Source organism: Ricinus communis, chromosome 7 (assembly GCF_019578655.1).
Source record: "Ricinus communis isolate WT05 ecotype wild-type chromosome 7, ASM1957865v1, whole genome shotgun sequence".
Classification (NCBI taxonomy): domain Eukaryota; kingdom Viridiplantae; phylum Streptophyta; class Magnoliopsida; order Malpighiales; family Euphorbiaceae; genus Ricinus; species Ricinus communis.
In genome coordinates, this window is record NC_063262.1 from 18,934,728 (window position 1) to 19,006,816 (window position 72,089).

The 72,089-nt window shown below is 33.5% G+C and overlaps 3 protein-coding genes across 5 annotated transcripts; all 3 read left to right on the forward strand.

The window, feature by feature from the left end:
* The first annotated feature begins 31,391 nt into the window (after window positions 1-31,391).
* On the forward strand, window positions 31,392-45,377 carry LOC8277361 (histone-lysine N-methyltransferase ATXR3). 3 transcript variants are annotated; one of them, XM_015717209.3, is made up of 20 exons: window positions 31,395-31,945; window positions 32,108-34,705; window positions 34,837-34,893; window positions 35,613-36,797; window positions 38,010-38,383; window positions 38,466-39,023; window positions 39,111-39,211; window positions 39,457-40,498; window positions 40,587-40,658; window positions 41,339-41,449; window positions 41,563-41,663; window positions 42,304-42,403; window positions 42,501-42,596; window positions 42,712-42,879; window positions 42,991-43,116; window positions 43,205-43,258; window positions 43,528-43,775; window positions 43,862-43,970; window positions 44,096-44,398; window positions 44,868-45,377. In XM_015717209.3, exons 2-20 carry the CDS (start codon window positions 32,236-32,238, stop codon window positions 45,042-45,044), a joined length of 7,452 nt encoding a protein of 2,483 aa, XP_015572695.2. In that variant the 5' UTR covers window positions 31,395-31,945; window positions 32,108-32,235; the 3' UTR covers window positions 45,045-45,377. The 3 variants fall into 3 exon arrangements, with proteins under 3 accessions (XP_048232946.1, XP_048232945.1, XP_015572695.2); XM_048376989.1 differs by having other exon boundaries at window positions 31,392-31,945; window positions 32,104-34,705; window positions 42,712-43,116; XM_048376988.1 differs by having other exon boundaries at window positions 31,392-31,945; window positions 42,712-43,116.
* A 141-nt stretch (window positions 45,378-45,518) lies between these two features.
* Window positions 45,519-49,370, forward strand: LOC8277683 (transcription factor bHLH117). The gene is made up of 2 exons (XM_048376991.1): window positions 45,519-46,720; window positions 49,117-49,370. The coding sequence occupies exon 1, from the start codon at window positions 45,977-45,979 to the stop codon at window positions 46,709-46,711; it is 735 nt and encodes a 244-aa protein (XP_048232948.1). The 5' UTR covers window positions 45,519-45,976; the 3' UTR covers window positions 46,712-46,720; window positions 49,117-49,370.
* A 12,815-nt stretch (window positions 49,371-62,185) lies between these two features.
* Window positions 62,186-63,738, forward strand: LOC125370542 (protein DESIGUAL 3-like). Its single transcript, XM_048376422.1, has 3 exons — window positions 62,186-62,532; window positions 62,690-62,895; window positions 63,465-63,738. Exons 1-3 carry the CDS (start codon window positions 62,434-62,436, stop codon window positions 63,664-63,666), a joined length of 507 nt encoding a protein of 168 aa, XP_048232379.1. The 5' UTR covers window positions 62,186-62,433; the 3' UTR covers window positions 63,667-63,738.
* Window positions 63,739-72,089: the final 8,351 nt, after the last annotated feature.

Here is a 72,089-nt window from a genome sequence, read left to right on the forward strand (position 1 = left end):
CGTGAGTGGTTCAACGAACTGCCGAGCTCTATCCAAGCTCGTATAGGTGACATCGAGTTTTGCCAGTTTGTTACCACGTTGCCTTTTATGACAAGGAGGACCAACCCTAACTTAGTTTATGCACTACTCGAAAGGTGGACGGACACCACCCACACCTTCCATATTCCAATCGTAGAGCTGACACTATCACCATTCTCTTTTGCTACCATTACGGGGATTGAATTCAGAAGTACTGTTGTACCTTCTGATGATGCAATATATAACTAGAGGTCCGACATTCGAGACCAGTTTATTTTTTACCTTTCGGGGTTCTTGCCCACACGCAAGAACATGTGATGCCTGGCCTATCTGAGTATCCCCTTCCACTCTAAGAGATTCACCCCTCGGTCTGCATAGGAGGTGGACTAGATGGCTCGTTCTTTTCTGGTCTACCTGTTTGGGACCATCTTGTTTAGTGACTTGGGAAATTAACTGAACCTGCACTACTTGGCCCCTCTGAGAGATCTAGACCAAGTCTTCCCTTACAATTGAGGGTCCGCTGTTTTTGCATATATGTACTAGCAGATGGACATCACAATCCGCGGGAGCAAGAGGCTTTGCCATATTTGGCATGCCATACATGTAAGTTTTTCTTTCTATTGTACATTTTTACTCTTCTATTTGTGAATTATTCACTGATTACTTAAATGCAGGTCTGTGCCCTAGAGATTGGTCTTCTGGTAGGCTCCCAGCCTATTAGCACTTCTCGTGCTTTGCCTCGCCTGAGTTGTTGGGGCTCGAGTAGGAGCGTTCCACTAGAGTGGGTGCAGGTCAACACACATCATTTGTGGATCAACTCCATATCCTAGGATCAGGCAAAAAGAAAGATACATCAGTCAAACTTATAAATTTGAAAGTTTAATTATTTACCTTTCCATTTTCATATTCGCAGCGACTAGCTCGGGGATCATATTTCAGATTTGAAAGTTTATTTACCTTATATGTTGTCTACCAAGATTGAGCATAGGAGGATACCCCTAACTGGCCCTACTTGTCGGGCACGGTACTTAGGTGAGCGGATTTATGGTTGAGAGAGGGCTCAGCCTACTGCGAGTGCCTCTATCCCCTCCTCTATCGATGTTCTAGACAGCTGACATTGCCGACGAGGAGCTACCAGTCAGTGTTGAGGGGTATGACGACCTTGAGGATCTCACCATCCGATCACGGAGGACAAATTACATATCCTTCATGATGCAATTGTCAGGGTTTATGCCTTTAAACTGTGAAACCATTGCTCATGTATTTTCTCACTCTAGTTGTTTTACTGAATTATTGTTGCATAATTTTTTAATTATCATTCTTTCACTACAGTTCTCACACCCCAAACCTTGAGTTTCTGACTCGAAGGAAGGGCATCCAACTAATTGTCTTAGGCCTACTCGCATCTCGGGCTCATCCACCTTTGTTGCTTTAGAGGCACCTCCCATGGTGGTGTCAAATGTCATTTCGGGGAGCATCCCATTTCTCCAAGATCCTATAGTGTCTTACTCGAGTCCTTCTGGCACTATGGATCACTACTAGCCTTATAGTCGAGCGTCCTTCTAGAGTTTACTCCAAACAATTGCAGGCACGTGAGTTGTCTCTTTCTTTATTATTTTACACTTCTCTACGTTCCTAAAATGTTAGTAATACATACACATATGCAATTATACAGATTTAAAGAGATCAGTTCGAGGCTCGCTGCGGTTGCAAGGAGATAGTTCTTTGTTATCAATAAGAAATTATACATGTATATTATGAAAAATAGTAGTTAATCCTTTGGGTATATCTCTATTATAGAGGGACCACGAGGGCTTCCAAGGGTAGGCAAATGCTTGCAAGCGCTAGATTGAGAATCATCAATATCGACTGAGACCCTGACGCTTCAGTTGTCTGCTCTTTGAACTCAGGGCATGGAGACCGACTCCAATGAGGGGATAGATGATTTAGGATAGAACCCCATGACTTTTAGTTAGATTAGCTACCTTTCTGTACCTCTTTCTTTTTGCTGTATTATATGACATAGACTTTTACTTTGTTATAAAATTTCGAATTTATGATCATTGAAGCATCTCAATACTTATTTAGATTGTTGAATATCATACCTATAACTTATGTGAATGACGACAAAAACTCGAAGATGCACCAAAACCCTAAAAATTCCATGACTTCTAACTGATGACATCATACAGTCGATCGGTTGTGGAGCTAAGCTGATCGGCTGTGGAGCTAAGCTGATCGGCTTTCCACACAGCCCATCTCTATGGTTGTAAAGTCCGATTCCAACACTGATTTTAGGCCTATATATAGATGATACCCTCTTAAACTCTTCCATACACGATTTAGCTTTCTCATAATCTAAAAATATGACACAAAGAAGTGCAGAAGCCCTCAAAACTCTTTTCAATACCCTTACTAGTGATGAGTGGATCAAACTTAGAAAACTTCACATTTCTTCCTTTAAAGTGTTGCAACATACTAAGCCTGACTACAACTTTCCTCAGTTAGCTGTTAACTTCTAGTGCCTAAAAGATCATGTCTTTCACTTCAATGGACAAGAGCTATGCCATATGATCAAAGAATTTTCTACTGTTCTTGGAGGCCCTAATAATTCTACACTTCCAATTACTTTGCCAAAGCTAGATGACCTTTTCCCTAGCAAATTGGTAGAGTTATTCAATATGCCCCCAATTGAGGTACTTTCTCATTCCATCACTGAATACATCATTATCACCTCATTAATCCCCTATTGTGAGAAGAAAGAGAGGGCCACACCTATTTGGGTAAGGATGTTAAGCTTTTGCCCTTATGCCTAATTCTTGTTGATTTCTCCTCGAGGAGAGGGAGACATCAGAATTGCAAGTATCATTGATCAAGTGGAGTGCAAAGTTGATCCAGTTTCAGTTGTCTTGGCTGAAACCATCATTAGGTTGGACATATGTACAAAATCCATCAATAGATTGGTGGCAACCTTCAATAGGTATACAACCAAATCTATTTTATTTGTATTCTTTTTGCCTTAACTTTTGCCTAAGCCGCCCTCTCGTGTTTTCAACTTAGCAGACTATTATCTTAACTTTTGCCTAAGCCAACCTTTCAAGTTTTCAACTTAGCAAACTCTATTTTTGCTTAAGCCGCCCTCTCAGGTTCTTAGCTTAACTTTTATTTTTGTTCTTTTATTCTTTACTCTCTTATTTCTTCTTTTCTTTTTTACAGATTTGATTACATGAAAAGCTTCAAATAATGATTATCCCAAAGGACATTGATAAGTATAAGCTGAAACAAGTGGAAGTTCGCTCTATCGCTGCACCTTGAGGTCATGAGAACTGAATTTCTTGGATGAAGGGCATTTTGGACACACTCGTCCATTAGACATGTCCTTGGTGGAGAATTAAGCATGTCACACTCTTAATATATGGTAGCTGCATACCTTTAGCCGGTTTATTAGCATCCACTTTCTACGCACCATCTAAGCTCTATCACTAATATGGGTAAAAGCAACTGATCTTGGAATTCTCCCTCGAATTTAAAGGTTTCCAACCGAGGCAGGACTTCTTAGATAAGATCGAGAGGTTGTGGCCCTGCTGTACCATAGAGCGCAAAAGTGATGCTGAAGGCGACCTAACCATAAATGATAACTCCAAGGCTTGGGTTCAGCTTCATACTAGCACTGCACCTAGATTTGCAGGGTTTAAGAGGATTTGAGAGCTAACTACTGAATCTAGATGCAAATACAAAGAGAAGAAAATGAATATGCTTCTATTTTTTAGATCTCAATGATTTTGCTTAGGATTTAGTTGTCTTTTCTTTTAGTAGTGCATAAAGTAACAAACAAGCATACATGTTTGATAAAAATTCTAAACAATTTTATTCATTTAGTAAAGGCCCAAATGGGTTCATTTTGATATCTCATGATACAACTCCTGTTATCAACCAGTCCTTTCGGATTTTAAAGTTAAACATTTTCTATCTTTTGCCCTAATTTCTTCTTGACCAGCCTTTTTGGATTTTCTCACTAGCAAGCTATTTTTTCTATTATTTTCTATTTCTAGTCTTACATATATTATTTCTTGAGACGGTCTAGGTTAATACGTTTAGAGAATTCATTATCTTCTATGTTTCAAAGCTTAGCAGCACCCTTGGGCAGGATTTTCTACGAGCCCTCCCAATTAGGCATGAACTTTCCTCTTGGATTAAATACAATAGGTCTTGTGTGCTTCAATACCAAGTCACCAGCTCTGATCTTTCCCTGTTTTACTTCTTATCTGCTTATGATACAATTGTATGTGATACATGGCTTTCATCCTCTTTACATTAATCAAAGTGAACTATTAATATTTTTGCTCAACCCATTGATACTCTAGTATTTCAGCCTCTAGCATAACTCTCAGAGACTTCAACTCTAGTCCTATAAACCATGGAGTACAGAGTTTGCCCTGTCGATGTTAGTTCAATCGTTTGGTATCACCAAAGTGCGAAGGGTAATCAAAATGACCAATCCTTGTGATTTCATACCATCTTAAAGAGTATCTTCTTCAAGTCCTTGTTGGCCGCTTTTACTGCACTATTCGCCTAATGTCTATACGGGGAAGACCTGTAATGCTCAATCTTATACTCCTCTAGTAAATTTGTTGTCTCACCCATAAATTGCATGTCATTGTCTGTCACAACATGATGCGAGGACCCCATACCTACAAATCAGGTTCCTCTATAAACCTGACCATTTGCTTTGCCCTCACAATAGTGAATGACTCAACCTCACTTAAAGAAGTAGTTGCCATGACTATGAACATGTGTCCATTTGAAGGAGGCTTTTATCTATCCAATGATATTGATTCCCCAAGCTGGAAAAGGCCAATAAGACATTAGATACTAAAGTCCAATCGGAGGCAAATGACTCAAGTCATTGTACAATTGACATTCATAGCATTTTCTAACTAAGTCTATGCAATCTTTCTCTATTTTTAACCAATAATAACCTTGACGCATGATCTTTTTGGTCAACACTATGCCATTCATATGAGGCTTACACACCCCTTTATGCATTTTTCCATCACCACTTGTGCTTCTACCTTAGTTAGATATCTGAGCTGGACACTCGAAGCCATTCTTCTATACAATACCCATCATGGTTGATATAGTTCCTGACCTAAATCTGTAATACATGTCTATCCCTTGTAGATGCCTTTTCTAGATACTCCTTGCTTTCCACAAACTTCTACAAATCATAATACTAAGGTTTCTCCTTCGGTCCTATCTAGATTTTCATTATTTTCTCTCTATAGTAGCAAGGCACTCTAGACTTTACAGTCACCAATGACTTCATCAGGAGTAGTGGTGGTGTTATCCCACATAGAGAAAAGAGTAGCCAACACATCCACCACTTGGTTCTCATCTTGGGGTAAGTGTATAAATGAACACTTAGAGAAATTACAAATCAAAGCCCTGAGATAGATGACATATGGTTTCAACCACTCTTCCTTCACTTTCCATTCTTCGATGGCTTGTTGAATTATTAGAATGGAGTCTCGTAGACCATCAGTTGCTTTGTCCTTGCTATCATGGCTGCTTCTAATTCATATAAACATGCTTTGTACTCTGCTATGCTATTTGTTACCTTAAAGTCTAATCGCTTGACCATTGGCAGCATTTTCTCCCTTAAGTGTAATTAGAACTACTCATAATCCTGCACCTCTCGCATTTACCGCTTCATCGAAGTACATTCTCCATTCTTGGATCTTGATGGCTCTCAATTTTTCATCAAGAAACTTCAAAGCCTAAGGGTCATCTCCCTTAATTGCATTTTGAGCCAAGAACTCTATTATAACTCTTCCCTTGACTACCTTTTTAGTAACAAACTCGATGTCAAATTTTGTTAGGAGCACTAACTACATAGCTAACTTTCTTATGAAAGATGGAATTTCAAACAGATATTTCAGCAAATCTATTTTCGAAGTTGCCTGAACCTTATAAGACTAAAAATAGTGTCTCAATTTCATTGTAGCCCATATCATAGCCAAGCAAGTCTTCTTTATGAGATTATACTTTGACTCATAGGGCAGCAACTTCTTGCAGAGGTAATAGACTGCATGCTCCACGTCATTGGACTCATATTGTACCACCATTGCTCCTATCACTTCCTCTTCCAAGGCTAAGTAGAGAATGAATGATTAACAATCCTTTAGTAGTTTCAATACCGACACAATATTCGCCAACAATTTGGGATAGTCGGCTACATCGAGGAAATTGGCTTTTACTTACTTAGAGACCTCCTCTAGGATCTTCTTTACCCATTCCGGCCTCAGCCTTCTCATTTTATGCTTGATAGGGTTGGTGTGTGGGTAAGTCATAATATGGTGCTCTGTTATCTTCCTATTTAATCATAGCATGTCATTGTATGACCAAGCAAATACCGACCTTCTGTTTTCTATTATTTTTTTGAATTCTCATCTCCTCAGAAGTTATATCATGAACAACTGAAAAGTGCCTTGGATTTTCATTTGTACCTAAATTAAATGAATCAATTTGAATGGAGTTAATGTCAAATATGCACATATCATGATCATTAAATTGCACACTACCATCAGAAAAGATATCACACAAGTAAGCAAAACTAGAGTTCATATTATTGCTCTTAAGAGCAAAGAAGACATCGTCCTCATAAAGATTGGACGTTATTACATCAGGTTCTTCATAAAATACATTAATGACATTTTCTTCCACTAGAGTAGCTAAACCCTATGAACTCAGATTCTCCAACAGGCAGATGAATTCCTCCAGCTTTAGCTCTTTGACCTTGGTTATGACTTTCTTTCGGACATCCCTGATGCTCACCTCAACGTCTTGTTGACGATCAAACTCTTAAAGATTTCGAGCTCTCGACAAGACCAAATTCTTTATATAGAATGGCCCGGCCTGTAGTAGGGCTTGTACTTCTTTTAGAAAAATATCTTTTAGAGTCTTACCCTTTGGCTTGCCTTTATCTTCATCCTCATGGTATCCTAGGCCATGTCGAGTCTTTTATCCTTTAAAGTCTGGTATCTCTGTGATTCCCTACTGATTCTTCCCCAACCCTAGTTCAGGCATGAAGTCCGTCTTTTTAAACATGTTCTCTACCTTTGGATCCACATAATCCTCATAGAGAATAACAACCTGAAACCCATTCGGGGCATCAAGCTCCTTAGCATACCATAGCCTTCCAAATAACATAGCAAAAGTTATCGAGATGTCCATGATAGTGAATTCTACCTATGACTCTATAGGACTTGGCTTTATTAGTGATAAGAATGTCCCTTCTACGTCTCTTTTAGTCTCATCATAGGCTCTTATAACCATGTTAGATGGCTTCAGATCTTTCACAGTCATTCCTAATTTAGGAAGTATATAAGAAGGACAAATATTAATGGTCGACCCATCATCTACCATCACACAAGGAGTCCTATTCCCTTTCACTTTGCCATAATGTAGCGAGCCTTATTATGGTCCTTTCCCTCTAGTGGCAAATCTTCATCTCAAAAAGTGATCATCCTAATGATTTTGTTAGTTACCATTTTAAATCATTTCCTTAGGGCTAACTGTCGTGCTTATTGTTCATTGGGGTTTTTATTGGTTGGAATTTCCAGTTATCTTGGCAGAAATTTGATATCTTTATTTCAGTGATTTTGGACCAAGCATGAATTGGAGCCTTTCGATGGTCTTGTGAGTGCATCAGCAGCTCCCAAATTTCAGTCGTCTTCTTGTTCTTTTTCAACTCTTTTAACAACCCCTTATCCTCTTCTTTTGGCCCCTTCTCGGCTAGCTTCAACTCTTATGCCCCCTTATCATTACCTTTAGCCTCTGACTCAGCTTCTTTATCAAAATCATTGTCTACCCAAATATCCTTGGCACTGCTGTCTTGCACTTGACACTCATCCCCGAAACTATATTAGATATCAATGGCCATGACCAACTTCTTTTCACCCTCCTTCTATACTTTTAAGAGGCAATAGTCACCAATTACCTGCTCTTCGCTATCCGATCCTCAACCACTCTGCACAATATCCTCAATCCAAATGTCAGCCAAAAGAGGCCTCGAACAATGGACCTTGAAGCTAAATCTGCCCAAAGGCTGCCCTAACAGATCCTTACATTCATTTTGATGAAGTTGTTCCACTTGTAAATCCCCACAGTCTATTAGATCTTATTTCTCATGCTTAAGATGATTACACTGATTCGTCATATGTCCGAAAGTCTGGTAATATTCACAATTTGCCCTATTAGAGGGTTTGGACCACTTCTTGGTTCTAGGGGCTTGGGTTTCCTGCTCCTTACTAGATGATGGAACACCACAAATAATGGTGCTCCAAACGTTGTGAAGAATTTTTTATGGGCTTTTTAGCTCTGGCTCTAGCTCAGGTTCAAGTAAGGGTATGTCTCAAAAGAAATTCATGACCTCCTCTTTACTGAAGGCGTGGGTGATCATAGATACCTAGTTCGAAGGTGGTGTGTTATTGTAGTTAGGCAGGGGGTTTCTTTTGGTGCTAGGCTGGTCAGGGTTGATTAATTTTCTAGCATCGATGAGGTCTTGTATTTTGTTTTTTAGGTGGATATAGTTGTCGATATAGTGTCCAGGTGCTTGGTGGAAATTATAGTATGTGTTTGGCTTGTATCCAAGTGTGTTAGGATTTGGTGGATTTTTTAAGGTAGTGGGTTGGAGCATATGCCATCTTCCATTAACCTTTTTGAAATTTTTGAAAGAGGCTGCTTGAAATTTGAGAACCTCCTTGGTTGCAGGACAACATTCACATCAAGAGTTCTGCTCCCTCCAGCCTAATAATTTATCCTTCCGCTAATTCGAGCAATTTTTCACTTGTCGTTCTTGATTTCTTCAACTTGAAGCCCATTATCATATAGGTGAATGAAAGTTTTCAAGTTCATTATTTGAATCCTCTCAACCTAAGCCGAAAGAACATTTCGAACCACCATACGAACTTGGTCCTCCTTAGAGGGTTTATTTTTCATCAACCTAGCCTTATTCCTCCACCTGGTTAATAAATCAGAGAAGGATTCATTCAGCTTTTGCTTAGTGGACTCAAGATCTCTTATTGAAACTTCGAGATGAGTGTTGTATTCATCTTGCTTAACAAAATAGTTACACAAATCTCACAATTCAGCTTTGGCGGACCTTTATAAGCTATAATACTAGTTCACAACAGGTCACAATACAAATAGCTTGACAACTTGGGTGTTACTCAGCTGAGTAGTTCCCATGATAGCAACATATTATTTCAAATGAACCTTTGGATCACTAGCCCCATTAAACTTGTTCATCTCAAGCATTTCAAACTTAGTAGGCAACTTATCTTCACCCGTCATGACTAACTCATCAAAATCATAGGCCGAGTCCAAACCCTTGATTTCCAGTATCCTTGTATCGTGTCAAACCTTGCACCTAAGCCACTATAACCTTACTAGTCGCAAGGGTAGTCTCACTCTTAGCTTGGTCTAGCATAAACTCATTAAAATTCTAAAAGTTCCAAGGCGCTCCCCTCCTAGTAGGATCTTTGGCATTAGCAGCGACAGTAATAATGGCAGTTGCAGTAGCAACGACAGTTTCAACAGTGATAGTAACCAGGTCAAAAACAATAGGAGGATTAGCTATCACAGGGGGGGCAGGTGCAAGCAGAGCAGCCGGTGGGTCTTGATTTGCAGCCATTCAAGTGAAAACTTGTAGGAGCTCTTCCTGAATCACACCCTTCAAGTCATCGATAACTGCAGTCTTGAGGATATCGACATCCTGCTAATTAGATCTCTCATTGGCCATTTCAAGTATAGCTTCAGTCTCGTTCACAGAAGATTGATGCCTTGGTCTTCAAGGTATTCTAACACGAACTGGATCTTCAGTGAAATCGGTATCATTTCCAGCCTACCTCTATATTGTCTTTTCCAACCCAAAGGAAAATCTACATGGATTCAAAATAAAAAGTTTGAATGATGTATGAGAAGCATACTATGTATGATGCATGTGCAATGCACAAGAATAAGGGTTAGCAATCAAAAATAAATTTACTAAGCACTATACAATCATCCTTCTAACCATATTACTCTCGTACATGGTTTGAGGTGAGTTTTTCTTTCCTAGGATTTTAGGCTTAGGCTTACTATCAACAGGGAATAGTAGTCCCGATGCGCATGCTAAAAGCTCTCAAAGTATATTAAAATAAACAAGGTAATATTTTCCAATATATGTGTAAATCCTACATATTTTTGGGCCTAATAACATGTTTTAGGCCAAGGCCCTCTAAGATCTAGTCTTAAACACCTATAAGGGAAAATATTTCATATAGGAAGCAATTAGGTTCTTGTGGTCGGTGGCTTTGGGCGCACTCCCAAGTGTCTTTAGAGACTATGACTTTGCAACCTAAAAGGAATATACTAATTAATCATAGAGACTAGCGTGAAGATTTTGGAGTCACCACCTAGATTATTCATTAGGATACTTTTACTAATTGGAGTGGCTTTTCTCGATTCCATAAGGAAGCTTCGCAACAACCAGAGATGGACTTGGAAACCAACTTCCTCATTTGTATATCTTTGTCTTTAATTTTATTATTTATTGGGCTATTTCCTATAAACACCATAATTATATTCTCTACAAACAAATCATTATAGCATGTGAGGTCCATCTAAGTTTAGTCTATTTTATTAAGCCTAGTTACCATTTTGATGCTTAAAGCTAACTAGCTATCCAATTATGTATAAAGCCCCATCTAGTTTAACTTAATTCCAAGTTATACACTTAAATACGAGCCTTTGAACTTAAATGGACTACTTTTTATATTCAGGCCCAATTGGATGATCTTATGCTAATGTGATCCATTAGTTAATTAAAAGCATAGAAAAACCCGATGAAGTCTATATAGATTTTAGTTTAGACCCATTTTACCATCCTTTAACCTAATGGACTACAACTTTTCATGTCAGGACTAATTTCAAAGTCTGATGTCTACATGTGCAGTTTTAATTAAATAATAAAATAGCAAATATTTGGCATACATATGAAATAAAAATAAAACTAAAGTGTAAACTATTAAATCTAGCTATTACAAACCTTCTACAACTAAAAATCAATAGAAAATGCATAAAATCAAGTTACAGTGTACAAAAATGCCAAAGAATTGCACAAAATCTGAAAATAAAGCAAAATTGATGAAGAGTCAATCAGCCTGGGTCATATAAGGCTTCGTCATGGCTGGTTCTGCACTTTTATTTGATCTCCTCGCCTAGAAGTCGATTTATTGTGCACATAAGACAAAAATATGATTAAAAAACTCGAAGCACATAAAAATGAATTAAACTATACCAGAAAACATAAAAATAATACATACATAAAAAAGGGGACAAACTAATAGAAGACAAAAAAACTTTACATAGCAGATTCTAGATTTGAATATGTAACCATAAAAAAATAATGTGATCACATAATTATGAGAAAAACTTAAATCTAAATGTTACCTTAATCATTATAATCATTAGATTCAAAATCCAATATAAAGCTTATTATCATATTAAAAAACCATCATATCCATGTTATCATTATTCAAAATCCAGCATAACATAGGCAAGTTGATTCATAAAGAAACCTAAATCTAATCATGTAAATCATATAAAATAATTGAAAATTATCATAATCATGTTTCTAAAATTACAAAATTAAAGAACTAGTAAAGAATAGGGAGATGCTGATGATGCTGGATTTGAGGAACCCTCAGATTATCACTGTAGAGTGCTGATCTTCGAGCCTCTAGAGATGATGAGGTGGTGGAATCGAATATTGGTTGAGAATCCAGTGCTGCTTAGGCTTGATTGTTTATTTATAGTGAAGAGAAATCTTCCGTTCTTAAAAAGCCTTTCCTAGTTTCTAGTTCTTTCTTAGTGATCTGCCTCTTAGTTACCTAAATATCTCTATTTAATGAATGAACACCGACTTTTAAGTGTAGTTAGTAACTCATGCTAGACCTAAGACATCCTATTCTATTTATAACAGTAGTGTTTTAAGAAACCTTAAAGGAGCAGATAAACTTTGACTTTTGAGTTTAAATATAAATGACTATTTTCCTTTATTATATAATTTAATCCTTTATATTTAGGTTAATATCCAATAAATGATTAATATCAAGTATTTTAAAATAAAATCTTTAAAATCCTAATAATTATCACTAAATATCTTATTACTTATGAGTGATGGTTAGCCAGTATCATAATTCCAAATTATGAGTGGAACCAAAGAACTACTAACTGACGCCACCAGGATTATAGGGACCAAGGTGCACAATGTGTGAAAATAGTGTACTGATGCAAGAATAACTCATTAAATAACAAAACTAAAGATAAGGACACACTAGAACCAACTTCTTTTATCCCCAGCAGAGTCGCCACTATGGGTGGCGATTTCGAGTGCACACCCAAGTGCCTTTAGCGACTACAGCACTACAAGGCTTTTCAGCATAATCAGGAAGACACTAACTAGTCATAGAGACTAGCATGGAGAGACAGAATCGTCACACGAGTAATTTCTAGGATCCTTTTACTAATTGAGTGGCGTTTCTAGATTACATAAGGAAGTTTCGCTATATACAGAAATGGATACTAAAACCAACTTCCTTATTTGTGTATCCTTATCTTTAATTTTATTATTTAACAGGCTATTCTCTATAAACACAATAATTATAGTTCAATAGTTAATCATTGTAGCATGTGAGGACCACTTAAGTCTAACCCATTTTAGTTAAACCTAACCCCCATTTATTTTGTTAGCCTAGTTTTATAATTATTAAGCCCACCTAGTCTAGCCTAATTACAAGTTATGTTTAATGATCAAGTTTCTAACCTAAGTGGACTACCATTTGAATGCCAAGGCCCAATTAGGTCTTCCTATTCTAAGTGAGTCCATTAATTAATCTTAAAAATGACAATAGCCTACCAAGTCTATATGGGTTTTAATTTAGGCCCAAATTACCAATATATATCCTAATGGATTATAATTTACATACAAAGCCCAATTTTAGCTTATATATGGATGATCAGTTTTAATTTGCAATCAAGCATCAGATATGTCATACATTCACTAAAGTAAGACAAAAAATAAAGCAAAAATAAGGAAGGCGGTTACATTTAATGAGCTTAAAAAATGTGTAATCTAAGTTCAAAAAAAGGCAAAGAATGACATTAGAGCTCAAAAATCTCAAAACAGGCAAATTTAGGTGAATAGCCGGTTGGATGACCTTACAGACCCGGTCGACTCAACTCACAGCCGATTAGCTGTGCATTGAGCCGATCAGCTCCACAGTTCTATAATGGCCAATTTGCTTTGATTTTAATACTCACCATCCGAAACTTGATTCATATGCATAATAACACATCAAATGTTATCAATATATTAAGGCATGAAAATAAAATGTAAATTAACCAAATTTCTAGATAGGAATGCATCAAAATAAATAAAGGTAGTTTACAGTAGTCAAATACTTAAACATGGCAGCTTTATTGAATTTTAACTAATCATGATGGGGTTATGGATCTGGTTAGGTGTAGACGTGATGTGAATAGGTGGGTACCTTCAAAAATGATGAAGTTTTTATTGTTTGATGTGGATAGAGTGTGAAGAGGTGGTGTTTATTTATGGTTGGATCATTTTTAGTAAAAGAGTGGATCTTGATAAAATTTATGGTCCTTTAATTGGTAAATTAGGTGATAAGAAGGTGAAATGGGCAACTGGGAATAAGACTGATTCTAGTGGAATTAAGAATAAATAGGTTTATTTGACTGCTCTTCTATAAAAACCTGTATCAAGATGCGAATTCAGTTGTTTAACTTAAGGTAACTTGACTTTTACTTATATGTATGTGGGCTTAGTCTTTATATCGCAATTTAATGACCTAAATGCTAGGCTAATTTATTTATTATCTGAGCTGGAATTATTCTGATGATATTAAGGTTATTGGCATATGGTGTGGCGTTTAAACATCAAAACTCTTGAAGTGGAAGTGGATTCTAGTTTGGTTGTTTGTGCCTTTAATAATAGTTTCAACCTGTTTGGGAACTAATGTGCGTAAAATACACACATCTAAATGGGGTTTTTAAGATCGATTTTATGGATATTTGGATGTGAATTGGTACCAACACTCACCCTATGTGTATGTTTGTGTGCATTAGGTCCAAAAAAAGTCAAAGAATGAAAAAGGAAAGAATTGGAGCATAATTGGACGTCAAAGCTGCCGAAACGAGCTAAGTACGAGCATAAGGAAGCTGAACATGGCCGTGTTGGTCTCAACACTGGCCGTGTTCTAAACACAGTCACAAACACAGGCCGTGTTACCAACACGGCCGTGTTGGACATCAAAGAAGAAGTAGATCTTATGGGGCACGGCCACAAAGAGTAACACGGCCAGGAACACCAGCCCGTGTCCTTAACACGGCCAGGGACACGGCCGTGTTGGAGGCGACAGGGGGTATTAATTAAAAGAATGAAGAGAGAACAAAAAGGAGGGAGGCTAGGATTAGAACGTCCCAAACCCTAATTTTTCTCTCCCTAAGGGTTTTCTGAGCTGAAACCAAGGGAAAAGGAGACTTGGATCAAGGTTTCAATCAGATTTCCTTGAAGGATCGAAGATTGGGCGAAGTTCGTTGATTGATTTTTAAATCGAGCAAGAGGAACAAGAATCGATTCAATTGGAGCAAAAGGATTTAGGGCTGTTTACTCTCATCCAAGGGTGTAATCGGGTTTTCTCTACCTTTGCTTATTGTTGTAATTGAATTCTTGTATATTTTGAGAATGAACATGATTAACTAGATTGATTAAATCCATTGGGATTTCTTTACTATGTTGGCTTGATATTATATTATTGGATTGTTTGAGTTGGTTTTGTATTCTTTCTGTTTTCAGTATTAATAAGATTATGCATTATTCATGAGACGTTGTAAATTGTGATGTTTATATTGCTTTATAAGATTGAGAAATCCGTTTGGCAATTGGAATTTTGAATAGCAAGAACTGGTTAATAATCGCTTAGAGATAATGATAATTAACTAGCCAGATTAAGAATTAACAAAGCTTAATAGAGGCGGATTAAAGCTTAATGCTAATTTAAGAATCAATCGTTAGGAAAAGATTCCAACTTTAGGTTATTAGGTTTAGGAATTCGGTTATCGAGAGAGAGAAACCGAATTCGGTTAAGAATTCGTCCACGGGTAGCATAATTAGACTCACTGATCCTTTATCTTTTGTTTGATTGCCAACTAGTTTAGATTCCCTTTGGGTTTGTCTTCTTGTCTTGATTATTTCGTTTATTAATCACTCTTGCATCTCTCTTAGGACTTAGTTTGTAGCTATTAGTTAGTTTAGAAATTATTTATTGCTAATTTTAGGTTAATATAACAAAGAACAAAGGAGTAACTCTGGGCTTTCACTTTCCCGAGAAATACGACCTTGATACTCGCCATTAGTGCTAGACTGCATCGATAGGTACACTGCCTTAGATTGTAGCTAACACGAGTAGCACCCATCAAGTTTTTGGCGCCGTTGCCGGGGAATGTTTGAAAACTAGAGTGAAATTTGCTATTTGTTAATTTAGCCATTTTTTTTCTCTTTCTTATTATTTTATGATTTTTTTTGTTTATTTATTTTATTTTATTTGTACATATTTATTTAGTTTAAGTTTATGATTCAGATAGTGAATGATAAGGAGGTTCAATGCTAAACTCAAACTCTTTGTATGACGCATTGGAAAATGGGATTAGGAACCTAGAGAGTGCTAAAAATTGGGATACCCGTGCATCTTTAGAAGCTCGAGTGGAATCGTTTTACAGGGCTACCGATCAACTTTCCACTCTTATCCTTTCATTTCAAGTTTTTTTGTGAATTTTGTTGTGGTTTACATTTGAGTAATGATTGTCCATTGTGCAGTGATTTTACTCCTTATTCTTATAACTGTGAACAGGTGAATTATATGGGCAATTGGCCAAATGACTCATATAGAAGCACCTATAATCAAGAGTGGAGGACTCATTCACCCTATGGACGGAGCTTAGATGGCCTAGAACCACCAGAATCTCAGCAACCACATCAGCAGCCTAATCTTGCACCTTCAACTTAAGATGAAGAGTTAGTGTCGGAGAAGCTGATGATGAGGTTCATTACAAGTCTTGATGATAGATTCCAACAAACAGAGAGGATACTTGAAGATCAACAAGCCTCGATTAACAACATAGAGCATCAAGTAGGCTTAATCTTCAAGTTACTAGCTGAAGAGCAATTGGGAATTCCATCAAACGCTACTGAATCCGAGGAGCATTTGAGCGCCATCACTTTGCGTTCAGGTGGGAATTTCTCTAGTTTATCTACTATGTTTGACGATGATGCTTCTGTGCAGGACGATTTCTTAAACATGGAGATGGAACCAGAAAAGGAAGAGGCAAACATAATTCCTCTGAAAGACTATCAACAGGAATGTACAGTTAATGATGCTGAGTTGCAGTTAGAGGAATTGTTGGTAGATTTTCCACAAGTCCCTTTGATGATGGAAGATGAGCACGAGTTATTCAATGAAGAAGTCTTGGAGGAGCTCGAGTTTCTTCTAGCAAGTGAACCAAGCCAGGGACTGAAGAAAACCATCGACACTCTTGAAGAGATTGCCCAACCATCGATCCTTCCAATTGGTGAAACTCCAGCTTTCAAATTAGAAGAGCCCCTAGAGCATCATGACTACGTGCAATTATACGAGGAGCGAGTCTTGCCCATCATACTAGCAGCTTGCTTGATAGTCGGGAAGAGGAAGTCGACGATTATCCCTTTAAGTGGATACTTGAAGCCATTTGCTTGGAAGAAGGATGGATGGTCGTCAATCCCCACCGTTTACTTTTCACCATGAGTCCAGCTAAGAAGACTTATCATATCAAAAAGAAGTGCTTTTGGGAGGCACCCCAAATTCTATTTTTCAATTTGAATACTTTACCCTTGCATTGTGAACTTAGTTGAATAGGTTTTATAGTTGGTTTTTGTTAAGTTTTATTTATGTTGAGTGTATGAGTTGAGGACTTATTGGTTTTGCAGGTGAGAAAGAATGAGAAAGTGCTGAGAATCGCAACTTTTGCATTATCTAGAGATCAACACGGGCGTGTTCAAGACCGTGTTCATTAACACGGCCCGTGTTCTAATTGAAGAAAATCAAACTAAGATGAACACGTTCACAAAAGCTAACACGGGAATTTATGCCCTGCCGTGTCCACAACACGTTCCCGTGTCCAAGACCGTGTCCGTAACACGGGCGTGTTCTCAGAAGTGGTAAGTCAGCACGTTTTAATTCGCTTAACACGGCCCGATATCATGACCGTGTTCAGGATCACGTCCCCTGTTGTCGAACACGGGCGTGTTCCGCACACTGCCTATATATACCACTTCATTCAAAATCTTAAAAAAAATTTGCTCTCCCCTTATTTTGGCAATTATCTCCTCTCTTTCTCTCTCACTTCTTATTTCTCATCTCGAAGGCTTTGGATATTGCGTTTGTCAAGTGAGTACCCTCCAACTTTGTTTTCTATTATTTTATTTTGATATTAGTTCAAATTTATGTTTTCTTTGTGTTCGAATTTTGTGTTTCAATTTTTTTTTATTTTTTTTATTTTTTTGTTTGTTTCCTTATTTTATTATTTGGTGCATGCATTTACATTCATATTTGTGCTTGATTTTCTTTTATTTTCTTTAATGTAGTTTATATACTTAACTTGCTCATATTTTCCATTTTTCTTTTCTACCATTATTTACGATTGTGATTAATTCCTTATTTTTCTCTCTATTATTATTGTCGGCCGCTAAACAATATGCTCTATTATAGATAGTCGACTGTGTTTGTGTCTGTTTTATATTAGCATATTGGTTTGCCTTGTTATGGATTATGGCGAAGTAAACTCCATATGGATGAATTGCAAATTTAATTGGTTAGCATTGCTTGGCAGTGTTGTGGATTAAATTTTCTTTGCAGGACATTGAGCAGTTTAATTTTATCGAGTTAAATCGTTTGGTTTGTTCATTTTATGCCGTTATGCTGCTAGAATTTTGTTGATCCTTAGTACTAAAAGTTTTCTTTTCAGGTACCATGTCCACCAGACGAGGATCAGAAGTTTACAAGAGGAGGCGGACCGATGGTTCCTCTTCTTCTCGATCGTCAGCGCCGATTCGGGCCAAATTAGACCACCGCAGCGCCATCGATTCCTACTTTTCCAAGGGCGGCCCACCTTTGAGCGGAGATATCAATCGATGAGGCACAAAGATTTAGGAAAGGGGTGTAGGATAGACTGGCCGACTTGCATTTGTAGTCCGCCGATATCTTGAGATGCCCCCATTTCAACATTTCTTTGACATTGTTGAACCAACATATAAGGAGTTGATCGTGGACTTTGCGGCACTTTCTTTCGCAAAGCCGATTGCCGGGACTTCCAACAACCGGATGCGATCAGTTTCGGACTAGCAAGGCAGACTTTCACGATGAGTGTCACAGTTTGGGGTACACTTAGGCTTGTGGGTAGGAGGATCTGTTGGAGAGGTTCGGTCGGCGTATACACCGCTGGTGTGTCATATCCATGAGATATGGGCCAAGATTTCCCGATGACGAGGCCCAAGGCATCTAACTTGCTTGAGGTGCGGTACTTGCATGCATTCTTGGCTAGGACCATCACCGGCAGGGGGAGATAGCGGTGGTGTAGTTACCCAGTGGGACTGTTTATACTTTACGGCATGCACTAGCACCGGTCTGTCGACATGGGGTACTTATCGGCCGGTCGGTGCCTTCCTGCAACAACTCAAAGAAGGTATTTTTCTGTTTTGGGACTTACATTACTCGACTGTCTAGGAGCTTAGGAGTTTTGGAGGAAGCGATACCACATTTGACAGAGCTGGGGGTGATGGAGATGTTGGGACTTCCTCAGATGGTTAGTATAGGGATGGTGACTCGTAGGCAGGGTCCGCTAGGACCAGAGTATAGACTGATGAATGCTCTCTTGGCAGCACTCAGAGAGGAGCGACCTGCCCCACGAGCCCATGGTACACAAGATGTCCCGTCTTCTTCTGATATTCCGGAGTCTTCCTCCATACCGTCTACTTCAGCTCCTTCTGGTTCTTCTTCAGCTGTTTTAGGAGTCTCCCCAATTGAGTTTAGAGTGCTGCAGCTTAGAGTGCAGAGGTTGGCAGAGGAGCAGCAGCAGCATTTCATTCGACAAGAGGTTTTTCAATAGGACCTTTTACAGCGTCAGGCTGAGTTTTAGAGCCAGATGATGGCTCAGTTTGAGAGGCAGAGGGCTATGCTTCAAGCCCTAATTGAGCAGGGAGGTAGGTTAGAGGCCTCTATGGCCAATGACATGTTTGATGATATTTTTGCTACAGACTTTGCACCTGCCTGTCCATAGAACCGGGTTCCAGAGCAGAGCCATTTTGACATCCCTCTAGCGGATGATCCACCGGTGGCCTCCCTCCGACCGAGCACCCTTCAACACGTGACGAGCCTCCTATTGGCCTCGACACTACTTCCGATCCTCGGAGAGCGGCCCACTCCTCCACCACGGGCCCGGCCGGTATACCGATGCACCTCTTTTCACCCTGAAGCCATAATCAGGGTAGTATTAGTTTCTTTTTCCTTTTTCATTTCATATATTTTGTACACTGAGGACAGTGTGTCCTTCAAGTGTGGGGTGGTGATATCAATATATACTTACTTTCATGTTCTATTATTTTGTATATGAAATTCAGATCCTTTTTCTAGTGTATATATCGCATTTCATTTATTCCATCTCAATTATTTATTTATTCTTTGTGCAATTTTTTATAAAATTTAGAAAATTTTTCACTTTGTTTCGATGCTCTTACTGTTGACTTGCTTTTGAAATCCTGTTTATGTCCATGTGATCGGGTAAAACCGATAGTGTTGAGTCTTGCGGAAGAATGTAAGATAATTAGTTTGAGTTTTACACTAAGTTGCTTTGGTTTATTTAATTCTGTTTTGATGATTTTTGTTTAGAACCTACTCAAAAAGCACACTTGTGAGAAATTGAGACTAAATTGTAAGCATACACTTTATATGCTTGTATTTATTTCTTGTTGAGAGTACCAATTACTGTCTTTACTTTTAGAACTTGCTCGGTAATGCTTATGAGGGCTACAAGGAGAGTTTAACACTTTGGTATGATAGAGGCACTTAGGTTTTTCATTCTAGCCAAATAGCCTTCATTCGTTTATTGATTCTGTAGATAATCCTTTCTTTCACCATTTTTATCATATTCTATTACCACTTAGTTTTATTCTGCTTTGGGTTATGATTTTGCACATGAGTTGTTTTTATTGGGAACTTTTATCTTGGGAATAGCTTTGGAATCTTGTAGCAGCTTACTTCAATCCAAAAAGAAATTCACTCTATTATGTGAATGTTCTTCCCTTATGATTATTCAAAAAAAAAGAAAAAAAAGAAAAAAAAAGAAGAAAAATATATAAAAAGAAAAGAATAAGAAGGAAAGGTGATGAAAAGAAAGAAAGTGAGCTAAACATTTTGACTTGATTCCTATTTCCCACCTTGGACTACTATCCATCGTTTACCCCTTGTGATTATTGTGACTTGTGTGCATGTCATATATTTCATTGCAGAACACCATAGGTTCAACTCTTACCAAATTTACCTACCCTTATCTAATCCTCATTACAACCCTTATAAAGACCTCTTGACATGGTTGTTGACTCTCCATAAGTGGTAGGAGTAGGATTTAAGAGCAAGCATATAGTAAGTAAGGCAGTAGTTGATGCATTGAGCGATTAAACACTACCCCTTTAAACACTTTGAGTGATTTAGAGTGAATCTGGTGAGGAGTTGGTTCTAAATAATTTTGTTGAGATAGTATTTTGTGAATCAATAGCATCTTGGTTGTGATACTTGAATTGATTGTTTCGTTTCTTTCTGTTTGACTTACACTTGTTAAGGATATGTGCAGAAGCTCTCTAGTTTGTCTGTCAGTTTAAGTGTTGTCTCTTAGTAGTTTATTTTCCTTATTTTACTTTTGATTGCTTGAGGACAAGCAATGAGCTAAGTGTGGGGTTATTTGATGTGCGTAAAATACACACATCTAAATGGGGTTTTTAAGATCGATTTTATGGATATTTGGATGTGAATTGGTACCAACACTCACCCTATGTGTATGTTTGTATGCATTAGGTCCAAAAGAAGTCAAAGAATGAAAAAGGAAAGAATTGGAGTATAATTGGACGTCAAAGCTGCCGAAACGAGCTAAGTACGAGCATGAGGAAGCTGAACATGGCCGTGTTCTAAACACGGTCACAAACACAGGCCGTGTTACCAACACGGCCGTGTTGGACATCAAAGAAGAAGTAGATCTTATGGGGCACAGCCACAGAGAGTAACACGGCCATGAACACCAGCCAGTGTCCTTAACACGGCCAGGGACACGGCCGTGTTGGAGGCGACAGGGGGTATTAATTAAAAAAACGAAGAGAGAACAAAAAGGAAGGAGGCTAGGGTTAGAACGTCCCAAACCCTAATTTTTCTCTCCCTAAGGGTTTTCTGAGCTGAAACCAAAGGAAAAGGAGACTTGGATCAAGGTTTCAATCAGATTTCCTTGAAGGATCGAAGATTGGGCAAGGTTCGTTGATTGATTTTCAAATCGAGCAAGAGGAACAAGAATCGATTCAATTGGAGCAAAAGGATTTGAGGCTGTTTACTCTCATCTAAGGGTGTAATCGAGTTTTCTCTACCTTTGCTTATTGTTGTAATTGACTTTTTTGTATATTTTGAGAATGAACATGATTAGCTAGATTGATTAAATCCATTGGGATTTCTTTACTATGTTGGTTTGATATTATATTATTGGATTGTTTGAGTTGGTTTTGTATTCTTCTTATTTTCAGTATTAATAAGATTATGCATTATTCATGAGACGTTGTGAATTGTGATGTTTAGATTGCTTTATGAGATTGAGAAATCCGTTTGGCAATTGGAATTTTGAATAGCAAGAACTGGTTAATAATCGCTTAGAGATAAGGATAATTAACTAGCCGGATTAAGAATTAACAAAGCTTAATAGAGGCGGATTAAAGCTTAATGCTAATTTAAGAATCAATCGTTAGGAAGAGATTCCAACTTTAGGTTATTAGGTTTAGGAATTCGGTTATCTCGAGAGAGAAACCGAATTCGGTTAAGAATTCGTCCACGGGTAGCATAATTAGACTCACTGATCCTTTATCTTTTGTTTGATTGCCAACTAGTTTAGATTCCCTTTGGGTTTGTCTTCTTGTCTTGATTATTTCGTTTATCAATCACTCTTGCATCTCTCTTAGGACTTAGTTTGTAGCTATTAGTTAGTTTAGAAATTATTTATTGCTAATTTTAGATTAATATAACAAAGAACAAAGGAGTAACTCTAGGCTTTCACTTTCCCGAGGAATACGACCTTGATACTCGCCATTAGTGCTAGACTGCATCGATAGGTACACTGCCTTAGATTGTAGCTAACACGAGTAGCACCCATCAGGAATTATGGCTCGTTGGTGTCCAAGATTCAAGTTTTTCTTTATCTTGATTAGAGTGTTTCTCACATGTATATTTTTAGAGAAGCAAAACTCTGTTGATGGCCTTGCCAAGCTTGCCTCTAATTTGGACATTGGTTTTCATGCATTTCATTATCCTCTTGATGAGCTACTAAGTAGCTTTCTTTATTGTTGAGGTGTTTCTAGATTCAAGCTTGTTCTTGATCAGTTGTTTTGTTTGCTTAAGGTGTTTTATCCCTCTTTATTGATAAAAAAAGTGTTGTTTATGATTCCAGTTTCTATATGTGAATTTGTTTATGATTCACCTAATGTGTTTTGCTATTCCATCAATGAGTTTCGAATGTGTCTAAGGAATATCTTAAACTTATACATCCTTAAGTAAAGGAAATTTGATTGTTAGTCAGTATTAAATAGTTGCTCGAAGTCATCTTAATATTGACAAAGTAGTAGCTTCAAAAGATATATAGAGAAGAAGTTCATTCATTGTCATGTATTATTGATTGGTTATGAACAGAAATAACAACAAATAAGGACATTGCATTTATATTCCTATGTACCTATAAATCTACAAAATGCTTACTTTACCATAAAAAAAATCTAAAAAAATGGCACAAACAGAAAAAGGGTTATGTAACTTATTATTAGGAATAACAGTCAAGCTTACCAAAAAAACAAAGAACTCCGATATGTTTTGATGAATCAAGGATAAAATAATTAAATGAACTAATAGACTTTAAAATGTTTTCCTCTTCTTAGCATAAGAGGTAGATTCGACACCTTTGCCAGTTGTGCTTATGCATTCTAAAATGCGTTTAAAAATCTTAATATCACTTTATTCTCTTTCTTTTTAATACTTAGAACATCCCTTTTATCAAATTAACTTTTCATTTTAAACAATGTCTCATTCTCGATGCTATGAGCCTCAGGCTTTTAAAGCCATAAGAGTACCTTTACTCTCTAATGTGCGTAGAATACACACATCTAAATAGGGTTTTTAAGGCTGATTTTATGTACATTTGGATGTGAATTGGTCCCAACACTCACCCTATGCGTCTGTTTGTGTGCATTAGGTCCAAAAGAAGCCAAAGAGTGATAAAGGGAAGAATTAGAGCAGAATTGGACGTCAAAGTTACCGAAACAAGTTAAGTTTGCGCATGAGGAAGCTGAACACGGCCATATTGGTTTTAACACTGGCCGTGTTCCCAACACGGGCACCAAAATGGTCGTGTTCCCAACACAGGCACCAAAATGGGCGTGTTGGGTGCATTTGACAATAGGAAAAAGATGCGTTAAGGAGCACGACCATAGAGAGTAACACGGGCATCAACACCAGGCCGTGTTCCCAATGCGGGCATCAACATGGCCATGTTCGCGGCAGCTGGATGAATTAATTAAAAGAAAGAAAAGAGGGAAACACGAAAAAGCTAGGGTTAGAACGTCCCAAACTCATCTTTTTCTCTCTAAGGGTTTTCTAAGTTGGAACTAAGGAAAAATGAGACTTGGACCAAGGTTTCACTCGAATTCTCTTCGAAGATCAAAGATTGGCGAGGATCATCGATTGGTTTCAATCCGAGTAAGAGGAACAAGAATCGATCCAAGATTGGGCTAGAGGAATTGGAGCTGTTTACTCTTATCCAAGGGTGTATTCGGGTGTTTCTACCTTTACTCATTTTTGCAATTGAATTCTTATGGGTTGTGATGATGAACATGATTAGCTAAACTTGTTAACCCATTGGGGTTCTTTATCTAGGGATTTTTGTACTTAAATTTTAAATTGAATGTATTGATTGTCAATATTGGTTTGCAATGGAAGTATTTATTGATTTGTTCTTCATATCTTGTTGAATGATTTTTGAAATTTGAATGATCTTAAGAAAGACATTTAGGTTTGGATTGTCTTTTGCAACCTAGAATTGAATCTACCTAGAGATAGGGTGTTCGTTCTACCGGATTGAGAATTAACAATTCTCAATAGTGTTAAATGGTATATAATGCTAATTTGGATAATTAGAGTTAGGAAGAGATTTCAACCTAATTAATCTAAGTTAAGATGTTAGTGTCCTTGAGAAAGGCATTAATTGCATAGAGATTTATCCACGGAAATTGAATTCAATCAATCAATTCTACCCTTAGTTTCCATTCCCTAGAGACAAGAATTCCCAAGGGGTTATTCCTTTACTTGAATTAATCATTCCCTAGTAGACGTAGTTAGACAACAATTAGAGTATCTATTAGTTAATTTAGGAATTATTCATAAACGCCATTCTTTTATAGATTAGATAACAGAGAAGATTGAGTAGGCTTAGGTTCACACGTTCTTTAGGGAATACGACACTTGGTACTCGCTGTTAGCTATACTCCACTGATAGGTACACTACCTTAGGTCATAGTCTTGCTTGACTTAGCAACCATCAAATTTTTGGCGCTGTTGCCGGGGAATGTTTGAAAACTAGAGTGAAATTTGCTATTTGTTAATTTAGCCATTTTTTTATTATTTTATGGTTTTTAATTTTAATTTTTTTATTTATTTACTTATTTTATTTTGTTTGTACATATTTATTTAGTTAAGTTTATGATTCAGGTAGTGGATGATAAAGAGGTTTAATACTAAACTCTTTATATGACACATTGGAAAATGGGATCAGGAACCAAGAGAGTGCTAAAAATTAGGATACCCGTGCATTTTTAGAAGCTCAAATGGAATCATTTTGCAGGGCTACCGATCAACTCTCCACTCATATCCTTTCATCTCAAGTTTTTTATGAATTTTCTTGTGGTTTACATTTGAGTATGATTGTCCATTATGCAGTGATTTTACTCATTGTTCCTATAACTGTGAACAGGTTAATTATACGGAATGTTGGCCAAATGACTCGTATGGAAGCACCTACAATCAAGAGTGGAGCACTCATTCACCCTTTTGATGGAGCTTAGATGGCCAAGAACCACCAGGATCTCAGCAACCACATCAGCAGCCTAATCTTGCACCTTCAACTCAAGATGAAGAGTTAGTGTTAGAGGAGCTGATAGTGAGGTTCTTTACAAGTCTTGAGGATAGATTCCAACAAACAGAGAGTGTACTTGAAGGTCAACAAGCCTCAATTGAGAACATAGAGCATCAAGTAGGCTTGATCTTCAAGTTACTAGTGGTAGAACAATTGGGAACTCCATCAAACGCTACTGAATCCGAGGAACATTTGAGCGCCGTTACTTTGCGTTTAGGTGAGAATTTTTCTGGTTTATCTACTATGTTTGACGATGATGCTTATATGCAGGACGACTCCTTAAACATGGAGATAGAACTAGAAAAGGAAGAGGCAAACATGATTCCTCTAAAAGACTACTAACAGGAACGTACAATTGATGATGTTGAGTTGTAGTTAGAGGAATATTTGGTGGATTTTCCACAAGTCCCTTCGATGATGGAAGATGAGCACAAGTTATCCAATGAAGAAGTCTTGGAGGAGCTCGAGCTTCTTCTAGCAAGTGAACCAAGCCAAGGACTGGAGAAAACCATCGACATTCCTGAAGAAATTGCCCAACCGTCGATCTTTCCAATTGGTGAAACTCCAACTTTCAAATTTGAAGAGCCCCTAGAGCATCATGATTACGTGCAAATATATGAGGAGCGAATTTTGTCCATCATACTGGCAGCTTGCTTGACCGTCGGGAAGAGGAATTTGACGATTAGTCCTCTAAGTGGATACTTGAAGCCATTTGCTTGGAAGAAGGATGGATGGTCATTAATCCCCACCGTTTGCTTTTCACCATGAGTCCAGCTAAGAAGACTCATCACATATAAAAAGAAGCGCTTTTGAGAGGCACCCCAAATTCTATTTTTCATTTTTAATATTTTACCCTTTCATTTTGAAACATTTTATTGGTTTTAAGTTTTCTTATTTTATTTAATCATTATTGTCAGTTCGATTATTTCTTTATTTTATTGTTTTCAGATTCTACCGAGGAGGCACTGAATTTCCACTATATCAACCTCGATGGATGATCAAGACAGTCCCCTAGATCTTTTTATTTTTCTGTAATTATTTACCTTATTTTTCATACATGTGATGTACTTGGATTGTATTGCCTTTGTTCCCTTAGTTGAGCATTCCATGCGGGGTATCCATAACATTTTACACTAAGGACAGTGTGTTCTTCAAGTGTGGGATGGTTGTGGGTAAACCTTATAATCCTACTCTCTCATATGGTTTTTAGATATATTTGAAATTGCTATCGCTAGGTGTTGTGTATTTTTAGGGGATATTAGGACACTTGTCTTTATGCACTTGAGTATGCTATTTTTGAGCTGATTGATGACTTATTTTATAGAATTGTAGTTACTTTTGTTTGTTGTTCATTGTCCTTGGAAAACAATTGATGGTGTTTTACACAATAGCCCTGCTGGGTTAAACCGGTGTTATTTAATTGTTTTCCGAATTTTCGAATTTTAACTTAAAACGTTGATAATGTCATATGCATGTGTTTCTTAGGTAATGATTCAAATAATGATGTTGCGAATCAATTGCACCTAATACCATACCTCAAGGTGAGATTTTGAGCCTGTTGAGCATTCATTATACTTATGCTTTTTATATTTCTTGTTTGAGTGTGCATTGTACTTGATTTTGCTTTTAAAACTTGCTTTGTAATGCTTGTTGAAGTTACATGAATATTGTGAATACCATGAGATGATTTGGGCGATTTAGGATTCACCACATTTAGCCAAGCCCTTTATGTTTTCATTAATTAGCCAGTTTTGAGCCTTAACCTTTTCTTCATAATCTACACCTATACACTTCAACTATACCATTCTTTATATTTATCTTTCCTTTACCCTTGTGCTGGAATTTCTTTTTGTGATTTGCTCACCCTTATATGGGATTAAAATGCCAGTTGCTATGTTGGTAAATTCACTAAGTCTTTTTGAGATTTTAGATGCTTCCTCCGATCCAAACTGTATTTTATTCTGTACGTATGCAGCAGTTCTTATAAGCTGCTAGTTTATTATTCAAAAAAATGATGAAAGAAAAAAAACAACAGAAGAAGAAAATAAACAAATTTCTTTAATTATTTGTCTTTTTATCGGACTTAGAGCATTTGTGAGCGTTATTTTACGAAGTAGGGATTTTAGTGAATAATTCTTTTTGTATATTAGGCATTTAATCCTTTTTGAGCATATATTGTTGTTTATCGCACGAATTCCAGCATTTTTACACTTCTTTTCCAAATCTTCGTACCTTTACTTTAGCCCCATTACAACCTTGGTAAAGACCCTTTGATTTTGGTATTTACTTATTCACAATGGCGAAGATATGATTTATGAGCAAGCTTATGGTGAGCGGGTCTTGTGCATTTGCTTTGAGGGATTTGTTAATCACCTAATATACACTTTGAGCGACTTGAGTGATCCCTGTGAGGCATTGGTTCATGATGTTTGTGTTGAGTTGTCATTTAAGTTATTCATGCATTAATATTATTTCCATTCTCTGTTAATGATTTGCAATTTTATTTATGATTGAGTATCCTTTGAGATGTGTTGAATACTATCTGTTGTGGACTAGGACATAAACTGTAAGGAATTGTTGACTGCAGTTTTGTGAGGAGAGTTGTTAATTGCTTGAGGACAAGCAATGAGCTAAGTGTGGGGTTATTTGATGTGCGTAGAATACACACATCTAAATGGGGTTTTTAAGGCTGATTTTATATACATTTGGATATGAGTTGGTCCCAACACTCACCCTATGTGTCTGTTTGTGTGCATTAGGTCCAAAAGAAGCCAAAGAGTGATAAAGGGAAGAATTGGAGCAGAATTGGACGTCAAAGTTGCCAAAATAAGTCAAGTTTGCGCATGAGGAAGCTGAACACGACCATGTTGGTTTTAACACTGGCCGTGTTCCTAACACGGGCACCAAAATGGTTGTGTTGGGTGTATTTGACAACAGGAAAAAGATGCGTTAATGAGCACGACCACAGAAAGTAACACGGGCATCAATACCAGGCCGTGTTCCCAACACGGGCATCAACATGGCCATGTTCGCGGCAGTTGGATGAATTAATTAAAAGAAAGAAAAGAGGGAAACACGAAAAAGCTAGGGTCAGAACATCCCAAACTCATCTTTTTCTCTCTCTAAGAGTTTTCTGAGTTAGAACTAAGGAAAAAGGAGACTTGGACCAAGGTTTCACTCGAATTCTCTTCGAAGATCAAAGATTGGCGAGGATCGTCGATTGGTTTCAATCCGAGTAAGAGGAACAAGAATTGATCCAAGATTGGGCAAGAGGAATTGTAGCTATTTACTCTCATCCAAGGGTGTATTCGGATTTTTATACCTTTACTCATTTTTGCAATTGAATTCTTGTGGGTTGTGATGATAAACATGATTAGCTAAACTTGTTAACCCATTGGGGTTCTTTATCTAGGGATTTTTGTACTTAAATTTTGAATTGAATGTATTGATTGTCAATATTGGTTTGCAATGGAAGTATTTATTGATTTGTTCTTCATATCTTATTGAATGATTTTTGAAATTTGAATGATCTTGAGAAAGACAATTAGGTTTGGATTGTCCTTTGCAACCTAGAATTGAATTCGCCTAGAGATAGGGTGTTCGTTCTACCGGATTGAGAATTAACAACTCTCAATAGTGTTAAATGGTATATAATGCTAATTTGGATAATTAGAGTTAGGAAGAGATTTCAACCTAATTAATCTAAGTTAAGATGTCAGTCTCCTTGAGAAAGGCATTAATTGCGTAGAGATTTCTCCACGGAAATTGAATTCAATCAATCAATTCTACCCTTAGTTTCCATTCCCTAGAGATAAGAATTCCCAATGGGTTATTCCTTTACTTGAATTAATCATTCCTTAGTAGACGTAGTTATACAATAATTAGAGTAGCTATTAGTTAATTTAGGAATTATTCATCAACACCATTTTTTTTAGATTAGATAACATAGAAGATTGAGTAGGTTTAGGTTCACACGTTCTTTGGGGAGTACGACACTTGGTACTCGTCGTTAGCTATACTCCACCGATAGGTACGCTGCCTTAGGTCATAGTCTTGCTTGACTTGGCAACCATCACTCTGAGTTCTTCAATATTTTTCTATAATTGAAATTTCAAAATAAATTAACATTGTAATAATGCTATTATTTAATTGACGTATAAAACAAATCCTTTTTGAGATATTATCTACAGTTTATGATGGAATTAATGATATATAACATGATGGATTTCTAGCTGAATGCATGTACTAAATCACATAAATACCACAATCATACCTATAATAGTAAAAATAATTTAAGCAATTAGGATTTTTACAAGTTATTTAAAAATAAAAGTGTAATTTTATTTCATAAATAAATACATAAATGCTTTTTGCTTTTATGACATTCAATGTTAGGTTTCACTGTGTAAGTAGTAAATGGCACGAGTTGACTTCGTCGAACTTCAAATTCATACATAATTTGGAGGCAGTTTCTATAAATCATAATTTTAATATTATATCAATTGGTCAACATAAAATATTTAATTTGAAAAGTAATAAATAAGGAAAATTGACCTACTAAGATGTGGATTTCTTCTTATGTTGCCTAACTTTCCATGTATTCACTTGAATTCCAAATCTCCGCTAATTGGCTAAGCTGATCGATTTACGTGTAGTGAAAAATGGTTCTTTCTGGATAGAGTTATATACACCATCATATTACAAAAACAACTTATATTAATTAATTAAAGAAAAATAAATTATATGAATTTAGCATCAAATATTAAAATATTAATTTAAAAGATATAAGATATTTTTTCATAAAAAATATTTTTTATCTTTTAATTGTAATATTAGCAGATTATGAATAGTTTCTTTTGTTAATAGCTATTAAAAAAAATAAATAAAAAGAATCTAGGAACTTGGGAGTCCCTCCCTCCATTCCCTTCTAAAATATTTCGCTGAAGTTGGGCGCCAAAAATCGTGCTTACTTTTACTATAATCTCCCTCCCTTGTTCTTACAATAACACATGGACCCAGCACAACTCTCAACGATATACTCATCCATTTCGTTTGTCTTTGTTTTAAAGAAAATATATGTAACAATTTTTTCTTTTTTACTTCGCAGGAATGTTCTATCGAAGTTATTATTGGGATGGTTTTAAGGAACCTTTAATTTAATAATTAGACATTAAATCATTAAAATGGATATTAAAATTTATTTAAAAATAAATATTATTATAATTTAAATCTTTTAAAATTGATAATCATTAAATTAAATAATACATGTGCAGCGGTGATTTCTTTTGCTAGAGTTAAAGAACTTTTATACAAAATTGGTAATCTTTAGATTTTTCTATCCTCATTCAAATTTAAAATTAATAATTAAATTAATTTTAAATATTTTACAAAAGTTACTCAAAAAGCTATTCAAAATTTTTTTATAAAATAAAAATAATTTAAAATAAAATATAAATATTAGAACTCTTCAATATTATTAACTCACTAAAAATTAAACTAGTGAATATTTATTTTTATTTTTATAATAAAAATTTATACATATAGTTTGTAAAATTTAAAAATTATATATATTAATAAGAATGTTAATATTTGATAACATTGACTTAGAAAATTAAAATGATTTTATTGTTTTTGTTTTTACAGTCTGAAAAATTACTTTTAAAAATTGATGTTTGTTAAAAATCTTTAATAAAAGATAAAAACATAATATATATTAATAAAAGATTTACTTTTAGAAACAGAGACACCGCTTGGACCCACTTTAAGCCAAGTCATAAGCCCAGTCAACGACCTGGCCAGCTCCTATCTTTTAAATATGTTAATCTGCGCCTCCACGGGCTCTCCATAAACGCATTTCATATATCCTAGGGGCAATTCCGTAACTTGATATATTTGTCATCAGAACAATAAATACACTATACAAAAAAATTGAGAAAATTTACTAAAAAAATAAAATATAAATGAAAAGAGAAAAAGAAAAAGAAAATAAGCACGAAGTTTTCGCCCTTCAGACCAACATCAACACAAGACGAGGACGAGCGAGAGAAACACAAAGATTTTAGCAAGAAGGATGTATAAATAATAACAATAGCATAATAATAATAATAATAATAATAATAATCAATATAAGTAACATAAACAGAAAAATAAAAACAAAAATAAAAAAATAAAGACAAACACAGGGATTAGAGAACGAGAGAGAGGGAGAGCGCGAGAGAGAACAGAAACAAGAGAGATTTCTTTCTATTAAGCTGTTATTTCATCGATCTGCTTTCTTCGAATTCACAGCTTTGTGAAGGTCTCTTCGTCGATCTATCATTCCAGTTAATTGTTTTTCTTTTTCCTGGTAATTTTTCTCTCACTTTCTTTCTCTTCTTCTCTTTGGAAACCCTAGGGTTTCATTTCAAGCGTATACAATTAAATGCGCTTTTTCATTTATTAAAGTGGTTTGGTTAAATGTGTTAATGGAACCCTACATTGGGTTAATGTTTTGATTTGTTGAAGTTAGGGTTTTGAATTGGAGCGGAGGATAGCGAAGTGGAAGAGAATTTGTCGCAGTATGAGCATCAATAGCCCCGGGGAAGGGGAGAATTAGGGTTTGGAGTGAATCTTGTAGGGTTAGAAGGAGGGATTTCCATGGGCGATGGAGGTGTGGCATGCATGCCTTTGCAGCATAATAGTATCATGGAGAGGTTTCCAATTCAGGACAATACAAGTACAGCAACAGCAGCGACAACAACACTTTGCAGCAGCGGAAGCAAAGCTAACACCACCACCACCACCACTAGCACCACAGGCAGCAACATTAACAACAACAACAACAACAACAATAATAAAAACAACGGTGGCAATGTAAATACCAATAACAACAGCACTACCAACGGGGTCAATTCGAAGCCCAAAAAAGTATTGAAGAAGGTAATTAAGGTTAAGAAGGTTGTTACAGTGAAGAAAGTAGTAGCAGACAAGAGTCAATTGGGAGCTGAGAAGGCAGTTAAAACTATTAACAAGGTAAAAGAAGCCAGCAAAGAGGGAAAGGTTACTGTCAAGGAGAAAGAAGCAAAGAGTAGCAGCAAAGAAGCGGACAACAATGTCGGTTTGAGTTCTGCTGAAAACAAGGTGCAAAATAACAACAAAGAGGAAGTTGAAGAGGGTGAATTGGGGACCTTGAAGTGGCCACCAAAAGCAGCAGAAGTTGAGAATGGGGAATTTGTTCCGCCAGAGAAGACCACTAGGAGAACTGAAATTGACAAGGGAGAGATTGTTATTGCTGATAAATGGAGGAAAAGGGATATAGAGAAGGGAGAGGGTACTGCGGTTTCAGGCAGATGGAGGAAAGGGGACTTTTCCAGAGATGAAATTGAAAAAGGGGAGTTCATACCGGATAGATGGCATAATAAAGAAGAATTGGGTTATAATAAATCCCGTACCAAGTATGACATTAGTAGAGAGCGTACCCCACCTTCTGGAAAGTATTCCAATGAAGACATTTATAGAAGGAAAGAATTTAGTCGGAGTGGGAGCAGCCAGCACAGTAAAAGTTCCTCCCGGTGGGAGAGTGGCCTGGAGAGAAATATAAGAATCAGTTCAAAGATTTTGGATGAAGAAAGCATGTATAAAAGTGAATACAGCAATGGCAAGAATCATGGGAGAGATTACACTTCTGGTAACAGGTTGAAGCGATATGGTGCTGACTCTGATAGCAGTGAGCGCAAACATTATGGGGATTATGGGGATTATGCATGCTCTAAAAGCAGGAGACTTTCTGAGGATACTGCTCGTCCTATTCACTCAGAACACTATTCTCGTCACTCTGTTGAAAGATTCTATCGAAACTCTTCTACTACTTCTTCAAGAATATCTTCATTAGACAAATACTCCTCCAGGCATCATGAACCCACTTTGTCTTCCAAAGTTGTTTATGATAGGCATGAACGCAGTCCTGGGCATTCTGAGCGGTCCCCACGTGAAAGAGCCCGTCACTATGACCATAGGGATCGGAGTCCTGTCCGTCGTGAGAGATCCCCATATCGGCTTGAGAGATCACCCTTCGGCCGCGAGAGGTCACCCTATGTCCGTGAGAGATCACCCTATGGCCGTGAGAGGTCTCCTTATGTACATGAGAGGTCTCCATATGTACGTGAGAGGTCTCCATATGCACGGGATAAATCCCCATATGACCGAAGCCGGCATTATGATTATAGAAGAAGTCCTGCTCATTCAGAACGGTCCTCACAGGACCGGTACCATGACTGCAGGGATCGGACTCCAAACTTTCTGGAGCGTTCCCCACTTGATCGAGGTAGGCCCAATAATCATAGAGAAGCAAGCCGGAAAGGTGGTGTAAGTGAGAAGCGGAATTCGCAGAATGCTAATAAAGGCAAGGAGGATAAACTCAACCAGAAAGACTGTAGTGAAAGAGATTCCCAATTCATAGTCAAAGAATCTCAAGACAGAAACGATGTGCATAATATTACTGGACTGGAAGAGAAAAATGCAAGTTCTGATTCTCTCAAAGAGGCACAAACTCAGAGTCCAGTCATGGATGTCAAAGAGTCTCTTCCTGTTGATGGACCTCCTCCTGAAGAACTTTTATCTATGGAGGAAGATATGGATATATGTGACACACCACCTCATGTCCCGGCAGTTACTGATTCCTCAACAGGAAAATGGTTTTACCTTGACTATTTTGGCCTGGAATGTGGACCTTCAAAGTTATGTGACCTCAAGGCACTTGTGGATGGGGGAGTTCTCGTGGCTGATCACTTGGTCAAGCATTTGGATAGTGACAGGTGGGTAACCATTGAAAATGCAGTTTCACCATTAGTTGCGTCGAATTTCCCATCTATTGTCTCAGACACTGTGACTCGGCTAGTGAGCCCCCCAGAGGCACCTGGTAATCTATTGGCAGATACTGGAGATATGGGGCAGTCTGGTTATAAGAATGGTGAGGAAGCATCAATGGCTTTGCCACAGCCCCTCGGCTGCCTTAATGACAATGCTGCTCTGTCTGAACCTTTAGAAGATCTCCATATTGACCAAAGGGTTGGAGCTCTGTTGGAGGGTTATACTATTGTTCCTGGGAGAGAACTAGAGACTATAGGAGGTACTTCTGTCTCTTAAATTTGCCTTTTTCGGCCCTCCTAATATTTAATTTCTGTGTCTTGTTATTGATATATATGGATATTTTTTCTGGTGAAGATATCTTACTCTTTTCCTACTTTTATCATCTTGCAGAAGTTTTGCTAACGACATTTGAGCTTGTGCCATGGGAAAGATGTGGGCAATCAGAAGGTAACTGTACATTTAAATGTCTTAATATTTTAATCTTTCTTTATTTATTAGTTTTCTTGGATCAATTTGGTTCTTGGTTGGAATTGGTTTGGATTTTCTTTTTACTTACCATTCCATCTTTTTTGGCTGTGCTGGAGACTTGTGTTCTGTCAATTGTGAAATCAGTCCTCAGTCTAGATGTTATATGACATTACAGTTTCACATGTTGTGCCATTTTGGCATTGCTGAGATGGTCTAGTACTTTTCTGGGGAGTAAAGTGAAATCAGTTTGTTTTAATCTTAGAGTTGGAAGCTGGGAATCAGTTAAATTTCAATGGGTGCCCATAAAAACTACTGGTTGGAAAAATAAACAAATTGTATCGCATGTAAGGAGTTATTGTAGTAATTATACAATGTTTCACTGCTCTGGCCTCATCTATGAAGCTTTAAATTTCTTTGATCTTGGCAGGACCTCAATTCATAAATTCATCATAATCTCTTGTAGCTCTTGCCCATTTATTACTAGAAAGGTAGCAGGTCAAAATTTGCAGAAATCTAAATAAGGATATGCAGTCATTCTATACTGTACAATTGAATAAAAATGGAGCAGTGCTTTTTGTTGCTTTCTGGTGTTAGATATAATAAAGTTCATTGAAGATCTTTGTAAATGCAAGTCACATATCTGTGCAAAAAGATATTAACTTCACACCCGTTAACGAGTTTGAATTCTTCATACACAGCTCTCAGCTGGAATCAAGCTTGTGTTGCAGAACAATTTGGTCAAAGTAATGATGAACCATCAAGATATTCTGACTTGAAACCAAATGATGCTGTCGAAGTGAGTTCAAGTGCAACCTCTGATAGGGATCAAAGCTGTGCCTGTTTTGCAGATTCTGCCGACTGGTTTTCTGGCCGATGGTCGTGCAAAGGTGGGGATTGGAAGAGGAATGATGAGAATGTCCAAGATAGATTTTCTAGAAGGAAATTTGTCCTTAGTGATGGCTATCCATTGTGCCAAATGCCAAAATCAGGGACAGAGGACCCTCGGTGGCATAGGAAAGATGATTTGTATTATCCTTCTCAAAGTCGAAGGCTTGACCTGCCACCTTGGGCTTTCTCCTGCACCGATGAAAGGAATGAATGTGGTAGTGCTAGCAGAACTACTCTTGCTAAGCCATCTGTAGTTAGAGGGGTGAAGGGGACTATGCTACCAGTGGTCAGGATAAATGCATGTGTTGTAAAGGACCATGGTTCATTTGTTTCAGAACCGCGTATAAAAGTTCGAGGAAAGGAAAGGTACCCTTCAAGGTCTTCTCGGATGTACTCTGCTGCTAATGATGTGAAGAGATTGACGGCAGAAGGTGATTCACAATCCAAAATTGATCAAGATTCTCACAGTTCTTGGAAGTCAATTTCATTCGTTAACACTCCCAAAGACCGTCTTTGCACGGTGGATGACTTACAGCTACATTTGGGTGAGTGGTACTACCTGGATGGTTCTGGGCATGAACAAGGGCCTTCATCATTTTCTGAGCTTCAGGTCTTGGCAAGTCAAGGTGCTATTAAAAAATGGAGTAGTGTTTTCAGAAAATTTGATCGAGTATGGGTTCCAGTTACCCCTGTCACAGGGTCTTCTGAAGCCACTTTTAAAACTCAAGAGGAGACAGTTGCACTTCCTGGTGATTCTTCAACAACTCTTTCAAAATCGCAGGGTGCTGCGAATAGTGAAAATAATGCAAATTCAGTTCCATTTCATTGCCAGCATCCACAGTTCATTGGTTATACCCGTGGGAAGCTGCATGAATTGGTAATGAAATCTTTCAAGAGCCGGGAGTTTGCTGCTGCTATAAATGATGTATTGGATCCTTGGATCAATGCTAAACAGCCTAAGAAGGAGGTCGATAGTCATATATACCGAAAATCAGGTATGGATTAATTCCTTAAAATAAGACTAATGATGCCTTTTTGAATTTACTGAAGAGCAACAGTAATTTTGTACAAGGCCTGCCAGTGAACAAATAATTGATTCAGTAGTAGGCTAAAACGTTTCCTAGGAAAAACTTACCTGATCTAACTCTCTCCTCTCTTTTGAATGCATATGCATCTTTTTCTAATCCATATTTTTTGCTAACAGTTATATGCTGAAAAGAATCCAATGTAATGTGCAGACTAAATAATGTATGAATTGGTGCTAATTAAATAAGTTTCATAATTCTTGTTTGTTGCATGTGCTTGTGGCATATGTGACTAATAATTTGGTTAGTCTTAGGATTAACGTAAAAAATCCAAACCTTTAGTCAAATTTGCAGTTAAAGCCAATCCTTTCAATTTTATTTATTTCCAAATTGAGATGGACAGTTTCCAAAACTCTCAGATTGATAATATAGCATGCAATGGTTTCATTGAAATTTTACATTAGCATCACATTTAGGGAGTGACAGGGAAGAACAGATAGAAAAGTTGTAATTATGATTTCACCAATCACCGAGTGACTATTGTTAATTTTGTAGCGTTCTCTCATGTGTATTCAACTGGCAGTACCTGACAGTTTTCCTTAGCATAACCTTTCTTTCCACTTCATCCATATAATATTTTGCACAATTCATTCATCTAGCTTTAAGCTCCTTGGTGTTCATTAAGTTCTCTTAAAAGAGGTTAGAGATCACTATTTTGAAGCATTTTCTGAGACGACCTTACGTGCCTTCCTTTTCACTGTAGCTATGTATGTCTGTATTCCTAAATGTGGGGTTTTGAAATCATTGTTTTTCATTCTTTCAGCTGGGTGGCTCTCCATCCTTGTTTTATGATGAATTTGATTTCAGTTAACTGTGATTTTTTTCTTTTCTCGTCTTTTTCCCTCTCTGATTGCACTTACATTACCTATGCTAATTTCTAACTATTGTCTTTATGTTATCCTCAATGTTTTCTTCTTTCCTTTCTTTTTAATACTATCTATTCCTGAAAATCCTTTATGCTGATGCTTCAATTAGGCTAGATCGATTTTCTCTTAGCCATATTTTTTCTCTATGCGTTTATACATGCTCTTCTCTGCTTCCTTTTTTATATTTCATACATGTATATGCTATTCCTATAGCTTGCAATTTGTAATCATTTGAGGCTCTTTTCTTCAATTTCAGAAATTGATGGACGTTCTAGCAAAAGAGCCCGGCTTCAGGTTGATGGAAGCGACGATGATTATTTTATAGACGAAGATGTGGAAAGCATTCAAAAGGATGAAACCACTTTCGAGGAGTTGTGTGGTGATTCTATTTTTCACGGGGAAAATAGTGAATGCTCAGACAGTGAGTTGGGAAGCTGGGGGTTATTGGATGGTCATATGCTGGCACGAGTCTTTCATTATATGAGATCTGACATGAGATCCCTTGTCTTTGCTTCTTTGACTTGTAAGCACTGGAGAGCTGCTGTCAGTTTTTATAAGGATATTTCAAGACAAGTTGATTTCTCACATTTGGGTTCTAACTGCACTGATTCAATGATCTGGAATATCCTGGTAAGTAATTATATGATTTTGCTCTACCAGTTGTGGTCAGGTTTTCTAAATTTTCCAGATTAACATATTTATTTGCTTGCAGAATGGTTATAACAAAGAAAGAATAAATTCGATGGTGCTGGTTGGCTGCATGAATATTACTCCTGGATCACTTGAAGATATACTTCGCGCTTTCCCTTGTTTATCCTCTATTGACATTAGAGGTTGCAGCCAATTCAAGGAATTGGCCCTTAAATTTCCTGATGTGAGATGGATCAAGACTCAAAGTTCGCGTGGTATAGGAATCATTGAGGAGTCATCTTCTAAAATACGGAGCCTTAAACATATCAGTGAGAGAACTCCTACATTTTACAAAACTAAGGGTTTGGGTAGTGATGCTGATGATTTTGGTGATCTGAAAGAGTATTTTGATAGTGTGAACAAGAGGGACTCAGCAAATCAATTATTTCGACGGAGTTTGTATAAGCGCTCAAAATTGTTTGATGCTAGAAGGTCATCATCTATTGTATCTAGAGATGCTCGTGTGAGGCGATGGGCCATTAAGAAATCCGAATCTGGCTACAAGAGGATGGAGGGATTCCTTGCGTCCGGCTTGAAGGACATCATGAAAGAAAATACCTTTGATTTTTTTGTGCCCAAGGTACTGCTAATAATTATCTTTTATTGAGATGTCTTGTCTTACATATTTGCTCGAATTAATATTCCTTTTTATCTTTTCCTTAATCAGGTAGCGGAAATTGAGGATAGAATGAAAAGTGGTTACTACCTCGGGCATGGTTTAAGATCTGTAAAGGAGGATATCAGTCGTATGTGCAGGGATGCGATTAAGTAAGTCTGTCTTTGAAATTGTAGTATGCATAAGTTTCCAAACGGGCAAATTTAAACATGCTCTCCTCTATTCTCTCCACCCATCGTACATACTTAATTGTTTGTGCTATAATTATGACAAAGCTAAGCCATCATTTATGTATACACATCATGTGCTGTGGATGTTTATCCTTGTTTTACCTTTTCCCAGTTATTGGTGTTTACTCCATTCTCAATTTGACTTGTATATTTATCACTGGATGCAGAGCAAAGAATCGGGGTGCTGGAGACATGAATCACATTATTTCGTTATTTCTCAAACTTGCCTCCCATTTGGAAGATAGTCCTAAATTCTCTTACGAAAGAGATGAACTAATGAAGTCATGGAAAGATGATTTGTCTGCAGGGTTAGGCTGTGCTTCGATGAAATCTAAGAAGAAGTTACTCATTGATAAGAAGAATGCTAACAGGAATAATGGCAGTACATTTTCAAATGGTGGTTTTGATTACGGAGAATATGCATCTGATCGGGAAATCAGAAGACGCTTGTCCAAATTGAATAGAAAATCTATGGAATCTGGAAGTGAAACTTCTGATGGACTTGACAAGTCTTCTGAAGATGGCCGGAGTGAGAGCGATAGTACTTCCTCAGATACAGAAAGTGATCTGGATATCCGATTAGAAGGTCGAATCGGAGAGTCGAGAGGGGGTGGATTCTTTATGGAGGATGAGGCTTTAGATTCCATGATAGATGAGCGTGAATGGGGTGCTCGCATGACAAAAGCAAGCCTGGTTCCTCCTGTTACTAGGAAATATGAGGTTATAGATCAGTACGTTATTGTAGCAGATGAGGAGGATGTGCAGCGGAAGATGTGTGTTGCCCTGCCAGATGATTATGCTGAGAAGCTTGACGCACAGAAAAATGGTACTGAGGATATGGAGCTTCCTGAAGTTAAGGAGTATAAACCTAGAAAGCAGCCTGGAGATGAAGTCTTAGAACAAGAAGTTTATGGAATTGATCCCTATACCCATAATCTTTTACTAGACTCAATGCCTGAAGAACTGGATTGGACTCTATCAGACAAGCACATGTTTATTGAAGATATGCTCCTTCGAACTCTCAATAAGCAAGTCAGGCGCTTCACTGGTACTGGTAACACTCCAATGAAGTATCCTTTGAAGCCCATTATAGAAGAAATCGAAGCAGCTGCTGAAGAGGACTGTGATGTACGGACAATGAAAATTTGTCAGGGCATCCTTAAGGCAATAGATAGTCGTCGTGATGATAACTATGTTGCTTACAGGAAGGTATGGGGCATCATCTTTTTACACTATGGGCCTAATAATGCTTCCTTGATCTGTTCCTTACTCTTTCCCTTTCACTATTTTTTGTTAGGGGCTTGGTGTTGTTTGCAACAAAGAAGGTGGTTTTGCAGAAGACGATTTTGTTGTGGAGTTTCTGGGAGAGGTACAGATGCAAAGTAGTTAAAAAGTTACTTTTTAGAAGCATTTAGCATGGTAGAATGATGTTTTGCAAAATTTTAAATTTTGTTGCCTTCATTAAAATGTCAGCTTATCTATGTTTTGATATAGGATAGTTAAGTGAGTACTTGTGTGTATTAAATACATACCACCCAAGCCTTTGAGCTCTAATTTAAATGATAAAGAATAAGGAGGAAGTTGCAGCAAATACAAACATGACCAAGTGTTAAGCAAACTGCACATTGCATGAGGCCTAATAATAGTCATCAGAAGTAAAAATCTGAGGTGGCTGTATTATTGTGGACATTTATTGGAGTAGAGTGTACAGGCTATTCGATGAGGGGCAAGGACTTGTTGATACTTTATCCTGTAATTTGAGTGGCATGGAGATGTTTATGGCTCAGACACCCAACACTAAAAAATTTTGGTAGGGAATTTAGAATGTAATACGTCTGGTGCTTGATATTGAAATGTGCAACTATCATCTGTTGTCTACTTGAAAGCATGGAATTTGGATTTATATTAGTAGGCGATGAGCATATTGTTTAACATACGTGTTACATTTTATTTTTCTAATTTTGTTTTAAAATAGAATTTCTTTGATATTTATGACATGAAATTATTTTCTTCCTTTTCTTTTCCCTACTTGGAAAATCAATTTTATAGGTTTATCCTGCTTGGAAATGGTTCGAGAAGCAAGATGGCATCCGGTCCTTGCAGAAAGATAGTAAAGATCCTGCTCCTGAATTTTATAATATTTACCTAGAGAGGCCAAAGGTAGTGTTTCTTTTAAAAAAAAAAAAAAAAGCTTCAGTACTATTTGTTTGTCATACTTTATTCTCGTTTTTGTTCTTTCCTTTTTGATCTAATTTATTGTTACCATTTGGCAGGGGGATGCTGATGGTTATGATTTGGTGGTGGTTGATGCTATGCACAAGGCAAACTATGCAAGTCGAATTTGTCACTCATGCAGACCTAATTGTGAAGCGAAGTGAGTTTGCTTCTCTTATTGTAGATCTTTCTGGCCTGAGTGAAAGAAAATTGCAAGGGAATGTTCTAACATACTAAAACACACTGTTATGATTTAAGTAGGCTTCAATTGTTATGAGTACCTTCTTTTTGTGCCACTAGCAAAGGATGCAGGGAACTGTGTGGAAATTGGAAATAACAAAGAAATATAGTTCAGATGACATTATTTTGGCGGAATTAGATAATTCTATTGGCTTTTTACCTCTCGAGGCATGAAAGAAATAGTGATACCGGGTTAAAATTGGTTGGTGTCACTTCTCTCGTATCGGGTAGAAGTTCTTCTATATTTTTCTGGTATTTTTTGTTTGTCAGAATCCTTTTGCATGAAACAAGTCTTTCAGTGGACTATTGAATTTCAACCTATAATAAATTATTAGGTTCTTTTCCTCTTCTTCTTCTTCTTCTTCTTCTGTTTGTTTTTTTGGTGTAACTAAAGGAAAAATGTTTCTAAAGTTAAATAATGGGATAATGCTCCATCTGTTTGTACTATATGTTGGTTGAATGAATTATTTTCTTATTGAAGAACTTGCTAAGCTTGATTTTTAGTGGAATATTTGCATCTTTTGGTCATTTTAGTTAGATCCTGAATTTCTTGAACGCAGAGTTACTGCTGTACATGGTCAGTACCAGATCGGGATCTACACTGTACGAGAAATTCAATATGGCGAGGAGATCACATTTGATTACAATTCTGTGACAGAGGTAGATATCTTTTTGCCTATGAGTTTTGTTTATACCGAAGAATAGAATACTTCACCTTGACTTCTTTTGGGATTGATGATTGCTCTTTATATTGTAGAGTAAGGAAGAATATGAAGCATCTGTTTGTTTGTGTGGTAGTCAAGTTTGTCGTGGCAGCTACTTAAATTTGACTGGTGAAGGGGCTTTCCAGAAGGTACATAACTTTGTCTTTTTGTGGAAGTTGCACCAGATTGAGCTTCAAGAGCACTTTCCAATTTTAATTCAAAAGCCATCTAATTTTCAATTGAATTGGTATTGTTATTTATCAGGTGCTAAAGGAGTGGCATGCCATGCTGGATCGACATCATTTAATGCTTGAAGCTTGTGAGTTGAATTCTGTTTCCGAAGAAGATTATCTTGACTTGGGGAGAGCTGGACTAGGCAGTTGTTTGCTTGGTGGGTTGCCAGATTGGGTCGTCGCTTATTCTGCTCGTCTGGTGTGTCTTTGCTGCCATCTTAATGTTTTTGTGCTTTACCATTTTCTCTTGGAAAAATTCATTGAGCTGGTCTTTATTCATTTCGTTTTTCTGACCTTCATTTTTTTGAAGGTTCGATTCATTAATTTGGAGAGAACGAAACTTCCTGAGGAAATCTTAAGGCATAACTTGGAAGAAAAAAGGAAATATTTTTCAGATATATGTCTTGAAGTTGAGAAAAGTGATGCTGAGGTTCAGGTAAGTGCATGCTTTTCTTAATATGCACTCATTGAGTTCACTTTGAGAGGTTCTGGATGCTCATCTTTCATGCTTTTCTACGAGGCAGGCCGAAGGTGTCTATAATCAGAGGCTTCAAAACCTGGCAGTAACTCTTGACAAGGTTGGTACCTTCTTTCACTTAATGTGAGAAAACAAATAGTTTCTGTACGCTTTTCTGTACGCCTTCATCTATGAGCATGATAAATGTATTTTGCACCATAAAGTCGTAATACAAATGATTCAAAGCCTTGATGCCACAATTATAGGTTCTAAATTAAAAGTAAATTGTGTCAAACATTTATTCGCGATATTTTCTGCCTTGGCATGGTTATTCTAGGTCTCTTCACTGGAGAAAATTCTTTAACTTCTTGTTTTGAATGTTCTATATAGGTGAGATATGTGATGAGATCCCTGTTTGGTGACCCAAAGAAAGCTCCACCTCCATTGGAGAGGCTGAGTCCTGAAGAAACTGTTTCTTTCATCTGGAAAGAGGAGGGATCACTTGTTGATGAGCTTCTTCAGTGCATGGCTCCTCACGTGGAAGTGGATGTGCTAAATGATCTCAAGTCTAAGATTTGTGCACGTGATCCATTAAATTCTGATAACATTCGGAAAGAACTTCAGAAATCGTTATTGTGGTGAGCAGCATACATAGTTTCTTTAATTTTTCATGTTTATGCTTTTGCTAACATATCCATTATGGAACCTGAAATTTCTTTTGAAGGTTGAGGGATGAAGTCCGGAGCCTTCCATGTACATACAAGTGTCGGCATGATGCTGCAGCTGATTTGATCCATGTTTATGCTTATACAAGGTGCTTCTACAGAGTTCGGGTGAGTAATTTTGTTTCTAGTCTCCTAACATCTACTTTTATTGGCACCATCTGCCTTGTAACTTTTTTGTCAGCATCATCATTTGTTCTTTGTTTAATGTTCAAGTAACTTCACTTTTACTGCAGGAGTATGATACATTTACTTCTCCGCCAGTTCACATTAGTCCGCTTGACTTGGGTCCTAAGTATGCTGATAAGTTGGGGGCAGGCATACATGAATATAGGAAGACATATGGTGAAAATTATTGTATGGGGCAGTTGATCTTTTGGCATATCCAGACCAATGCCGAACCAGATTGTAGCCTGGCTAAGGCTAGTAGAGGGTGTTTGTCATTACCTGACATAGGTTCCTTCTATGCAAAAGTTCAGAAGCCATCACAACAACGAGTTTATGGCCCAAGGACTGTGAAACTTATGCTGGAAAGGATGGTAAGTCTTGTATACATCTGTTGCCATAAGTAGTTTTGCTAAATACAAGATATTTCTATCCTCTTAACCAGCCAGTCATGAGTGTCAAAATACTTGGCTATATTTGGAATTCTTGGGCAAACAGACTTGTTGCAAAAAAAATTTCTTTTCATCTTTAACTTTTCTGGAATAATTAAAATAAATTAATAAGCAAATTGTGATACATATGTTCCTTAAGTTTCGGGCTTGAGGTGGTTCAGGCTGTATCAAAGATATCCATGGTTTGCAAGTAATTTGAATCATGAAATGATTCAAGAATAGGATTATGCTGTGCATAAGCCAGCTCAGTGGGCAATGCACTTTTTGTAATAAATTTCGGTTGAAGAAATTTGACAGTGCATGGATTAGCTTGAGATGATTGTCCTATAGCAGTTTCTTATTTCATAATGTGATAGCATGGTTACTCATCTTGTTGCTGGATATCTGGCAGGAGAAGTACCCTCAGAAGCCATGGCCCAAGGACCAAATATGGTCATTTAAGAGTTCTCCAAAAGTTATTGGCAGCCCAATGCTTGATGCCGTTTTGAGCAACTCTTCTCTAGACAGGGAGATGGTGCATTGGCTGAAGCACAGACCTACAGTATACCAGGCAATGTGGGATCGATGAACCATACTTACTCCAGCACCGGGAAAGCTGCAGCAGGACTTCTTTTAGGCAAGCACACACACTATACGTGTTTTGGAATGGTTTCTCTAATTTAGTTCACAGCTACCCTTTTTAGCCGCGGGAGTTGATAGGTCATTCCAAAACATTGCATTCCTTCTGCTGCTTCCTCAATTCTTCTGTACAGTTAGTTTTACCTTCTTTTTCTTTTTCCTTTTATAATTCTAATTTGTAATTTGTAATTCATTAAATGGTAGGAGAGCATTTTTTTAAAGAAAAATTATCTCCCGCTAATTTAAGTGAAAATATGAAAAGAAGCAAATATGTTGATTACCACACGCCTTTTGCTGTTTTCTGATATTGACCTTTTTTTCTTTAGATTTTTGGTCTCATGCTTCCCGCTGCAAGCATCCCCACTTGCATCTTTTAAAACATACTGCCTACTTATTGGTGCTTAATTTTATGAGGTTTAGTCCCGTTTTTTTTTAGTGCTAAACTTTGAAACAGGCATCCAGAGAAGGCTTTTGAAGAACAAAGAATAGCTATATTGTGGTTTATGATTAAAATATATAGACATTTTACTCGCGGAATTGACTCTGTAATGTAATCTCACCATATCATTTCACTTTAAAAAAGAAAAAATGAACGACGACAAAAGATAAAGGCAACAGAATGGTGAGCACGCCACAGAGGCAGCAGCAGCTGTCAGCTGTACGAGTAGCAGTGGTAGTACCTCCCTCAATCGTCATCGGTTCCCGTGTCGCCGCCTTATAACCAACCTCTAGTCTGTGATGTACGATCCCTAGCCACCCTATACTCTTTCCCCACGTGTTCTCTCTCTCTCTCTCTCTCTCTCTCTCGTTTTTATTTGGATTAATACGAAAGAAATATAAACAGTTCCTCTCTTCTCTCTGCACAAACAGAAGAGAAAAAAAATGGATAGAGATTTGAAGTCGAGCTTTGCCTCTGCATCTCTGTTACCGGACGAGGAAACCTCATATAACTCCTCCGATTTTTCCATGGCTACTAATTCTACACCTCTTTTCCATTTGTCTTCTTCTCCTCCTCCAAGTTTCTCCTTTTTCGCTCAACATTTCACTTCCAACTCCCAAACCTTCAAAATCCCCAAAAAGGAAACCAGCCTTCCGTTGCCCGACCCACTTTTCACTAATCTGAACCCGCATACTAATAACCCACAAACGTCAAACTCCATAGTTGAAGGTTTCAGTATTCTCTCCTCCAATCCTTCTCAAAAGAACAAGAGGCAGAGGTGCAGGCAAACGATGGGTGATAAGTTTCGAATCTTACAAAAACTCATGCCTTGGGATAAAAGAATGGACACTGCTACTATGCTTGCTGAAGCTTATAACTATATCAACTTCTTACAAGCTCAAGTTAAAGCTCTCCAAGCGATGCCCTTGTTCGATGACCCAACATCAACTCATCACTCTTTTAACACTGATAATTATGTTTGTGCTCTTGGTAGTGTCTTTGGTGCTATGGGGATGTTGACCAGGCAGCAGCTTTTGCAGGTTCTTTTGAACACTCCTGAGGCTCTAACTAGACTTTACTCTCAACGCTGTTGTCTCTTTTCTATTGAACAGTTGCTGGCTTTGAACAAAGTTGCTGCTTTGGAACAACAGTTGATGATGTTTGGTTCCACTAATTGATATAAGATGGTATGTTCTTTTTTTCTTTTTCTTTTTGTGATCAGGACCATTTTACTCTCTCTTTTATATTACTTCTAAGAGGAATCTTAGAAACAGAGAACAAGTGTAAGAACATCCTTTGCGGAACTTAGTTATCTTTTGATGATCTTAGTTAGTTTTGTTAAGTATATATATAGTTATGGTATTATCTACTGTTTTATTTTCTAGCCTTGCAAAAGTTATCTCAATGTGTTTGATCAATGTCTGTCTGTAAAGCTTCTTTACTCGCTGCCAAAAGTAAGGGAATGTATAAAAAATGCTTAGTGTCACCATCTATCTTTATCTTTGCACTTCAGTGCAAGCAAAAGCTCTTGCCTAATGGCATTGGCCTGCTTATAAACAATTAAGTTATTGATACTATTGTTCAATGGTCAGGTCACTTCTCCTAAATGGTTTTGCATATCATTAGTTCGTTGCCATAGTAACAAAGAAAATAAAGATAAAAGAAGATATATGCCCAGTTTCTTTTAGATCAGAAAACCCAACTTAGTGACCTCACACTTGGGCCTTCCAAGAACTCAGCTGGGGTTTCTATGTCTATTTCCTTAGCTTTTTGGTCCAAACCAAAAGGCCATAAGAGGGAGAAATAACTTCAACTTTGGGCTTGCCTCTTAATTCTTTTGGACACCCAAAAATAACTTTTTATAAATATCCTCAAATCAACCCAAAAAAATTAGATTTTACTCTCTGAATTTTTTTATATTTAGAAGACTGTAATTTTTGTGATTTTTTGTGATAAAGAAATACCATGTGGTTTAGTTTTCTTATATTTTATTATTTTACAAATTAGTATTTTTAATGTTTTTATAGGTAATTTTTTTTATCAAATCAACTATAAATATTTCTAGAAATACTATAAACTTTTTAAAAAATTTATTTTATTTCTAATAAAATTAAAAAATATATATTAATTTTATTTAACATAAATTTAATATAATTAGTTATATATTGTGATTGACAACGAATATTATATTAATATATTATTTTATAAGATAGTAAATATATTAATTTATTAGTTTATATTAAGTCGCATGATTTTTTTTATTATGAGAAAAAAAATTAATCTCTTAAGTGCAAAAGCAGCAAACTATATTGCCTTTTTTTATACTTTTTTCAAATTTATTTTATAAAAGTAAAATTTCCTACAGAAAATAGCCAAAGGTCCATAAATGACCTTCAACTATTTCTTGCGGCTCACATGGGCTAATAAATTTTGTCTTAATATGAGCCTAGCCCGGCGGTGTAGGCGAGATGCACCGCGACAACGAGCGAGCGATCAACAAAGTGTCAATTGTGTGGGAGAGTGGTGGAAGAACGTCAATTTCAATAATACCACGTTTTCCATTTGGGGCATAAACCCTCTAAGCCTGGTGACTTCGAATTTTCCAATCATCTAGCAGTAAGGAGAAGGAGAGGATGAGGATCCATTTGAGCCAATGGGCTTTATCGGTGTATTTTCCACTTGGTCTCTTGAACCCAACTCTCTCTCCCTCCATTCCTATCTCTCATTTGCAGGACACCTTGCTGTGCTAGAACGAAGCGTTGAATTAACTGCCTCAGCATTGAACTTAAATTCATTGATTGTGGTTGTTGAGAATTTGATAGCTCAAATGTAGATTATTTATATGGCTTCGGTTTTGGGTTGGATTGTGACATTCCTGATCATGCATTTCAATCGTTTAGAGAATGTCGCTCTACTACTTGCTTGAGGAAGCTGAGCGTTGAAGCTATTGCCACTACTGCTCTTTCAGGCTTTTAGAGAGCCCTAGGAAGCCTGAACCCTTCAAGTATCAATACTTGCTCACAATTGATAGTTATGTTATACATGCCCTGCATTTCTAATTTCCTATTCTTTTTTGTGATCTTAATATATTTATGTTCGGGCTTAACTTGACTTTTTTTTAACTTTTTGAGCTATGTACAAAATTTTGTTATTTTAGTTCAAATTCCACTAGAGAATGAGTCATTTTTCCTAAAAGAATTTTAAAAATTGATTTTTAAAATGAAATAAAAAAAGTTAATTTACTAGATTTTTAAAAAGACTATTTTATAGTTTTAGAAATTTAAATATATAATTTTTTTAAAAAATAAATTTCTTAATTCAACTTAATAATTAAAATTAATTTTAAATGACTATTAAATTTTTTATTATTAAAAAATTAGTCAAAATTATTAATTTTTTATCTTTTAGCAACTCACCCTCTTGTATAGAGAATGGGTTACACTCCCCGTCGAAATGGGCAATTCGAGCTGAGAATTAAAGTTTGGACTAAATTAACTCAAAAGGTTAAAAAAGATTAAATTAAACTTCACTACAAACTTCAGGAGCCAGATTGAACCTCATTCTTTTACTCTTCTTCTTGCAGGTGAGCCATATGAAGATGACGCCATATTCTTGGCATTTCTCTATCGAATTTAAAGGATAAGGTTTCAATTTGTTCAACTCGAATCCGTTGGTTGTATAATTCCAAATTTAAGCATTGTAATGGAAAATGGTGCGTTAGGGTTTCTAGGATTGTGAATGAGATTGGAGCTGAATTTGTAGTTATAGTTAGAGGTTATAATAAAGGGAGTAAATTACTCACTCAGATCACAATTTATAAGATGGATATTTGTTTATATAGCTTTGTGAAACTAAGGGTTCATGCAGTGTCATTTTGTTTGTAAAAAATTTTTTGTGTTAACATGATATACGATGCTGACGTCCACATCATACGCTGACATGATTTTAAAAAGAAAAAATAATTTATGTTCATTGATTTTGTACTAAATATTCATTAAACATGTGTTGAATGTTCATTGTTTAAATTTAAAATATTTATTTTTTATTAATTTAATTTTGTTGAAAAGATATGTGTACTACAATATTAATATTTGTAGTATAACTTTATTTTTATTTTTTATTTATTTAACAATTGTGTAAGGACGATTTATGTTATGTCTATATTATATATGTTGTATTTGCATGAATTAGTGGTATGATTTTTATTAATAATGAATATCTATTGACAAACTAATAAATATTATGTCTATAAATGATGAATATTTATATCAATCGTAAAAGTTTTCCAATATGCATCACAAAAACAATAAAATTTTTTATAAATAATCAATATTTTTATTTGAAAATATTGATCAACATTATATGTACATATAATGAATATTGCAATACCAGATAATAAACATTAATATTAACATTAATGAATAATACATCAAACAAAATGAACATAAACATTAACCATAATAAATATTAAGTTCCCGGATAATAATTATTTCAATACAAAAAAAATTAATTATTATAGAACATTACATTTAATGGACATTATACATATAAAAATAGACATTTTAGTACATGTAAATAAATAAAAAAATATTAATATATATAAAAACTTTTTGACATATTTTTATTAAGCAAATTCCGCAAGTGTACGAATCGCAACAAGTAGTATAGAATGAGTATGAGTATCGTTCCTACGAAGAGATTGATACCAAGTACTAACTCTAATTTTATTTCCACAATCTAATAAAATCGAATAATTATAATTGAAATAAATAACTAATAAGAAAAGAGAACTTAAAGCTAATAATAATTTCTTTTAAAAAATCTAATAAATAAGACTCGAGCCTGGATTTATTTTACTAATTATTATTCGGATTACAAAATCTTTTAACAATTTAAATTATTAATTCAGTCAAGGATAAATTACTCAAATTACTTAGAGTCTTTTTCGAGCTCATCCAAGAATACCAAATTCAATTACAATCTATTTTCATAGTCACGTCAATTAACTAGGGTTCATTAAGTTCTTTAGTAATTTATTATTCCTCGAAGGACTCGTCTATTTTCGTGATTGAAGTTCCTAAGTTTACAAGTCTATGAGCTGATAAATTATGCAACTTTCATTGTCTATAATTTATTCAATAATATATATTTAATCGGGCCTAAAATTAAATACAAGAACAAGTAAAAGTAACTCATAAAATTGACTGAAAATTAATTTGTTAAAAAAATAAAATCCAAACAAGTAATAAAATAGCTACACAAATCTAAACCCTAAGAGGGGTCTAGCCACACATGATTGTGGCAACATACAAAAATATAATTAACGAAATCAAAGAAGGGAAAGAAATAATTGATTCAAACTCTTGAATCTTAGTACAAATCTTTTTTATCTCCTTGAGTATGTCTTTAAAAGTTATTTTTCTAATGATTCTCGATATCCTAATAACTATTCTCTTCCCTTTTTTATAACCACAGCTTATGAAAATCCTAATTTATTTTTAATTTTCGAGTTTCCAATAAAAGAAACTATCTTTTATTTCGACACAGCCATGTTGCATCGTCTTATTTTCGGCACGGCTTGGCACACACCCATGTGCTATCATTATATCTTCAACTTGGGCAGAAGCAGACACAGTATGAACACGCATGTGTATCATATCGTACTGAGCTTTCACAACTTCTTTGAAATGAGTGGAAGCAAGCATGGCTTGGAGTACGCCTGTGCGCTCCCAGTATGCTATTTTCTTCAGAGTCCAGTGGCAGACACGGCTTTGAACATGGTCGTGTGTCAAACCGTGCTTCTTAATTTTTATCCAGCGTGTGACACGGGCATAAGCATGCTCATATGTGGATAGGATACATTTCTCTTGATCATCTAGGGCTCCTTTTAAACTTTCTTACGCAAAAAAAAAAAAAAAATTATTAAAAATTAAGTACAAATTTCAAAATCAAGTAAAGATGAATAAAATACTAAAATAATGGTAAACTCTTAATTAAGTCTAAATTCTTCTTAATTAACACTAACTATTTATTTAAAATTCTTTAAAATTCAACTCAAAGACATGTGTAATTACACATAACAATTTTACTAGATTTTGCCACATAAATTTTTTAACTTTGATACGTATATTTATTGTTGATACATAGAATTCAAGTTTATCTATAATTTTTAATATAATATTAATTTTTATAAATTTATCTTATTATAATTTAAAATCTTTAAAATAATAAAGAAATTGGAATAAAAATTCTTATATTATACACTTTAAAAGTAGAATACACCACACATTTTAGAAAGAAAATATACTATACATGTATTATGGACTCCGATCCATGTAGAATTATGGACCGGGGTCCATGTTATAATAATTTGAATTTGTATGCAAATTGTAAGATGAACCTCTATCTATATAGCTTTATGGACCTAGGGCTCCATTCGACAACATTTTACTTGTACAAAAATTTATGTTTTAAGTTTTACACTTGCGTCAAACACTGACGCGCATTAGATCCTGAGGTAATTTTTTTTTCTAAAAAATAATTTATGTTCATTAATTTTGTATTAAAGGTTGATTAACTTATGTACATTCAATATATGTTGAATGTTCATTTGTTTAAATGTAAAATAATTTGTTAACTTAATTTTGATGAAAAGATATGTATATCACAATATAAATATTTATAATATAATTTTAGCTTGATGTTTTTTTATTTATCAATTGTGTGAGAATGATTTATGTTATGTCTATATTATATACGTTCATTTGAATGAATTAGTAGGTATGATTTTCATCAATGTTGAATATCTATTGACAAACTAATAAATATTATAAATATAAATGATAATTTTTTATATCAATTATAATTTTTTTTAATATACATCACGAAAACAATAAAAATTTCCATAAATAATCAATATCTTTATTTGAAAATATTGATTAACATTACAGATAATAACCATTGCAGTACTAGATAATGAATATTAATATTAACACTGATGAATATACATTAAATGAAATGAACTAGCATATTAACCGCAATAAAAATTAAATTCATAGATAATGAATATTTAAATATATAAAATAATTTATTATTATAGAATATTATATTTAATAGATATTAACATACATAAAATGAATATCTTAATACATGTAAATAAACAAGAAAAACATTAATATCTATCTAATCTAATAATTTTTTTTTATATATATTACTATATTTTAACACATACTTATTATTGACCCGTAAAATTCAAGTTTATACATAATTTTGTAGTTTTTCTATTAATTTATTTATAATTTATGTTCTTATATTAATAAAATCTTAATATGAAAAACTAATAAAGACACTAAAAATATTTAATTTATAATTATTTTTAAATATTTTAATTAATTATAAAATTTAAAAAATTAATTATATATATAAGTTTAATTTATATTATTATTTATAATTAAAATAATTACGATAATTGTACAACAAGCGGATAAAGAACTAGCTTTCATAAATATATAAAAGATATATCAAAAATAATATTTTTAATATAATATTAATTTTACTTTGTTTTATTACAGTTTAAAAACAAAAATTTTATATATAAAAAATAAATACACGTATCAAAATAAAAAATAATAATTATAATAATATTAATTTTTATAAGTTTATTTTATTATTAAACTAAAAAATTTAAAAGCATAGTATAAAAATTTAAAAGCATAATATAAATAATAAGTAAAAGAAAAAATAAAATTTCGCGTTGTATAATTTTTAAAAAGTAAGAAATAATTTATAATCTTACACTATATCAACACTTGTTTTACTATCTCGTTAGCATTTTTAACATTGTTTAACGTTTTAGTTAAGTTAGGGTCCTTATTGGGCCAATTGCAAAATAATTTCATAATTGAGATAAAAGATTTATTAGGGTCTAATATAGACCACAGAAAATATCTATAAATCAAGAAAATAGATATCATTCTGGATAATATTTAATAAAGGGTTTTGTTTACAAATTAAAAAAAAAAAACAAAGAAAAACTCAAATTAAACCCTAAAATCCAAAATCCAAGAGTGGCAGCCTATACAAACACACGCTTGCTTGACAAAGTAGTTACCAAAACATGGCCTCTAATTCCTTATATCCATGGCATTTGTCTTTATATAACTGTGAAGACACTTTTCAATACCCATATGATATGATCACCATAAAAAGGATTGCCGTTTCGATTGATTATACACAATAAGCACCATTTGTATATAAGCGGTAAAAATGGGTCCACTGTAATGAGAATTATAAAGTCATCAGATTGTCATAAATCACTGAAACAAGGTTTGAAAATGGCACACAGATCCATCCTTTTAATGCTTTCTTTTTCTTTTGTTTCTTTTTCAATGTCTCCTGTCTTTTCGATGCTTTCCCGGCTGCACATTTATGCCTACACGATCCCACCTTATCCGTTTTGCATAATATTCTCTCTCGTATCTATACGAGAATTTCAAAGTTTTTTTTTCTTTTTTCCTATTGTTGCTCTTAAGCTTAGGACGGTCATTAATTAAGAAAAAAATGAGAACCTTACGAATTGAGCAAGTAAAAGAAAACACACACATATATATAAATATATAAACATATGCTATGATTTCTGCACTTAAATGCCCGTAGTTTTTCTTTTTCATGTTGTGAGGTTCGTAAAAAATGAAATGACCTTATAATAATTATAGATTTGACTCCATTATCATTATAGATTGTAAGTGCATAATTCTGATTTGTATTCTTTTTCGGTGTTATGATCTTTAACTAATTATGTATTTTATTTAGTCTTTATATCCTAGTCTTCGGACTACAATGTATTATGGTCCGTCCTATATTTTTCATTGTCTGAAGTAATATAACACATAACACACGTTTTTTTGAAACAAAAACTGTTCTCTCTCCTTTTTTTCAATAATCATTCTCATTTCAATCTCCATTCAAATTCGACAGATCTATTTTTCTCTTCTCCTTCCATCAAGAACTTCTCTTATTTCTTATTTATTCTGCTATCTTATTCATGATCATTAATCTCTATTATTATAAATCAGTTCGCCTCTTTTTTTATGCGTTGCTTATACTAAGAGCATTCCCAATAAACTCTTAAGTCATGCTCTTTCTTTATTATATAGAGCATGTATAAAAATTAAACTTTTAAAAAACTTTCTAATTTATTTTTCTTTTCTAAAATAATTAAGAAACACATTCTCTCTCCTTAAATTTAAAAAGAGAGAAAGTGGCTCTTAAGTATACTATATCATTCATCTTTTTTGCTTTTTTAGATCTTTTTTAAGAGTCATATTCTTACTCCTTATTTCTTTCTGTTTAATTTATTAATAAAAAGTTAACTAGGGAGTAAAATAGAGAGTATTGTTGAAATATGTACGCATTTCAAGACAAGTTAAAATAAAGAGGTAACTATTTATAATTTAATAAGGATGCATATAGAGAGTTGTTAGAGATGCTCCAATCTAGCTAAGTCTATATTTAATCTTTTCCATTCGACTCATTATGCTAATTTCTTGTTATTATTTGATGAGTCCGTATGTTTATTGGTTGTTAATTTCTTCTAGAAGTAATTGTGGTGTTACTATAAATTTTTAAAAATTAGAGTTTAATGATTTTATTTTCTGAAGTAAAACTAAAACAAATAATCATCTACCAATAACTGAAATTGATGATTCTAGGGTTACTATATTATGAACATTAAATATGTAACTGATGAATATAAAAAATGTATTTTTTTTCTTTCAATTTTTCTTAAAAAATAAATAATTTGATTTCAATTTTTTTATAATTTCAATAATATGATTTCAAAAATTTATGTTACTAACTTTTTTTATTTACTAATACACTAATAAAGATGAACATTAACCCTAATTCATTGAACATAACTTATCTATTTCATGGGTATTACTAATTTTAGGCATTAACATATATCATATTTATTATTTAATTAACATATGTCCATTAATTAATTATTTCATGTGCATTAAAACTATAAATATATTATATTTTATGTATTATCTATTTAAGTTCGGAATAATTTATAAACATATTTCATATTTTAATAAATATTAAACTGAATGTAATATCATCTTACAACATATTCATTATTTATCTGTAAAATATTCAACAATTGTCGAAATAATGTTCATTAATTATTTATAACATAAACCTGAATATTATATCTAATAAATAAAATTTTCTATTTTAATAGGTCAACAATTAATTTTAGTCCAGGGGATTTGGATAAAGAAGAATTGGTGGAGTGTGATCAGTTAGGAGAAAAGTATATAATTGGTGTAGGTGAGGAGACTATCGATAAAGTGGAGAGTGGTTTAATAAGATTAAAACTGTTTAGTGATGTAGGTGAGGAGCGATTTGGATTATCTGGTGATGACAGAGTTGATGAGATGGAATTAGATGGATAGGGAACTAGAGGTAGAGTTGAAATAGGATTAGAAGGAGAAGGGATAATAAATATACTTGAAGTAGGAGATAGAGGAGGAGAAGAGATATGATAATGAACCTTACCTATAAGATGTGAAATGTTATAACTTAGATGCAATTACCTCCAACCAAGATCTTATGTCCGATTTTGAGGTGGAATTTGGATAAAAATTAGCTTTTGAAAACGGATAGATAAGCTCATTAAATTGAATGTGCCTTACAATATAGATCTTTTCCTTTTCAACATCAAGACACCTATGACCAAAATGACTGGGGGAAGGTCCTAAACGCGCACATCATTTTGTTCTAAAATTAAATTTATTGGCATTATAAAAGCGTAGAAAAGAGGAAATATTGAGTATCTAAAAATTCTTAAATAATCAAAGCTGGGTTGCTTTTTGTATAAAAACAAAAATGGAGACTTCTGTTTAAGAACAAGAGTTGGCATAAAGAAATAACAGTATTAAAGATATATGGCCAAAAACAAAAAGGTGTATGACTATGAGCAAGTAAGGTTAAGCCCGAATTAACAATATGACAGATTTTATGTTCTGTTGTTCCTTTTTACTCATGAGTACAAGGATAAGCTATTTGATCATTATACCATGGTTTTTGAAAAATTTATTTAATTTTTGATATTTTCCATCCAATCTGAATGAAAAGATTTAATTGATGTGGGGAATTATTTTTTAACCAAGGCTTTAAAATTAAGAAATATGTCATAAACTTCACTCTTTATTTTCAAAAAAAATCCAAGCAAACCTAGTTAAATCATTAATAAAAGGTACAAAGTAACTAAATCCCAAAATTAGATAGAACTAGAGGAAGACCCCAAACATAAAAGTGAATTATTTCAGAGAGGACTAGAACTAGAATGGTGAACTAAAGCAAGAGGAATACAAGCTAATTTTCATCAAAGACAATATTCACAAAGAGCACCTTTATTGGAGGCCAAAAATGGTAAACTATTTTCTTTTTTAAGATTTGTTGAACCTTGTGCCTACGAGGATGGCCTAGGCATGAGTGCTAGACATCAAAGTTGAACAAATTTAGATGTAAAAACTTGAGCAGGATTTGATGATGAAAACTAATATAAGCCAAGATTATTCACGCCCCGCAGCGGCTCTATTTTTATCTTCTGATCCTTAATAAGAAAGAAAGAGGGTCAAAATCTAAAGAAACAGTTATTATCCCATGAAAATTGTTGAACTGAAACTAAAGGTTTAATAATATTCAGAACATGTAAAGTATTAGATGAAGTAAAAGGCTTAGAAGTAGTAGTTGACAAAATGAAAGCCTTGGTTAAAATAAGGTTGTGGAAGATGAAGAGCATATATATCAAGAGTAGCACGAGTAGTTGCTCCAGTGTCAGCAACCCAAGGTGCAAAAAAAGGAGAGGCAAACCTCGATTGTTGATATGTTGAATAGCCTTGGTATACAACATTGGATTGTCTATGATAAAATGGTGATGGAGTGTAGCTGTTATACCTACAGTTATATCTATTTGCTTGATGATTATTAAGGCAAAAAATCTAGCAAGGTCCATGCTTCCTCCTATTTTTCCATGGCGGATGTTGAACTTATTGAAATATCGATATGATATAGGCAATAATGGAGGTTTCTAAGCAAGACTGATAATAGGTGATTCGTGAACACTTTTTAGGAACGCCTCATGGGCAAGTAGATGACTATCTATTTCATTCAAACTCACAGGTTTAAATCTAAGTTTGAAACCAGTCATAATGCTATAATACTCTACACCAAGATTTCAATTGATGATATCATTAAATTCAGTAGAAGTCATATTGGTGTGATGCAGCAGCGAGTTCATCAAATAAAGAATTAACTTTTTGAAAATATACAGTATAACAGAGAGATCAATTTTCTTGAGGCCTTGAAACTCAGCATTCAATGAGAATTGCTTGTTTTGATATATAGAACCAAATAAATTTGCAAGAGCATTCCGAACATCTAGAGATAAATTAAGGCTAATGCCATAAGAAAATAACTCTTCGGTTAGAGAGGAAAGATTCCAGATTAAAAATATTTAATCTTTTTGGAACCAAGATTGATAGCCCGAATTTGGTATTTTAGCAGGTGGGTTGTCATTATTCAAAGTGGTTTTGGATGGTGGAGAAAGAGATCGATCAATATAAGCCATGAGATTTTAGTAGTTTAAAAGAGGTAAGAATTGAGTTTTCCATGCTAGATAGCTTTGTGGGTAAGGTTGATTGGAAAAGTATGATAAGATGAGAAAAAAGAATTTAAAGAAGCAAAAGTTGGTTGAAATGATTTGAGTATTGTTATTGTTTGTCATTTTCCCTTAAAAGCTCTAATACCATGTACATGCAATCTTTAGAAATGAATTAATTTAGTATATTATTAGACACAAAATCTTTTACATATATATATAATAATGGAAAAATATTTGTATAGTTTATATCTAATGGTACAAGATAAATATAATAATGTGATAATGGCCATGCATGAGATATGCAATAGAGATGCAATTTTGGTTAAGGAAACTAGAAAAGTTTTTAGCTGTTTTTTTATGTATTTTATTCGCCTAATTATTAAGCCGTGAAATATGTATAGAATAGAATATCAATTCTTTAAGAATAAAATAATTAAAAATATAATAGCTATTTATAAATAATAATTATTTCATATTTGGTCCATGAGTTTGGATTAATTATATATATATATATAATAGTAGTGAGTGGTTGTGGATAGTAATAGTAGTGATGGATTAATGGATGGTGGGGGTGAATATGTCAATCATTAAAGTGCGAAATTTTATTATTTTTTCAATTCATTATGGGATAAGTTAATTCTTAAAATGCAGAATAACCATTCTTCATATCAATTCACTATGGAATAAGTATTTCACAAAATTGAAGAATATTTACTCTTCATTCAAATTTGAAGTAAATTTTGAAATTATTGTCCACATGAAATAACAAGTAAATAGCATCATTAGTACCAAAATCTTACTTTTATTTTCCAATTGATACTAAAAAATCTTTAATTTTTGTTTTCTTTATAGTACCAAAACATCTATTTTTTTCTTTAAGTTGTGGTATTTAAAGGGAGTTTAGTCATTCTTATGCAACGTAGCAGATAGATCTTCCCTTCAGCTTGCCACATAAGTTGCCATATCATTTCATTATTTAAGTCATTTATCCTAATCATTTATTAAGTCTCACATTCTCATGATTTTCAAAAGAAGGAATTATAACCAGATTTGAGTATAAATAGCTTTAAGTATGCACCACTACTTACCTACTTCTTTTGATCTATTTGCAACCCTTTCACTCGATAATTTGTTCTTCAAACCCAATAATTGATTCTTTACAATTTCTAATTTAATCCTTTCACTTTCACTAACAACCAGTTTTGTTATACATACCAGTAACTAAAAAAAACCAATTGAAGAATTCAAATTTAAAAAGGAAACTCAAAAAAATATGGAAAAGAAGCTTTAACACCAATAGCAACATATTGAAGGCGAAAGAATAGATTTGCATTATCTTCTCAAACCTCACTCATCAATGTTTACTAATTTCTTTATCTTTATGACTTATTTATAGAGGGGTGATAATATAGCAGCGGTAGTAATATTAGGAAACATAGAAAGCTTAATCAAATAAGTTTTTGTTTCTAATTCTTTTCACTTTCAAATTCTTTGCTTCTCTTTAATTGCGATAGAAATTTTCATCTTGTGTTGGTCGATTACTATTTAAACCATTAATAATAACTATTTCTTCAACTCTATCTGAAGAATTAAAGACAAATTTTTTATAGAAGTGAGATAAAACAAAGAATAACAACGAAGAATGCAAGAGATAGTAAAACGACTTAGGATTCGAAATATTGGGAGTAATATTAGTCGTAGGACCCATATTATAACTAGGATAAATTATTAGGATTAAAAGTGATGTCGCATCTTATGTGGTGATCTGAAGTAGAGATCTGACTATCAAGTGATAAAAAGAATTGATTAAAATCTCGTTGGCTACCATAGTGATCGGTCCAAATTATATATAGTTATTTAAAATAATTTAGAATTTTAATGATATATTTTCTATATATAATATGGTGAAAATAAGTGTTTATACCTCATTTTAGTTTCATTGTCTAATTCCATGTAATATTAGCCAAGAGAGAAAAATATGGAGAAAAATACTCAAAAGAAGCTTAATTAGACATGTTTGTATGAAAGCCAAAGATTGAAACATGCGAACCTGCTATTTGTTGTGCTAGCCCAATTCTATCTAAAGGGCATTTTAGTTATTTTTTATTATTATTAGGATTTATATTAAGAGTTATTATGGGCTAATATTTGGTGAAAATAAAGATATCTATAGTCTTATTTATTAAATAAACTTATATTGGTATACTTATCTTTAGGGAAACTTATCTTAGTGGAGGACTCTTCTGTATATATATCTATGCAAATCTAGTTCTAGAAGAGAAGAGGGGAGGTCTCTCCTATTTGCTCTTTACTAAATTTCACATATGCATTTATCCATCATTCTTATTTTTGCAATATTCTTTATTGTTCTTCCACAAACACTTCAATTAGTTTTCATTGTTCTTTTAAAATCTAAGAAATTCTTTAAGAAGTAGAGAGTGAGGAGTAATCATCTTCCTACTTGAAGGATTCTGGATTTCAAAAGAGCTTTTATTTTATGTTTTATTTCATGTTATTCTATTTAATACCATGATCACTATTTTAAATATATTATGTTAGTTTTCATAAGTGTTTAGTTTAACATTTTTACTTATGTATGAATCTTGTTATTTATTTATTTAACGAGTGATATTTTTTTACTTTCATATCTTTATTAGTTTTAGTTATTATTGTTAGTTAACCATCATATTAATTTAACAATAGTAATTGTTATGAAAATATTTAGGTTGAATGTATTAGAGACACCATGTTTGCTTCAATATATGTTGGTAAAAGAAACTTTAATTGCACAATTAGTTTGATAATTAAAGAAAAAGATACATCACTATCTCATTCATTAAATCTAGATTTAAGGTAAAACAAAGAGATTACTAAATAAACGGCTAGGCTAAATATTTCATCATATAGTCTTAAATCAATAAGTATTTGTATTTCATATTTATAGTTTATTTACTTTATTTTATGAATATTTTATTTTTTTTAAATACTTATTAGAGTATTTAAATTTACTTTTATTGTTTTGTACTGATAATTAGTTTTTATAATTAGTGGCTTCATAGTTCCTTAAAAGATCGACTTTGAGATGAACTATACCATTATTATAGGAATAGTTCATACAATTGTGAGTATTAACTTAGACACATCACATAATCTAAAAAGAAATAGGTATTTTAATAGGAAAAAAATTAAAAATTTAGTATCAGTTAGAAATAAAAAGTAAAATCTTAGTATCAATAAAGCTATTTACCCTCAAATAACATTTCTATTTCTGAGCTATTCAATTTATCTATGTTTCATAATATTATAAAGATTGTAATTTCTGAATTTTTAGAAACGGAGTTGCCTTCTTAATTTGTATAAATATTTTTGTTTCACTAATTACTAATATTTCATATACGTCATAGTATTAGGTTATTTGGACTACAAAAATAAATTAGATATAAAACAAGATTTAATGAATGTTGGTTAATAACTTAGAAATCATTTCAATTTAGATTTTATTTTCCATTCAAATTTATTTTGGTAATTCTTTTAGTTGCATTGATAAGTGAAAGTTGGTGACGCTCATGAGCGATAAATTTTTAGAATTAGTAATCTCAATTTATTTGTTCCATGAATACATATATTTAAATAATTTTTATTTAAATAATAAGAGATTGACTACTCTAAAAATATTAATCATTCAAAAATAAGTTGCTTTACAAAGAAAAGCCAAAAAGACTTCCCGTAACAATTGTGGATTGATCATTTACTAATTCACAACATAAATAATAAAATGTGAGAGAAAATGGAGATTATTAAGCATCATCAACAATAAAAAGTCAAAATTCCAAAAAGACATTGCACCGATTCAAATGGGCCATTGCCTGCCATGGCAATAGATGCCTATGCACGCTCCTCAATGAGCTGGTTTATACCCTTCTTTTCTTGTTCCTCTATCAAAGGAATCCACAGAGTGGACAAAAAAGAAGAGAAAGTAGAGACCAAAAGAAAAGCAAAAGAAAGTTAATTCCACTGTGTAGACAAAAGAAGCTTTTACTCGTATAGTTTCTTTTATTATCATCATTATTATTATTATTACTATTACCTATTAATTAGCTAATCCCATATGTACACTTCTTATAATAGGCCCTCTTAACCATTCTCCACATCTCTCTCTCCTTCTCATCTTAAATCTTTGCTTCAACAAGTACCAAGAAAGAGACTGGTTTTGTTCTCAACTGGGGGAAAATGGTTAAGTTAGGAGGTGTTCTGGTTTGCCTCTTGATTGTTGCAATTGATGTTGTTGCTGGTATTCTTGGCATCCAAGCAGAAATGGCACAAAACAAGGTAACATTAATTAACTACATCAGTGTGTTTTTGTTTTTCTTGTTTCTCTTGATCCTTTCTATTGCCTCTTGCTATTTTCCAGGTGTATCTTAATGCGTGTTTTGCAATGGCGAACTAAATGACTCATACTTGTTTTGGTGTGTTAAAAAAAATGCAGGTTAAGCACTTAAGGCTGTGGATATTTGAGTGTAGAGACCCAAGCCAGGATGCTTTCAAGTTAGGGTTAGCTGCAGCAGCACTATTAGGTCTTGCTCATGTTCTTGCTAACTTGCTTGGAGGTTGCATGTGCATTTGTTCTCAAGAAGAGCTTCAAAGAGCTTCCCCTAATAAGCAGCTTTCTGTGGCATGTTTCTTCTTTACTTGGTATGTAGTTCCTTTTTCTCTTTTCAAAATAATTATATTCTTCAATTGTGGTTCTAACTAGCAGTCTTAGATACTACTAAATCAAAGACCAATTCATATATTTAAGTTCACCTTCTTCTAAAATTGATTTCTTCAAATGAGCTTCTTGAAGTACTTTCTAGTTCCCTTGTGAGTCCATTTGTATCTTATATAAAGTAGAAATACCTGAAAACTACCTATTTTTACTTGGTATGCAATGACAGGGTCTTAGATGTTGAGATGTTGATTTACTAATATTGTTATACTCCAATAAAAATATTTATAATAGTTTATAAATCTGGTGTATCATTATAGCGATTATGTTATTATAAATCTGGTGTATTATTAGAGCAATTATTTATAATCGCTGAATTCAGATTTTATTCGTCTAAAAAATAAAAATAAAGAAAAAGATTTTTTATCATAGCAACAGGAATGAATAATTTATCTGAATTTAAAATATTATTGAGCATTAATTTTGAGGTGTTTCTCATTTTCAAAAAGCATATATGATTTATGTTCTATAGTCTTTATGATTATTGATTGGGCAGGATCATATTAGCCGTTGGATTGTCGATGCTGGTGATTGGCACTTTGTCAAATAATAAGTCAAGGGCTTCTTGTGGTTTCACACACCATCATTTTCTTTCTATAGGAGGCATTTTGTGTTTTGTTCATGGGCTCTTTTGTGTTGCATATTACGTTTCTGCCACTGCCGCTTTTAGCGAAGAAGAGAAGTATGGAGGTGCTTAATGAGTAATGATTTAGCTTTTCACATATAAACCTCTTAATTATTTAAATCAAAGTCTCTCTTCTTTCACTTTACTCATTGGTCTCTTTCTTGCTACAGCAACCATATTATTACAGGCAAAGTTCAATAGTGCACAAGGAGCATCATCCTCTTTTTTATTGGAAAGAGGGATGAGATTAATTAATATATCACTCTCAGTGATTTAAGTAATTCCTTTTAGTATTTTAAAAACTGACTATGTTCTTGAACAGCTAAAAGATTAATTTATAATTTAATTACTCAAATTGATTGGAGTTTTAGTTCAATTAATATACTGAATTATTCATTTTTTTAATATTTACAATAAAAATGGTTCAAATGGTGATTTTAATAAATCACAATTTATTTTTAATTTTTATTTTATAAGAGTTAAATTAAATCGAATTAATTATCTATTCAATTGAAATTTCGGTAATTAAACTGATTTTATTTTTAATTATGATTACAATTTTTAACTTTTTGAGCCAATTTGTATTCATTAAGCTTAACACACTATTCGCAACCATACAAAGACATGTTGGGCGTTGCATGCTAATTAAGGTTATGAGTTGATTGTCAATTACAAGTTCCATAAGTACAACATTTTTCTCAATCAATCAATTAATGGTTTCTGTAGAGAACATGATCTTCATGTAATCAATACCAGCTATGAAAATTGACATTTGGTGATCTGTAAAGTGCTTACGTACGTCTAATTTATACTATTACATATTTGACTTTGTAGGACGACATACACATCAATTCTGTATTATTCCCAAAAAAATGGGTAAATCTTGGAACCTACTAATATTGCAACTGTGTAACTTCAGAAAAACAAAAAGAAAATGCAATATGGTGAATTGTCATGTGACACTATCACCAAGTCATATTTTTTTCTTTCTCTTTTACTAAACATATATTTAAATATTTCATAATTCAACTAGAATAAATAAATAAATAATAAATTTAATTACTATAATAAAAAGTTAAAATAAGAATTTAATAATTAATATAAAATTTAATTACAATATCAAAGCCATATATTGAATTTGAATAAAACAAAAACTTTTTCCATTAAAATTAGATGTCTCAAATTTTAAGACCTTCCTCCATCTAATGTGAAGTTATCTTTCACAGAGTAACTAAACAAAGTTAGAGACCCTCTCACCTAGAAAAGATCTCGTACCATACTAATACTAATAACTAATATATATTAACCATATTTTTAAAAAATATAAAATAAAATTATAAAAAATATTTATTCATATCTTATAAAGAAAGAAAAAATAAATTTTAAATTATATTAAGCAATTAAATATTTGCTATACAAAATTTTCATATAATATTAACTTATCATAAATTCATAGATTATAAATCATAACAATTTATTTTAAAACCTACTCATGCCTTATAATTTTATAAATAATTAATATTAATATTAATATTAAAATCATATTTATGATTTTTTAAAAAATTTAATAATTTAAAATCATCACCATTTTTCTCTTTTTATTTGTTATTTGTTATATTTTTATTTTAATTAAATACATAATTTTTTTTATTGAAATTATATATATTCAATTACTAAAATTTTAATTTTAATGTTTTATCCTATCGTAATTAAATTTGTTACTTATTAATTTTAATTGAATTAAATATTTGTATAAATTAAAAAGTCAATGATAAAACTATAAAATAAGTAAAGCTCGTAAATTCTTTGCAACTAAAAAATTTAAAATTCTTGACATAATGCCTACATTAAGTAGTTTATCTAATTTTGTCGCCATTTAAGTAAAATTTGCTTTAAAATATAAAAAATATAAAAATTTATATTAAAATTATTAAAATTAAAAAATTATGTTAAATTTATAAAGCGCTAAAAATTAAAATTTTTTTATAATTAACTTAAATTAAAATAGTAAAGCGGCTAAATGATTAAAATATAATCTAAATATGCATTTTGCTTTTCTTTTCTTTTTTTCCAAATGGTTCATATCTATTTAAAATCCTTGAAAAGGGAAAATTCAAAGAGGAATTTACGTGGCCTACCCATTTTCTTATTGTGTTTACTTCTATAATAGGTGTTTTAGATTTTTATTTTTCTACTAATTTCTTATTATCTTTTTACGCTACTTTGGTCCTTTTCTTTTATTGTTACTTTTCACCATGTTTTCATCTGTTTTATAATTCCTTTTTTTTTCTTTAATTTTATTTCATTTTCTCTTATAGTTTTCTTTATTTTTTTTTCATTCCACTAATGTTTAAAAATTGAAAGATATTTTCTTCATGCAAGTGGTCACTTTTTAGTTTTGAATTTTTTTAACTTTCAATTAGTATAGTTAAAATTATCTCATTCTCCTTATTCCATTTGCTTTCAACTAAATAATTTATCTAATTTTTATGGAGAAACACACTGCTTTAACTTTCATTTCTACTGATTTAAGTATTCTGTAAATATATTTGTAATGTTTCTTTTTTAACATGATCATCATGGCTTTAAAAACACAATTGGCTCAAAGTTTGATTTCTTCATTATTTACAATAATTGCTTCAAAGTTTGTTATTGTGTCTTATAGCCATTTCTTCAAGGGTTGTATTATTGTCTCTATTTTCAAGTTGTCAATGTACAATAAAGTAAGAGAGAAATATAATAGATATATAGTAAATTGGTGGTATTATATAATCACTAATTCTTTTATTAAGTTTAGGTATTATTTTATTTTAATAATTAAACTTTCTATTGTTACTTGAAAATTGATGGTATTATATAATCACTAATTCATTTATTAATTCATATAAGTGTTTTCTTTTTAGTTTTTTTCTGGATATTATAACTTCCATTTTTGATTTTTTATGAGTATTATATCTAATACTCGATTGTTTTCTTCTCATAAGCCCAATCTTCGATTTAATTCATAGATTTCTGGAGATTTATAACTTTTCTTCTTTTACTAGTAAAAATTTCGGTGTTAATGGGTATGAAATAGGATATTAGGTTTGTGAGAAAAGGGGGTAAGACATTGAAAAAGATGATGCAAAGTTCAAATTCTTCTATTAAAAATCATTGAGATTTTAATTGTAAGAACAAAAATATTATTAATTCTTCTTCAAAGAAAAATGTTATGTCCATGTATATACATGAAAAGAAAAAAGATGATTTCAAATCTGAATGAGAACAATATTTATAATTGGAGTGCAATATGCCTGAAAAATGCTAATTATATATTATTACATACTTTTCACTGTATATTTTAAAATATGTTTTATATTTTATTTGAAACTTCTTGTTTTAATCTATTATATACTAATTATATGCAATTTAATTTTTTGCTAATTTATATTTTCCTTTTTTACACTTATTTACCTTTTTTAATGATATATACTTTTTGGATTTTTATTTTACTTTTATATGCTTTTTAGACTAATCTAAACTATATATTGTTATATATATATAAGAAACTCAAAGTATACTTATAATATACTTTGATCATACTTTTGTATACTCATAATATACTATATGAGGTTTGAAAAATTATTTTTAGTATGAGAATGCTTATTACATCAAAGTTTACGTATTTTATATTTTTTTCTCAATATCTATTGTGATAAAGAAAAATAAGTATTGTGTTTATATTCATATAGATAAATATTTAAAATTTGAATAGAAAAATATTAATAAGAATTAAAGTATTGTATACTTGAAATAAACTCATTATATACTTAGTATATGCTATTTACTATATATTTTAAATTTATTTTATAATCCTAGTACATTTTGTGTATAATTATGTTAAGCTTGAATTAATTGAGATAGTTAGTTGGTTCAAAACTCTTTTAAAAAATCCAAGTTTTCAAGATACAAGTTTGAGATGGGATGATTTGGAGAATTCAATCGTAATTAACTTTTTTCTTTTGACATTGGGACTAACTTACAATGACATACTTCATTTAGAAATGTCTAAAAAAAATAACATTATTTCTTTTATTTTTTCATTTTTTATTTTTGTGTAATTTTTTCTTATCATCTTTCTATTTATATCACCTCAAAAAAGACTGACATGCATCACTACTCCTAGCTTATATTTATGAAATTAATTAAATCTGAAATTATTTATTTTATAATTTGAGTTTTTATTAAATTCTTAAAAATTAAATATAAAATGATAGGAGTAGCAATAATGACAGTAGGAAGAATTATCATAGAGCTTAGCTAAAGATGAGAAACTCTGACAAAAATTAAGCAATATGATAAATAGGATATAATCTCTATTTATGTCTTTGTTGCTTATGTTTTAAAAAATGGATAGTTTTTGTTTCTCTTTTTCTTTTATTGTAGAAAAATTGTAGATTAAAAAGAGATAATTGTGTATCTGATAGACATGCTTTTTAGTATGGAGTATAAAAATTAAATATTCCTTATCAACCGTAGTTCTATAAAAATTTGGAATTTAAGGTATAAAAGTTAATTGACTCACTTTTCTAGACATTTGTATAAAAATTCCAAATTCAAAAGCATCAGCCAAGATCTAAATCCCAGCCAAATACAAATCAATGAGCTTACAATGTACAACCCAAGTTTAGCCCATTTATTGCCATTAAATAAGGGAAGAGGTAAACGTGACTCTTTCACTCTTTTTTTTTTTTAATTTTTTTTTATACCAAAAGAAATGATAATTCATTTCACTAAGAGCCTCTTCAACTGCAACAACAGTTATATCATCAATCAGAAGCTGCGGCAATGAAAATCTTCATGGTCCTGGCTTATGATCGATCAAAAACCTTTACTTTTGGTGTAAATGGGTTTTCAAATATATCCACCAACTAGGATATATGACCATTAAATAAAAAAATTCAAAAGCACATCTGAATACCTAAGTACTCTTCTTTTCAAGTTTGAACCATATGCATGGTTTTGAATCTTGGAAGTCCTCGTGATAAATGTAAAACTCCATAGAGCTAAGATTAAAAATAAAAGAAATGTGAATGAGTTATTAACAAATTAATTTTAATTTAGATTTAATTATTAGTATAGCTTAAGTAAATTAATGGGTTTGTCTTTTATATTATAAATTCTTTCATAGATATCAAAACTTCAGTGTGCAATTTAAATTTTAAACAATCTATCTCATTCAAATCAGTAGTTGAGGTTACACAAAATTGGAGCAAAAAAAAAAAAGACTTTTCAGATTAAAAAAATTCTATCAAAGCAATTTAATTCATTTTGTATCATTTTTTTATATAGCGATGTGGAAAATTCTTACATTCTTCAACACTCCATCTTCAAGAGAAATTTTCACTTAATAATATTATATAGACTATGTTAGCTCAAAGGCTGATATAAACCCAAAGTCCTGGACTATATAGTCCATAAGTTAAATAGATTCCAAGATAAGCCCATTCACATACTCTTATACCATATTATATATATATATATATATATATATATATATATATATATATATATATATATATTAATTTCTGAAACTTAAGATTTTTTGGACATGTATCTTTATTTTTGGATACATAAGATTTTTATTTTGACGTATGTATTTACTTTTGACACATATAATTCAAGATTATGTGTAATTTTATAATTTTTCTATTTAATTTATAGATTCATAAGTTACATTCCTAATTAAACACTAACTTCAATTCTAAGACATAATGTATTAATTTCTATATATATATATATATATATAAATATATATATATATCAATTTCTAAAACCTTTTTTTTTTTTTAATATGTATGCTTAAATTTTGACACATAAGATTTTTGTTTTAACGTGTGTACTTACTTTTGACACATGGAATTCAAGTTTATGTATAATTTTATACTTTTTCTATTAAATCATTAATTTATAACTTACTTCTTAATTAAATACTACTTTATCCTGAAGATTAGCATATGAATTATATTTTAATATTATATTAACTAATAAATAGTTTCCTAATAAGATAATGATACTAACTTTGTTCTAAGAAATAGCATATTAATTATATTTTAATATTATATTAACTAATAAATTAGTTTTATAATTAGATAATAATTCTAATTCTAGAAAATAACATTTTGATATTATATTCAATAATAAATTAATTATTTAATTATATAATAAAATTTTAATCTTAGAAAATAGTAATATCAATTATATTGATATATTAATTTATATAATACTAAAATTATTTAATAAATAGTTTTTAGAATAATTTTTAAATTATTGCATTAATAAAATTTTAAAATTTTACAGTTAAGGACATTTGAAAGTAGTTAGTTTACTATTATTTTTTAAAATTTTATAAATTAATATTAAATATTGGAGATTTTATTAAATTGTATCTATCAATTTGATTTTATAATCAAAATAATAATAATGACCATGCAAATCACAGGTAAACGACTATTATATATTAATTTACAAAATCTAAATTTTCTTTAACATATGTGCTTTGTTTTTAACATATAGGATTGTCATCTTGATATGTGTACTTACTTTTGACACATGACACTCAAGCTATGTGTAATTTTATGGTTTTTTCTATTAATTTATTGATTAATAAGTTACATTCTATTAACCTAAGGTGCAATTGATATCTATTTTGATCATAACAACCAAATTGATTATCACTAATATCATGACTGAGTGTCTATGTGACAGAGCATCAAAGGAACCAATCATAGACTAAACATTCTTTAGCCTTAAAGAAAGTCCTGTAAGAAGACCCCAAAAGCGCAGAGGCGCTTTTTATGACCAAAAGTTTTTAAGACGTTGAAAAGTTCACCTTATATTATGCCAATTACCTCATGACACTTGGCAGTCAAAGTGTCAGAGCTTCAAGAAGCGTGAGGCTACTTCATATCAGAACTTGAGATCGAAACTGACAGAGGATAGCGCGAGGGCGCTTTTGGGGTGAAAAAGGCAAGCGCGAGGGCACTATCGTAGTGCGGGGACAGTTTTCGCTATTAATGCAATGTCAGTAACAATTAAGATATCAGTCATCCATTAGTGCCACGTGGCTGGAGACGTTGGAGCCCCAATGTCTCTTTTCAAAAAGCATGAGAGCACCATGACTTTAGACAATTTTTGCCAAGTCATCAATCTTGCAATTACAAAGTATTTTTCCTTATTATAAAGTCTCTAAGGGGTTGGTATGTATATAAATATCTCTCTTAAAAAAACTCTACAACTAAGTATATGAATTAGATATAGTAAAACTCCTGCAGATTTATTTCTCGACTTTCTACACTCAATTTCTTTCTTTATAAAGTGTATTAAGTTAAAACTATTTGTTCAACTAAAACTCTAAAGGGTTGTTGTGTGAGCCTGAGTATTAAAAACACAAGGAATTGGTTGTTGAGTAATCATTAATACTTAAGGGTTAAAGGACTTAGTGAGAAATTGATTCACTAAGGGAAGAGGTTTAGTGTGAGCCTTGAAAATACCAAGTTATTGGGTGAACTTGTAAAATCCAAAGGTTGTAATCTTTGTAATTATAGTGGAATACGCAAGTGTGATCTTGAGGAGTGGATGTAGGGAGGATTATTCTCGAACTACTATAAACCCTTGTATAATCTTCTCTAACCCTTACTCTCATTATATTATCCCTAATCTCTTGTATTTTTACCTAAAATTATTAACTTCTAATTTGAGGTCACCAATTCAATCCCCCTTCTTGGTTCTAAGAGACAACAAGTGGTATCAGAGCAAGTTCACTCTTATCAAGCTTAAAGTGTAAAGATCATGACAACTAATGAAGGAACTCAACACCTCAAGCCATTCTTTGATGAATCCGACTATGTGTTTTGGAAATTTCGCATGTAAATCTACTTGGATTCCTATGGCATTGAAGTGTGGGACTATATGGTAAAGAAATGGAAAGCTCCCACTAAAATAAAGAATGATGAAGAAAGAATCCTTCCTAGAGAAGAATGAGTGGATGCCTACAAGAAGCACAACCACAAGAACAAGCAAGCAATGGCTATACTTGTGAGTTGCCTCTCTAGAGAAGAATGTGGAAGAGTGCAACATTGTACAACGGTTCATCAAATTTGAACTACCTTGGAGAATTATCATGAATACACGAAGCAAGTAAAATAAAAAAAATATGAATATACATCACTGAATATGAGATGTTCAAGATGAAGCCAAATGAGTCCGTCACCGATATGACAAATAGACTTCTCAAAATCATCAACAACATGAGAAAGCTTAGAAAGCACTATGAGCTAGTAGACATCAATAATAAAATCCTTAGGAGCCTTCCTTTGGATAAATATGGTGCTAGAGTGGCTAGTATTGAAGAAGCAAATGAAGACCTAGGGAAGATTCCTACTGATGTTCTTATAGGTAAGCTTCTAACTCATGAGATGTCTCTTGTGAGGGATGAAGTTGATAGAGATAGTGGGA

What these genes read in the sequence shown, in the direction of transcription:
- LOC8277683 (XM_048376991.1), top strand. Translation starts at nt 45,977, where the DNA reads ATGGATAGAGATTTGAAGTCGAGCTTTGCCTCTGCATCTCTGTTACCG.
- LOC8277361 (XM_048376989.1), top strand. Translation starts at nt 32,236, where the DNA reads ATGGGCGATGGAGGTGTGGCATGCATGCCTTTGCAGCATAATAGTATC. An exon ending in AGAACTAGAGACTATAGGAG is followed by an intron (nt 34,706 to 34,836) that starts GTACTTCTGTCT and finishes ATCATCTTGCAG; the next exon opens with AAGTTTTGCTAACGACATTT. An exon ending in CAATGATCTGGAATATCCTG is followed by an intron (nt 38,384 to 38,465) that starts GTAAGTAATTAT and finishes ATTTGCTTGCAG; the next exon opens with AATGGTTATAACAAAGAAAG.
- LOC125370542 (XM_048376422.1), top strand. Translation starts at nt 62,434, where the DNA reads ATGGTTAAGTTAGGAGGTGTTCTGGTTTGCCTCTTGATTGTTGCAATT. An exon ending in CAGAAATGGCACAAAACAAG is followed by an intron (nt 62,533 to 62,689) that starts GTAACATTAATT and finishes AAAAAAATGCAG; the next exon opens with GTTAAGCACTTAAGGCTGTG. An exon ending in GCATGTTTCTTCTTTACTTG is followed by an intron (nt 62,896 to 63,464) that starts GTATGTAGTTCC and finishes TTGATTGGGCAG; the next exon opens with GATCATATTAGCCGTTGGAT.